Source organism: Juglans regia, chromosome 16 (assembly GCF_001411555.2).
Source record: "Juglans regia cultivar Chandler chromosome 16, Walnut 2.0, whole genome shotgun sequence".
Taxonomy (NCBI): domain Eukaryota; kingdom Viridiplantae; phylum Streptophyta; class Magnoliopsida; order Fagales; family Juglandaceae; genus Juglans; species Juglans regia.
This window is the reverse complement of record NC_049916.1, coordinates 1,075,728-1,147,816: the sequence shown is the minus strand read 5'-3', so window position 1 is coordinate 1,147,816 and position 72,089 is coordinate 1,075,728. Positions and strand designations below refer to the sequence as shown.

At 34.9% G+C, this 72,089-nt stretch overlaps 4 protein-coding genes across 5 annotated transcripts; 1 reads left to right on the top strand and 3 right to left on the bottom strand.

The window, feature by feature from the left end:
- The first annotated feature begins 13,848 nt into the window (after nucleotides 1-13,848).
- LOC109014166 (probable WRKY transcription factor 53) lies at nucleotides 13,849-16,424 on the top strand. The gene is made up of 3 exons (XM_018996524.2): nucleotides 13,849-14,573; nucleotides 14,739-14,867; nucleotides 15,361-16,424. Exons 1-3 carry the CDS (start codon nucleotides 14,248-14,250, stop codon nucleotides 16,067-16,069), a joined length of 1,164 nt encoding a protein of 387 aa, XP_018852069.1. The 5' UTR covers nucleotides 13,849-14,247; the 3' UTR covers nucleotides 16,070-16,424.
- Nucleotides 16,425-25,491: 9,067 nt separating this feature from the next.
- LOC118344866 lies at nucleotides 25,492-28,028 on the bottom strand. Its single transcript, XM_035686590.1, has 3 exons — nucleotides 27,386-28,028; nucleotides 26,379-27,301; nucleotides 25,492-26,301 (listed from the first exon to the last, which is right to left on the bottom strand). The coding sequence occupies exons 1-3, from the start codon at nucleotides 28,026-28,028 to the stop codon at nucleotides 25,492-25,494; spliced, it is 2,376 nt and encodes a 791-aa protein (XP_035542483.1).
- A 9,579-nt stretch (nucleotides 28,029-37,607) lies between these two features.
- LOC109014190 (transcription factor SPEECHLESS-like) lies at nucleotides 37,608-40,860 on the bottom strand. The gene is made up of 3 exons (XM_018996552.2): nucleotides 40,038-40,860; nucleotides 38,634-39,212; nucleotides 37,608-37,716 (listed from the first exon to the last, which is right to left on the bottom strand). The coding sequence occupies exons 1-3, from the start codon at nucleotides 40,455-40,457 to the stop codon at nucleotides 37,642-37,644; spliced, it is 1,074 nt and encodes a 357-aa protein (XP_018852097.1). The 5' UTR covers nucleotides 40,458-40,860; the 3' UTR covers nucleotides 37,608-37,641.
- A 15,405-nt stretch (nucleotides 40,861-56,265) lies between these two features.
- Nucleotides 56,266-65,746, bottom strand: LOC109014167 (dihydrofolate synthetase). Of its 2 annotated transcripts, none has more exons than XM_018996525.2 (10): nucleotides 65,381-65,744; nucleotides 64,869-64,966; nucleotides 64,563-64,713; nucleotides 64,079-64,141; nucleotides 59,347-59,508; nucleotides 58,912-59,103; nucleotides 58,656-58,755; nucleotides 57,523-57,654; nucleotides 57,082-57,213; nucleotides 56,266-56,756 (listed from the first exon to the last, which is right to left on the bottom strand). In XM_018996525.2, the coding sequence occupies exons 1-10, from the start codon at nucleotides 65,666-65,668 to the stop codon at nucleotides 56,401-56,403; spliced, it is 1,674 nt and encodes a 557-aa protein (XP_018852070.2). In that variant the 5' UTR covers nucleotides 65,669-65,744; the 3' UTR covers nucleotides 56,266-56,400. The 2 variants fall into 2 exon arrangements, with proteins under 2 accessions (XP_018852070.2, XP_018852071.1); XM_018996526.2 differs by lacking the exon at nucleotides 56,266-56,756 and adding an exon at nucleotides 56,757-56,848 and having other exon boundaries at nucleotides 65,381-65,746.
- Between the last annotated feature and the right edge of the window lie 6,343 nt (nucleotides 65,747-72,089).

Below are 72,089 nucleotides of genomic sequence, written 5' to 3'. Positions count from 1 at the left end.
ATCTATTGTAGGTGGGTGGGTGGATGCAAGTGAATGATTTGGCAATGGGGGTGGATTCTCAAGTATGTCATCACTAGAACTAGGAGAGGAAGTGGGAGTAGTAGTTTCCATTGGTGAAAAAGTGTCATTAGAGGGTAATGAAGATAAAGTAGAAGGGGATAGAGAAGGTACTTGGATCACTGCTGATGATGTTGGTGAGGAAGTTCCCTGCATCAGGGCAGTATTCTTCTCATTGGGCTTAGATAAAGATGGAACTGTGGAGTTGGCTGGAAATTGAGCTTCATCAAAGATGACATGTTGACTCAGATAAACTCGATTTGTGGTATGGTCAAGACATCAATACCTCTTATGATTGGAACTGTATCCAAGAAATATGTACTTTTGGATTGATAAAGAAGCTTGTGATGATTGTAGAGTCTAAGTAAGGGGTAGCAAGAGTTGAAATGGAGTCATGTATTTTAGTATTGCTGTAGGAAGCTTGTTAATAAGAAAAACTGTAGTATTGAAAAGCTTCAACTCAATAGGTTAGAAGGAGACCAGTTTTAGTCACATGTTTATGTTTCCTCTTAGCAACACCATTGTGCCGAGGAGTATGTGGGCATGACATATCGTGGATTATACTACTGGTTTGAAGAAAATCTAGAAACTAATGAAAGGTGAATTCACTAGCTTCATCAAATTGTAGACATTTGATTTTCTTATTGAGTAGGTTCTCAGCATAGCATTTAAATTTAAGAAAGCAAGAAAATGCTTCTGACTTAGCATGTAATGGATGGAGCCATGAAAACCTAGAGTAATCATCAATAAATATGATATAGTAACGACATCCACTAATGGAAGGAATCAGAGAACACAAATCACTATGTATTATTTCAAGAGGACAATGAGACATACGAGTGTAAATAGGAAATGATAACTTTTTACTTTTGGCCAATTGACGGAGTTCACAAATGGAGCCACTGTGAGAATGACCTTTTACAAGAATTTGACTTTTAGACTTTAAGAAATTGACTACTTGAGATGATGGATGATCCAAACAAAGATGCCAAGTGGAGAGAACTATTGCAACACCAAATTGAGTTGTAAAGGCATGAGCTTTATTGTTTGCTGCTTTATTGAAAGATGTGGCAAGATGAATAGGGTAGAGTTCATCTTTACTTGGACCTTGTAAAAGAATTTACCCCATGAGGTTGTCCTTCACAACAAAGTAATCAACAGTGACTTTAAACCAACACCTATTGTCTCTACAAAATCTTTGAATTGAAAGGAGGTTTGTTGAAGCAGTGTGGCAGTGTAGGATATTGTTCAAGTGCAAGAGTAAAGAATGTAATTTAATATGTGTGGAACCAGTGTGTGAGATGTGCAAACCTAAGCCATTACCTATTGCAACTTCATTTTCACCTTGGTAAGGTTCACTGTTATGAATATTACTTAAGTCAACAGTAATATGATTATTGGCACCACTGTCAGCTAGCCAAGTTTGATTATTAGGAACAACATTTTGACTGGTAGTAGCCATGACAACAAGTTGAGCTAGAGGATGGCAGCCCTTGTATACAAAATCCATCATGTGTTAGCAGTTAAGAGCTTGGTGGCCCAACTTGCCATATATTTGACATTGGGGTCTATTTTGATGGAGAATGAGGAAGATCCAGTTCGAGATACTCACTGTGTGTCAATTTTCTTTTGAGTGAAAGGGTGTTGTGATATAAACCTGTGGCAATGGAATCTCTTGAACTCACAATCAATTTGAAAACTTACCCAAGAAAGCTAAAAATCAAGTCAATAGATGAAGAATTTAGACTGATATTTAAGACTAGGTCTATGTTGGCACCCAACATTCAGTCCATGTTGGTGCCCATCATGCTGACTTTGCTTGAATGAACCAACAGATGAATTTCTTCTATTTGAGTTGGAGTTATATTTCTTTTGTTGAGAATATAAAGAAAAGCCACCTGAGTATTGAGCATAATTGTGGTTGTTGATCATCATTTCATAGTTGAGCAACTCTGTCTGAAATTCATCAAAAGAGAGTAAAGTTTGACAAGTTGTAAAAGAATAAGAAGTAACAAATGCAACAGAGGGATTTAAGCCACTGATCAAGTAGGATATCAAGTCATCATCATCAACTGGCTTTCCAACAATAGCCAATTGATCAGCCAATGACTTGGCAATCTGTAGGAATGAGCTGCAGGTTTGTGTTCCTTGGTGTAAAGATTGTAGTCGCCATTTGAGATGAGCTACTCTAGACTTAGATTGTGAGGTAAACCGTGAGGCAAGGAGAATCCAGACTTGCTTCGAAGTGGTAAGACCATAGACAGAGGATAAAACAATCTCAGACAAAGTGGCATTCAATCAGCATAGAAGATACCAGTCCTTCTGATGTCATAAGGCAAAGCCTGGATTGATAGTTGTGGTCTCCTTGCCCTCGGAATCGAATACAAACTTGGGAGGACAAAATTCAGATCCATCAACAATGCCAAACAAATCAAGGTTGCGAAGTACGGGTGTGAGTTGTGATACCCAAAGAAGATAATTGGTGTGATCAAGCTTTATTGAGATGAGCAGGACTAAATTTTGTGCAGTGAATGGAGTGGTGATGGGGATTGCATCTGCAGAAGACATAGTTGGATTGAAAGAGGTTTTAACCCAAGAAGGTCTCTAGTACCATGTAAGATTTAACAAAATAATGCTGAAGAGGAATGTAGTAGCTTACATATTTGTGTATATTTGATTGATATAAATAGAAGTATACAAGTATTGGATTGTTACGAGTATGCAATAATAAACTGTTTGTGAATAATAAAATAGTCTAAAAGTAATGATGTTCCCAAATAGATCCTAAAAACGTTATCAAGCTGGTATATATACATATATATATATATATATATATATATATAATCTTTAAGCCATAAAAGAGAGTACATTTTTTCTCTTCCTCGAATCAGGGTTGGTTGGCTCACGGGAGTAAGCGAGTATTTAGAGCATTAACATTGGCATCATCAAAGTCTCTCCAAAATTTAGCTAAAAGTACATATTTATCATAAATTCAAAACCATTCAAGTCATAACCCCATATTGGATTAGTCAAAATAATAATATAATATTAATTTTTAATAATATTATTTTCAATTTTTTTCCCACTCTAACCATATGTTAATTAATAATTTCATTTTTACTTAAATTATTATTTCTGAACTAATTTTTTTTCTTCAACCTAATTATCCAGCAAACACATTTTAGAATTAAACGTGGAAAATACTAAAGTAGTTGGGTTTGATATTTTAGAATACAATGTTACTTTTGAAGATGAATAGTACATCTTTGAATATGAAAAAACACATAGAAATACTGTAGCTCATAGTTGAAGCCACAATATTTGACTATTCCGATACAAATGATTTTATCTCTATTTTTTCAAATTTTGAAGATAAACTAGCATTTGACTAAGCCAATGCCAAAACTCTTAGGTATGTAAATTATCTTGGCCTCGCCCCATTTGAAGTTTGCAAAAGTGAAACATTATTATTTATTGTGTAATGTATAATACAGTCGTGAATTTTATAAGTGTTGCGTACTCATTTTGAAAAAGAGAAGAGTCTATTCTTAAAAAATTTATTTATTTTTATGTGAATCTTATATTGGCATAAAAAATTTATTTATTTTTATGTGAATCTTATATTTTTATGCGCGGTACTTACACACTTCATAAGTATAAATATTATTTTTTATGCCAAAATAGAGAAATAATTACGTAGGTAAAGTACTAATAAAATAGGGGTGCGTGGGTCTTTGTCACTGTTGAAAAAAGTAGGAGGAAACATTGGAATTGAGTAATGTTAGAGAGAAGCCATTATAGCAGTACATACTTTACGCTCACTGCGTGGCTGCTTCTAGTTGATTGTTCTCAACACTCACTTAGGGAGATGTGTAGTCTAGATGATGCCACATCATGTATGCAAAATTGATGCTCTCAATAATGACTTCTATCTATATTTATTCTTCTAGCTATTAAGAAAAAAAGCACATATTGTAGTTGCAAAAGAGAAATAATTAAAGAGAAATAATAATTGCAGTTGTGAGTGTACAAGTGTCGTGTAATTATTTTGAAAAAAAGTGAATAAATATGAGACTTACATAAAAAAAATATTTTTTTAATAATGGATCTCACTCTTTTCTAAAGCGACTGTACGGCGCTTGCATACTCCACAACTTCATGTAGCATTACTCTTAATTAAATAAAGAGGCCAACAAATGATGGAAGATTTTCAACAAAATTAAGAAACATTATGAGAATGTTTGGATAATAAGTTGAGATTAGATGAAAGTTAAAAGTTGAATAAAATATTATTAAAAAATTATTTTTGTAGAATTTGAAAAAAAATGAATTGTTTATTATATTTTGTGTGAAAATTTTAAAAAAAATATAATGATTAGATTACATGACATGATATGAGTTAAAATGTTTTTTGTATCTAAACCTCCCCTACATCTCACATAAAAAGAAAGTCATTGAATTAGAAACACCCCAAATTAAAAGTTGGTCTGGATAACAAGATATTCTCATCTCATCTCAATATCCAAACATTACAAACATAAACACTTTTTAATTTCAAATTTTTAAGTTTTTCATTTAATAATTACCTTATCATTACAACTTTTCCAAACTTCCAAACAAAACATAATATTAAAAAATAATATTTTAACTTTATAATATTTGTATCCAACTTTTTATTTCTCATTTTCTAAAATTTTATAAACATTTTAATTCAAACTATTTCATTATTATTTACAAATAATTTTACTACTATTCACAGATTATCTTATCTCATTTCACTATCTAAACGAGGCTTAAATAGATAGAATTAGAAAACAATCCTCTCAATTTACTATGTGCCTCCCTAGTTATTAGTAGTATGTTCACTGCTCAACATAAAATAACAACATTGATCTCTCACTTTATTTCATCATTCTAGATCACTCAGGGACGAAGTCAAAATATTATTTAGGGGGCCAAGATACATGCATGTAAACTTTTTTTTATAAAATGTATGATATATATAACTCCATATATATATAACATTAATTCCAACTAGGTTGAAAATATCTCACTTTAAATTATATATATATATATATTAAAAAGAAAGATGCATGTCTCATTTCAAAATCTTTAACTCTCTCTCTCTCTCTCTCTCTCTCTCTATATATATATATATATATGTATACACTAGTACTAGTGTTTTCCCCATGGGCTTCCATGCATGCTCTAGATGTTAGTTGGTACGTACCTAACTTGATGACTTGCTACGCTTCTTCTCAAAGGTCAACTACGGGTCGGTCCACACAGATTCCACACGGTATTATATTTAGCCAGCTAGCAGCGTCTGTAACACTCCCGGCCCGACCGTTAATTAATATAACATTGCTTATTCAAAAAAAAAAAAAAAAAAAAAATTAATATAACATTGCGGCTTCAAAAAGACGGACGATTTCCCATTTAGGAGACATTCACTTTGCTGAACTTTTCAAAGCTCTTTGATCATTTGCCAATATTCCTTCTTTTTTTCTTTTTTCTTTTTTCTTTTTACCCAAAAAAAGATGTTCCCCGCCGGCCAGCTTTGTGCCAATATATAATATTATTATATGTTAGCAATGACTTGGTCCAATTTTTAGTTTTAAGTGTGTTTGGTAAGTGAGAGTATCTCAAGTACTCTAATTACTATTTTTTATTTTATTATTATTTTTTATCTACTTTTTTACTATTTATTACTTTTTATCTATTTTTTACTACTATTCAATATTTTATTATTATTTTTTTATTGCTATTCACAAATATTCTCAACACTTCTCACTACCCAAACGTACCCTAATTTTTCGTTTTATTTTTTAAATGTCTCGATCAAATAATTAATTAAAGAGATTGAGAAATCAAGATGCTCTTGTCCCAACTAGCTAACACTTTATAACATGCACAATTACATATATACATACATACATACATAATATTAAATCGATAGTCTTATAAGGGTACGCACGTGTATAGGACTTGGAAAAAAAAAGGATCAACGATTATTATTATATTCTTAACCATATTCATCTCCAATCATCGTCTTATATATAATATCATATGATTGAAAAATAAGTAAAAAATTATAAGTTTTCTAATCATAATTTAATATCACATTGATTAATAAAGATGATTAAAGGAATAGATGGTCAAGATGAGCGGATCGATCAACTCTCATCTATATACTATTTATATATATATATATATATATATGCATATAGATATTATCTTGCCTCCCACGTTACAATATACCATGCTTTAGTAAGTTACAATAACATGATTAAAGAAAAGGTTGACAACAAAACAAAGAAATGGCATGGAAAGGAAATCATAATTAACGTCGAAGTGTTCCACAAGCTCACGTGCGTACGTAGCGCGCTTGATCATCATGATTGATTCAGACATACATGACTAGACTTTCAATGTTGAAGTATACGACAGGCCGTAACGAATTATCATTTAATTATTACATTATATATATGAAACATAATATGCTTCTCAGAATATATATAAATATATATATATATATAAATATGTATATGTATGTGTGTGTTTACGTGTGTGCTGCAAGAGTAAATCCTATGCAATGATTTAGAATATATGGCTGTGGCCGGATGCTACAATAATTTAGAATAGCACTTGTACGTAGAGGATCGTATGTGTCACAAAAATCATCTGGTTGATTTTTCAAAAAGAGAATTGGCCTAATTTTTTTTTCACAATTCTTCTCAATTCATATAATTTCATCTCATTTAATTATTAAAATTTTTTTAAATTCTCATATAAAATAAAATAAATAATTCAACTTTTTCAAATCTCAAAATAAAAATAATATTAAAAAAATATATTCTACAAATATTTTATTCAACTTTTAACTTTAATTTCAACTTATCTTATATATGTATCATCTCATCTGCGAAAACAAACAAGGTAAAATCTCAAAATTATTCACTTTTTTGGCTTGGTGTGAAATACTTACTCTTTGATAAACATTTATCTAAATCATTTTTAAAGGTTTATTTATTTATTTATTAAATGAGGACAAAACTTCTATTATATTAACTGGTACCTCACTTTAGGTGGAGGAAAAATCATGATTACAGGACCCACACTTTTGCCAAAATAAAAGATTCCAAATTTAAAAGACAACAAAACTACTTTGAAAAATTACTAACAGATAGGTAGATAGAGGAGGTTTAGCTTATCCGCATAATAGTATGCCATACTCGATCTTGTCCCTGTGCACCAAGTTTCGCTAAGTAATTGGTAGGGGCGTTTCATTCTCGGAAGACATGCTATAGTGTAATCCCCTTCTCTAAGAATTTTCATGATTTTCTTCCAAAAGTCTTCAAGGCACCACACTCTGCACTTCGCACCAGTCATCCATTTGACCACCATATGTGAGTCGGTTTTGACATCCACTCTAGTAATCCTCTATTCTCGACATATTTTTAGTCCATGCAAGATGGCACTTAATTTCGCTGCATTGTTACTGCCAGATCCGAGGTCTTCAGAAAAGGCAAAGACTAAGTTACCTTGGTCATCACGAAGAATTCCTCCTACACCAGAGGACCTGGGTTGTGCCTACTGCTTCCGCCCGTGTTGAGTTTGTATCTTTCCTGTTTTGGCTTCGTCCACCTGACCACTTGTATCCTCTTCAATTTCACAAGCAAACCGACAATATTCAAGTTGCGCAACAATTCTTGGTCTCCATGAGCATGGTTCCGAAATTTTGTAGATTCATTCATCAGTCTTGCCATCCAATATTTGACTGATTGCCAAACTTCTTCTAGTGATTCCATCTGTCCTTCTATTCGCACTTTGCATCTCCTCAACCACAACCTCCATGATAAAATTGAAAGAAGAACACCCCAACTGATATCCATTTGAGATGACTGTGAGGCGCACGGAAACCATAGTAGCATATTTTCCTTCCAAGTTATTCTCTCCCGAAACTGCATTCCCAGATTTTGTGCGTATTTTCTCCATAATTTTGGAGAAAATTCACCAGCATATAGAACATGATTGATGTCCTCATAACCACCTCCATGGCAACAGTTACACTTTGACACCACTGGGATCCCAATCCTCCTTAATCTATCATCCATACTAAGGCTATCATTCCATGCTTTCCACACCATGACCGATATTTATTTTGGTAACGATTTATGCCGAACCCAAGCAGACCATGGGATTTTCGGGTACTTCACGCGCAGACAGTCCTAAGCATTATGGACCATGAATTTGCCATCTATGGAAGGGGGTCCATATAAGCAAGTCTCGCCCCTCTTGTGGATTTTCCAATGCTTCGATTATTTCCTCCTCCCACCAAACGCTCCAACACATCCCACTCATTTTTCAGCTTGCATTCACATACCTTCAACACAAGACTCTCGTCGGTGATGTCTAAAGAGTCTGCTAACGGACCATCCAACCAAAAAATGACGTTGCCCCCCCCTGGGGCGCACTTTCCAACGGAACTGGTCTAGCACATAAGGAATTTGTTTCATTATTATTCTCCAAAATCGTGTTCCTTTTGTGTTATCAACAAGGGATATATGATTTTCTTTCACATATTTTCTCCTGAAAAAACGTGCCCATAGCGATTCATCCTTGAGAACATTCCAGGCAAACTTCATATGAAGGGATTTTTGTGTTTCCTCAAAATCATGTAGCCCTAGACCCACCTTAGATACAGGCCTATAGATTTTGTGCCACGCACACCACTTCTTTTTTGGAGATCCATCCATTTCACCCCAAAAAAGGTGCTAAGTATGCGATTTATGATATTGAAAACCGACTTAGGTACCTGTAAGACCGATAAAAGATAAATTGGCATACATGTTAAAACATGCTTTAACAAAATCAGTTTACCTTCTACTGAGAGTAGCTTCATTTTCCAACCACTCACTTTTTCTCGGATCTTGTTTATTAGTTCCTCCAGATGCCTTACTGTTAGTTTACCGCTTACTATATTCACCCCCCAAATATTTAAATGGAAAACATCCTTCTCCAAAACCCGTGATTTGCAGGACTTCTCTTCTTCTAACTGGCATAATGAGCTTTGAAAATATGATGGCGCACTTCTCCTTATTAACTTTTTGCCCTGACCACTTTTCATACAATTCCAAAACTTTTACCAAACTTTTTATAGACCTCTTTGCTCCATTAGTGAATATCACAACATTATCTGCATATAATAAATGAGAAACTATAAGCGTACCTCTAGCTTGATAAAAGTCTCCTATTGTCCCACTCTCATAATTGTTTTTTTAAGTAATCTGGTGAAGACTTCCTCCATCAATACAAAATAGTATGGCGATAGGGGATCCCCTTGTCGAAGTCCTCTTTCCCTCTTAAAAAAACCTTTAACAGTTTCATTCAAGAGAACGGAATACCACGGCGTCGTAATACATGTCTTGATCAACTCATAAACCTTTTCAAGAAAATCAAAGGATGCAAGAACGTGTAACAAAAAATTCCACGCTCAGGACATGTCCACTTTCAACATTACATTTCCACCATTCGACTTTTTATGTATTGATTGGGCCATTTTTTGAGTCAAGCTAATGTTTTCAAAAATACTTCTATTGGGAATGAAGGCCGCTTGTTCCTGTGATATCACCTTCGGCAATAAATGTGTAACCTGTACTACAATAATTTTGGAGCACATTTTTTAAATCACAGAACATAGACTTATAGGCCGAAATTTATCGAACCCATTCGGTTGATGTACCTTCACAGAACATAGACTTATAGGTCGAAAGCCCCAAATACCATCCAAAGTAAATTCGACTGCACTTCATCTTCTAGATCCCTCCATAACTGTCTTCAAAACCCATAAATGCATTTAGCATATACAAATGTGATTAAGAACTCTGTACTCCCTTCCAACATCTTTACCGTTATATACTGATACTCATGCGTATGACATTCACGTTTACACTTTTGTCCCACTAAAGCAAGAGCTTCCCAGCTTACATTTGATTAGACCGACCATTCTCCAGCCAAAGGTATTTCTTCATGTCTTCCATGTTACTCTCAGCCACAAAAGTCTCTGCTAGGGCTACAATCTTGGGTTTAAATTCTTTTACAAGCTTTTTCAACATTCCCCTTGATTTACCCAAGCCTCTAATGTTCTAATACATAATTGGACCTATCATAAATTAGGTTTTAAGGGGTGGGTGATCACCTGCTTTGTGCTTCTAGAATGACTCCATCTTGCCTTGCCTTCTTTGTTCTTAATTCCACTATTTTCCTCTTCAGACAAATAATCTTTGTTTTTCCCTACAAAATTTAATCCACCATCTTCCTGGTCAGACATTGATTGGTATTCCACCATAGTTTCATCATTTTGTATCTCCTGTCCCGTTTCATCCAAGGTCACGTCTTCAATCAATACAACATCCTCCTCTCATTCAGCCTCTTCTTGTTCATCGTGGTCTCCCTTATGCACATCAACATACCTCTGGTTAAAGCTATCTGATACGATCTCCTGAGTTTCATTTTCGTCATCTGCCATGTGTTCCTTGTATACAGGGGAATTCATACTATCCACACAAAGACCTTGTGTAAATGCCCCCTGCTCGTTCCCAAACCTAAGTACATTTTCCCCCTTTGCTCTTCCATCATTATCCTTTTCTATTAACTACCCATCTTCTTGCTCTCGCTCCATTCCATTCTCCCATTCCTCTCGTTCTTTCGCCATTCCAAGTTTGGTGCCATTTGGTTCCCATTCCTCTGTTTTATTTTCCTCAGTTCTTTCAACATTTGAATTTTTCCTAACTTCACGATATTTCTTCAACTTTTTTTTTTTTTTTTTATCTTTCCATCTTCTTGATTCTTCTCTTCTTTCCTACAAGTTTGTTTATTGTGGCCCTGCATTTTACAAGCCAAGCAAAACGCCGATAATGTCTCAAACTCCACCTAATACTTAAAGCCAAACCACGATGCTCCTATTCGAAATAAATCCAGCTTCTGTCTAGAAGCATCCATCTCAAGACAAATGTGAGTGTCGTCCGTTCTTGTTCCACAACGTGTGGAGTTATCAGACCGAATGAAATTCCCGAGCGGTGCCATCAAGATTATGAGTATAGAGTCATGATAAAAGTTTGGTGGTAAACCTAGAAGCATAACCCAGACTAGAACTATCGGGGTTTCCTCTTCCTCCTCCGTGTACCCCATCGTCCAATAAAGAACTCTATAAGGGACCCCATTTATATCACATGCTTCACGGGAAAATGCATTGTTGAAGTCCTCCTCCGATGTAAGACGGATAAATAAGTTTCTGTTTTTGCTCATGGAGGAGACGACCACAATACCCGTTAATCCCCATCTATTTCTTATGAACAATCTAATAGCATCAAGAGTCAGTCTCTGCCTTAAGAACTTGAAAACCAGAGAAAACTTGAAAGGGGCAGCCGAGGCTATCATTTCTTCCTTTGAAAACATGAAACAGGCCTGACCATCAATAACTTTCAGAGGCCTCATCGGAAGATTGATTTCTGGAAGTGGTTATGGGACAACCATTACCAGGTCAACAAAGGACTTGGCCTTCATTGCTGGCAAGGGCCCGCCAGGCTGAGCCATAGCAGAAGCCTTGATGGCACAAGGTCCCTCAAACGAGAAGACCTAAGAATCTCTCTTTTGTCTTTTTCTCTCTCTACAATCTTTTTTGAGAATCAAAATCATTTTTGAAGTTAGTTATGATAATTTTTAAAAATTGTAGTATCATTTTTAAGAATTTTGTAGGGATGAGATAAGCCAACAGTGGGAGCACCCTTGGCCTTTTATGTCCAACCTAATTATGGTTGAACGTTACATAGATTGAAATGGCCAAATATCTACTTCATTACAAGAGGAGAGACTGACTTTTAATGATCAGCCGAAGGTTACAATTGCATAAGATACATATAACTTCTCTCGATCTCCTTTGGATGAGGCACTTTATATGCACAAATAGAAAATCTCTATCAAGTATAGTTCTCTCTACTTATTTAGGCTGTGAAACATGTGTATTGATCTAATTTTTTTACCATATTGTAGCACACTCCACTACTGATGAGGATGATTTGGGACGAACAACAACAATGAAAAAGTTTGTGGAACATAAACTACTCACAATCTATGATTTGCCGCTCGAAGTAAACGCTTTTGCTATGACGTAATACTCTAGTCTCTAATCCAGTATTTCTAACAAATCTTTTAACAAAAGCTTATTCATTTACTTCATAAACTTATCTCAACTCATAATTACAACATTTTCAAATTTCAATACAAAATATAATAAACAATTCAATTTTTTCAAATTCTAAAATAATAATAATATTAAAAAATAATATTCTAACAATATTTTATCATCTCATCTCAACTCAGCCTAACTCAACTCAGTTCAACATCTAAAATCAGCCGATTTATCATTTTTTTTAAAGTGAACTTTCAACTTTGTTTTTAATATTTAAATAATATTTTTTATAAATTTACTAAACATACTAATTTTTCTTTTAAGCTGTTCAAAGTACCTTTTAGGCTCTTAAATTCAAACCGAAACAAGCAATAAATTTGATTGCATAATGTTATTCATGTTGCGGGACCATCCATGCTAATGTTCCAAATCAACTTGACTAATGAATTATTTCAACAAATACTCATGTCTCCATGACACGAGATTGGACCAATTATCTATTTCCATTTGATGTATCTATTAATTTCTAATATTATATTTATTGTTTGGGGCGGGTGGTTGTTCATCTGATCTGCCCTAATTTATTGATATATACTTATTTTCTATATATTAGAATTAAACTATTTTTCCCGCAAAAAAAAAATCTCATCCAGAGCATTGCTACACAACCTCCACCACACTCCACACTCCACACTTTTTTAAATTTTTTAAATTTTTAATATTTTTTTTAATTTTTTTTTTTGAGTTTATTGTTTTTAAATTATTTCAAATGTTTTATTCATTATTCATATAATAAATATTTAATAAAAGAAAAAAATAATAAAAATTAAAAATAATGTGGAGTGTGGAGTGTTAGGAGGTTGTGAAGATTTTTTGTACCACAAAACTCCAATCATCAAATTTTACTGGAAATAAAAAAAACAAAACTCAGTCACGTGGTGTGCACGTTTCATTATTCACTTCAGAAGAGTGAAAAAAAAAAAAAGTGAAATTAGTGCTGACGCAAGCTGAGGTTTGAAGCTGTCGTCACGTACATGTCACGATCGCCCATGATCATATGTTCATTTTTCAAAGAGTAGTGATATTTATATAATATATGTTATAAAATAAGGATATTTTTATAAAATAATATTAGTTTTATAAAGTATTTTATAAAAATATTTTTTATTTTAAAATATTATTGTGTAAACTGTTGTGTTTATTATTTTTCTTTTCCAAATATCAAATAGTTGTAATAACGTACAGTAACGCGGAGCTTATGTTTGAAGATTCTTTGGTCTCCTCAACTCTCCCAAGAAGCTCCCATCTCTGACTTTCTTTTTTCTCTAATTAATTTATTAATTAATGCACCTGGTTGGACCCCTCTGACCCAAATTCCATCGTCATCAATTCAAAAAGCAAGAGAGAGAGAGAGAGAGAGAATCGGTCAGCAATTGGACCTGCTCCCTCTTTGAACTTTTTTTCGATTCCTATGACCAAAGACCGGTCTCAAATGAAGAAAATCCACTCGGCTAATTATCTCGGTCAAACTTCTTTTATTCATCTCTCGTAGCTTAATTCTTCTTTATATACCCTCAGATCCTGATGATTCCTTCCTCAGGCTTTCATCTCTCTTTCCAGCTCCCAGCTTTTGATCTTCCTTTTTCTGGCACTTAACATATTCCAAAAGCTTGATTATCTTTCTTTCTGTATTTTGTTTCTGTTTCTTCTGCTTGTTTTGGACAGGCTTTTGGCCGTTTCTTTCTCGACAGATACGTACCTTTGCCAAAAAAAAGCTTTTTCATTGAAGTCCCAGTTTTCCACATCTGTTCTCAAAACCCAACTCCTAATCCTTTTGGCTGAGTTTCCATTAATCACTCATGCATGCATGCTTCTCCCTATATAGCATGCAGTTGAAGCAAATTTGAGTCAAACCGGCTTTGGACCAGTACTGGGGAGTATTTGAACAAACATTTGTTCATATTCTTCAGTTTTTGCTTTTTTGGAGGGGTTTATAAATGGAGAACATGGGAGACTGGGAGCAAAAGAATCTTATAAACGAGCTGACACAAGGGAGGGAGCTAGCTAGACAGCTCCACAGCCATCTCACTACGGCATCTTCATCGCATGAGACCCGGGAATTCTTGGTGCAAAAGATCTTGGCTTCCTATGAAAAGTCACTCTTAATGCTCCGTTGGAGCAGCTCAGTGGGCGAGCCACAGCCGATAGCAGGTGCTGTCCGAAATTCCGAATCCCCACCTTCTCAAGTTGGCAGTCCAAGGAGCGAAGATTCAGATCGGGACATCAGGGATCTGGATCACAAATCGGATGCCCCCAGAAAGAGGTAAATTCAAGCTACAAGTGATCTCTTAAGAATTATATTATATTATATATATACATATACATATATATATATATATATATATATTTCTACTTAATTGACAACTTAAGCCTATCTAAAAATCTTGGTGGCACTGGTTTTGTTCTTATATGGATCTTTGTGTTTCAGAAAGGCTTTGCCAAGGTGGACACAACAAGTAAGAGTTAGCCCTGGGATGGGACTTGAAGGGCCTCTTGATGATGGCTTTAGTTGGAGGAAATATGGTCAGAAGGACATTCTTAATGCCAAATATCCAAGGTAGGACATCATGTTCCTGAAATCTATTTTGGTTATAGTTTCCAAGTTAATTAGTTTTGTAGATCAGAACGATCATGAGCAACTCTGAAAACATTCGTTTTAGAAAAAGAAAATTATCATCCATATCAAATTGTAACAAGATAATTTATACATTATGATAGGATCAGTTTAGATCGGTGTAACTAAAGCATAGAAGCCACTTCTTACTAATCTGAAGTTCGAACCCTTTTTGATTGTCCTCAAAAGAATTTAGGTCATATATGGATGTACTTCTAAACATTTGTCTGCATGCCTACAAAATATCATCATGTATAAGCTGCAATTACCTGCATAAATCCTTGCTGGCTTCTTGACCTATGCCAGTAATTAATTGTTTAAGATCTGAATTAATTTGCAATTATAAATTTCATTATTATGAATAATAGTGCCTTTTTTTTTTTCCCTCGATCGTTTAAGTTTTCCATTAATTGTAGATAAATGTTCGAACTTGCAGAGGCTACTATAGGTGCACTCATCGACATGTCCAAGGTTGCTTGGCTACAAAGCAAGTTCAACGATCCGATGAAGACCCTACCATCTTCGAAATCACATACAGAGGAAGGCATACCTGTAGTCAAGCCTCCAACATAATGCCTCCCCAAGCATCACCAGAAATAGTACTACAAGAACCAAACGACGTCATGGATCTTCAGCACCTTAACCCTCAACCACAACAGCAACATGATCATCATGAGCCAGTACTGTCACAAGAATTAATGCTCTTGAACTTCCAGGCAAACCTCAAAGTCCAAACCGGAAACCTTGACACCCACCACGCCGGGCAATCATTTCCCTCATTCATCTTCCCTTCTTCGTCGACTTTTGAGGCTGCAGATCATCATCATCATCCAACACCTGAGCAACAAGCTCATGTGTTTCCAGCTTCTATGATAGACAACAATTTTGTGGGAAGCTATTCTCCTTCATTCATGTCTCCTGAGACATCTGGAACAAACTATTTCTCAGCATCTCCGGGTGGAATGAATATTACTGGCTTTCCTGCAGATCAGCAACGGCATTTTCAAAGCTCCGAGTCTGAGCTTACTGAGATAATATCAGCTGCAACTTCAGCTACAAATTCACCAACTGTTGGTTTGGATTTTCCATTTGGTCCTAAATTCGACCCCAACTTCTCATTTGACAACCACGGATTCTTTTCCTAATTGGGTACGTATTACGTACATCGATCGCTGGAAGAAATAAATCATAATTAAACTCATGAATAATATTATAGCAATTAATTAAATTGGACGGAAGGTATGCTAGCTTTAGACGAGTGTATGAGTAAGTAGATGTTCCTAGCTAGCTAGTTAATTAGCTGCGATATTTAGAGGGAAACCAAACTCCTTAATTACTTCATGTTGTAATATTATCATCGAAATATTACTATTACTCATGGAATGTGGAGATATTGGTCTTCAATTCTCTGGCGATCAGAGAATTTTGATTTGTGAACGAAGGTGGCCAGTAGAAAGATGTAACGAAATATATATATAACTAGTGGCTTTGTTTGAGTTTGATTTTGTAGCAAATTTGTTTCTTTATAATTATATATATAATGTAAGGAAAGCTGAAGTTATATATATAAGTAAGATTGTAAATGAACCAGTCTGTTCGATAGCCTGCTCAGTATTCATTCGGTTAAACTCGAATCGAACTTGACTCGTGAAAAAAAAAAGCTCGTTCATGAAAGTAAATATCCGCTCGATTTGTAAAACATACCCAACAAAACTCGACTCGATTTGGGTAAGACTCGTTAAGGCCCGCTCATTTAAGCTCGACTCGACTAGATTAAAACTCATTCATATATTGATAAATATATACATACACCTATGTATATATACATATATATGTATTAGTTAATAATATAAGTATATCACTTTTATAATTAAATATATAATATGTAATCTAATTACTTATGTCTATATAGTGAATATACTTCATAAGTAGATTTTATAATCTGTATAATAATTAGTCGATAAAATTTAATAATTTCATATACTAGTAAGTAGGATTCTGCATATATGAAATACATATATGCTATCATATTAAGTGTATGCATTAATAATATATATAGGCATATAATATATTGTTATTTTAGATAAATATCAACTAGTTAGATATTAATTATTTATAAATATTCAATAGAAGTTCTACTTGTTAGTTGTATAAATTTAATATTAGATTTTTATTTATTTAATTTATTAATTATTAAATTTTATTCAAAAAATAAAAAAACAAACAATTCGAGTTCTAGCTCGAGCTCGGCTCTACTCGAACTCGTTTGTGGGATGAACTCGAGTTTGAGTTGAGAGTTTAGCTTATCGAGTTGAGTTTGAACAAAGAATAAAAAGAAATCTCGAGCTCGGACTCGAACTCGAGTATTTTGAGTCAAGCCGAGCCGGTCTTTGAAGCCAAGCTCGGCAAGCCAAAGACCGGCTCGACTCGACTCGATTACAGCCCTAAATATAAGCGTGTAACACACACACACACATATATGTGTGTGTATATATATATATGTGTGTGTGTTTATATATATATATATTGTGTATATATATATATATATATATATATATATATATATGACAATCATTTTTACACTCCTAGCTGTTTTAAATTGAGTGCATTTTTATAAATTAATAAGGTCGATACTTCTACGTACGTACGACTCAATCTATATCAAAATTAATTAATATCCTTATTTCATAGAAATTATTAGAAAATATATCATTCTCAAATAGAGTTGTAAAATAATAAAAAGAAGAAAAAAGAGTTGTACAAAAGTAATGTGATTTTTTCCAATCTAATTCCAATAAGTAATGTGATTATATATAAATGATCACCGAATAACCATTTTGGACAAAAACTACATAGCCATCTTTGTGCATGGGATATATATATGTATATATATATGTATATGTATATATGTATATATATATGTATATATATAGTATGGTGATCTCATGGCAGCCAGCTGCAAGCTAGATCGTTTTGCTTATCAAAATTTTCAATTATATTATTATTAGAAAAATTCTGATACTGGTGGTCTATAATATACATCAACATGTGATTTGTTATTTATTATTATTATTATTCACAAAAAAAAACAAAACCGAACCGGTTTAAGCATAATTTTTGGTGGTGATCATTTCGTTCTGGGAATTAGAATTCGTCAAGGAAGGTCATTAATGCTCATTAGGGAGAACCCACCAGAGCCCAGAAAGTACTGGATCATGAGGAAGCTAGATTCCTTTGAAACTTTTCCAAAGCACAAGCTCCTAATTCAAGATGGACCATTTGGGTTTGAAGTTTCTACCAATCTCCAAAATTAAATATAAATTGACTCAGCTCTACTTGTGGACCCAAAAATAAAATTTGGAAATTGAGCAGTATATATATATATATGGTTGGATGGACCCTCGTCAAAATGGGCTACTCTGAAAGGGATCTAGGCTAGCCTATCATGAAATTTTAGGATTAATTTAAATAATGAGATAAGATGACATAAAATGAAATAATTTTAAATGAACGAATAAAATATTATTTTTTAATATAATTATTATTTTAAAATATAAAAGAATTAAATTATTTATTATATTTTATATAAAAATTAATAATAAAATAAGAAGTGTTAGAAAATATTTCTATATTCAAAGCTCTACTTAGGTATTGTTTGTTTTCTAAAAACATTTCATCTCATCTCATCTCATCTCATCTCACCTCATCATTACAACTTTTTTAAATTTCTACACAAAATAAAATAAACAATTCAACTTTTTCAAATTCCAAAATAATAATAATATTAAAAAATATATTCTAACAATATTTTATTCAACTTTTTAACTTTAATCTCAATTCATCTCATCTCTAAAAACAAAAGAGCCCTTAAACTCGGACAGCAATATGTCAGATAGGTCCCTACCTTGCCCAATAAAAGAAGCCCAAGTACACCCCCATTAATCAATCTGAACAAACTTGCATGCCTTTGATTCAGGAAGGGGAGAGCTTTTACAGAAGTAATTACCCAAAAGATAGAGAATATATTTCTAGTTGAATCATGACGATCGTGAATGGGATAGATAGATAGATTGTCCTGATCTGATCTGATCTGAAGAATCAATATTGAAAAGTTCGCTGGGGGGCCTTTAATTTTGATCTGTAAGTAATGATCATTCATATCTGTGAAAGATTACGTACACGTACGTACGCGACCCTGCATTAATGATAATTACTTGTTTGGTTTTTTCTTCTTTGCTTTGTCTCCCTTCTTTTCTGGGCGAGTTAAGACTGACACAGTTATTTTGGTTATACGATGGGATACGATAAGATATTTTATTAAAAATTATATAAAATATTATTATAATATTATTTTTTAATATTAAAATTTAAAAAAATTAAATTAATTATTATATTTTATATAAAAATTTAAAATTTTATATAATTAAACTAATCTTTAGGTTATGTTTAGATGTTGAAGTAAGTTAAGTTGAATTGAGTTGAGATGATAAAATATTGTTAGAATATTATTTTTTAATATTATTATTATTTTGATATTTAAAAAAATTAAATTATTTATTATATTTTGTATTGAAATTTGAAAAAATTGTAATAATGAGTTGAGATGAGTTAAGATAAATTTAGTAATCAAACTCAACCTAATCGATTCAGTCGGACGGAAACACGAAAAAAATAAATTAATATATATATATATATACACGCGCTCGCGTATGTGTATGAATAGAACCAAAAAAAGCTAGCTAATACGTACATGCATGTTTTGGAACAGTACAATTGATGATTTCAAAAATTTTAGAAATGCTTTGGATCTGAAATTCGGGATTTAAATAGTATCTCGAATGGGACTTTTTTTTTTTTTACTTAATAATTAAGAATATATTTTGTAATGATATTGTGATTTTTTTTTAAATATTTATGATGATTAAAAAAAAAAAAATTGAAAAATTGAAATACACTATTTGGTGACTTATTCGGGACACAAATTTGATGACTCTAGCATCACTCTTAAATTTTATCATGATCCCTTATTCACTAGAACTCGCTAACATTACGAGGATGATCAATAGGAAATCATCATGATCTCGCAAGCAGATGCTTCGGCCTCCTTTGAAGATGAAAACTTTTAAATAGTAATAAAATTTTTGAGTTAAGATGATATGAGATAATTTATAAAAAAATATATGTCTAAATAATGAGATAGTTTTTATTTTTTGAGATTTGATAAAAGTGTATGTCCCATCAATAATTGAAAATTATTTTATAATTATTTAATAATAGTTATGAATATATTAATAAAAAGTAATATTTATAATTAATTAAAAAATATACTATAAATAAATTTATATCTCAAAATATGTATTTTTAATCAAAATTATTTTATATTCTCACTAAAAATTAAAATGGTGGCTTGGTTTAGACAGCGGAAAAGAGGCGTGAACATAGATGAAGAATTATCTTGAAATGGGATGGAAAAAAAAAAAAAAAGTGTACTGCTTACATAACTTTTTACTTTTTATGTCAATTGTGTATTGTTAATTTTATTGTTCATGTCAGTTTTGTATTATTTATTTTACTGTTTATATCATTTTTGTACTTTTTATGTCAATTTTGCATTGTTTATTTAATTTTTTACTATTTATATCAATTATTAATTTCAAAATATAAATGAAGGCTGAAAACGTAAAAATAAAATAAAAAGAAAAAGAAAAACATCTCACTCGCTATTTAGATATCGAGATGAGACTTGCCGTATAGTCCAAATGAGATAGTTTGTATCTTATCTAGATATTCGAACCGAGCCTTAGGCCCACTTCTCGTTCGTATGATATAAATTTTCCTATGTCTAGCTAGCAAGTTTAAATGGATCGCTACATTTATTGGGTACGAACGTACGTGTTATAAATTAACTAAGCAAAGCTATAAATAAATTATAGGATCGAGGAATGATATTAATAGAGAGAGGTGGAAATTAATTAAGGCTAGGAAACAAAGGATCGATGCTAAAAAGGTAAAAGTGGAACATTAATTAGATCGATGATCACTAGGTATAAAATGATGATCTTGATCTCATGATCAAGACATGCATTCAATTTTGAAACTACCCAAAGTACTGAAAGTTTAACTGCATGTACTGCATGCGTGCAGGGGTGGTACTACTGTAGCATATATATATATATATTAGCAGTGGTAGCCACATCTGTCAAATTAAAGAAAAAAATAAAATATAATTTTAAATATTAAAATAGTCTAATATATAAGAGTAAGATTATTATTTATTTATATTCATAATTTATCATGAAATTTAAATTATATTAAAAATTTAAATTAATTAGATAGTTTTTTCTCTTAAAAATGTTCAATAAAACTTCATCATTTATTTAATAATAAAAAATTAGTATTATATAAATTAAATTTAACTTAAGTGTATGATAAAATATTATTCTCTTAAAAATGTTTAGTAAAACTTTATCTTTTATTTAATGATGAAAAATTAGTATTTTATAAATTAAAGTTAATTTTAAGTATACGATAGAATATTTATATTATAATTATCTATTTTATGTTAGTTTAAATCAATATTTAAACTTCTACCGTTAGATTAAATCTGAAGATTAAAGATGAAGGGTTGGAATTTAAAACCTAAGAACTAATATTTTCTCCCACTTTTCCTTTCTCCCTTTCTCTCCTTCCCCACGCACGTTTGCCTAATTTAGTTAATTAAGAATATTATCATATTTAAATTATGTTAAAACTCTAATTATTTATATGATTTTAATTTCTTAAAAATATTTTGTAAAATTTTATCATTTATTTAATGATGGAAGATTAGTATTTTATAAATTAAATTTGATAGTTTATGTATGATATGCTATTTATTTAGTTAATTAAGGATATTATCATACTTAAATTACGTTAAAACTCTAATTATTTATATGGTTTTAATTTCTTAAAAATATTTAATAAAATTTTATTATTTATTTAATTTATTTCAATGTTTTTAATTAAATTAATGTTTACGTATATTCAAATCAATATTTTAATCTTTTACCGTTAGATCATTTTAAAGACCCCAAAACGAAAGGACTGAAATACCTAGACCCTCTTCTTCTCCCTCACTTTTCCCTCCCCTCTCTCTTTCCTCCCTCAGCTCACGCGTACGCGGTACGTTGCCCCTCTCCTAGCCTAATCTTCCTCTGCCCAACCCGAAGCTGCCGTGCGCCGGTGAGCCTCACCGCCCATTCCACCAACACCACCTCACTCCGGCAAGTCCTCCCCACACCAGTCTCCCTATCTCACGCTCTCTCTTCCTCTTTCTCAGTTGTGCACAGCCCGAATGGGCTTGAAGTTGCTGCGCCGCCGTGCGCCATCCTCCGATGCCACCACCTCCACGGTAGCCTCCTCTTCCACCGGCCATCCCCCTCCAACGAGCTCGGCCTCCATCTCCCTGCCATTTGCCCCCCCGAAGTCCACCTCCCTCACGCACGGGTTCTCCCACTTCCACCGCCGTGCGCCACGACCCACGGTGTCCAGCCACCGTCATGAGCCTCCTATAGCCACTATCAACCTACCCCAACCACCCATGGCCCCAATTTACCCCTCATGCATGCCCACTCTCTCTCACGGACTCTCCCTCCTTCAAAAGCTCCAACCGATGATCCTGATTTGTGATTTGCGTGGAAACCTATGTGTTAATTTGATGTGTCGTGTGATGATTTGTGTGATGATTTGTGTGATGATTTTTTTATTTTGTGGATTTTTGTGGTGATTTTGCCGTGGTTTTGCTGTGATGGTGTAGAGAGGGACGCGGATTGTGGTATTACGTTGCATACTGGCATTCACACGCACGAAACCATTCTCGGCTCGACTCATAGAGAAACATAGTGGCATTATGCACGAACCTATTGATTACTGTTCACGATTACTATTCATTACTGTTCACGTTATAGGTGCTTTTAAGTATAAGGAAGATATATATATATATATAGGGTTAATTACACTTTGCCCCCTCCAACTATCACCAAATTCACAATGTGCCCCCGAAACTATTGATTGCATCAAAGTGGACCCTCTTACTTTAATAACGTCTCAATCCCCCCCTTCCGTCTACGATGAGAGTTAAATCAAACGGAAAACTCACCCACGTGCTTCTCACATGCTAATCCTTCATTGCAAAGACAAAATCACCCCTCACTCCATCGGTTTCCATTTCCCCAAACTGAACTTCATATTCAAAAATCTCCAAATCCATGGCCAAAACGACTCGTTTTATTAATGCCGAAAAATGGTTTTGTTTCAAAGTGAAGAACGTGTGTCTTGAAGCCATTAGGAGCGATGGAGAAATAAGCTGGGGTCAACTGCAAAGAAGGTGGGCAACGACGAACCCTAACAAAGCTGCCAACCACGGTGTGAGCTGCCGACCACGACGTCGGTGTTCCCTTCGAACTGTTAGTGACTCCATTGCAGAGGAGTTTTTTTGTAGAGCTCTCATTCAAATTGCTTTCTCCATCGCAGGTACCTCAGTGATTGTTAATATTGATAACAAATCTCTCGCCTTGATGTAGTTTAAGAATACTATAAATGACTGTACGTTGTAAAGTGAAAAAATGATTCGAATTTATTGTAGCTCAAGAATGCTATAAATGATTGTACATTGTAACTCAACAATGTTCCAATTTAATTGCCATGATATTGATTCGATACCATGCTTAGATAATGTTCTAGTTTAGTTTGTTAAGATTCTTTTCTCCTTTTGTATAAAGCTGCAGTAGTCTGTAAAGAATAATATTGATTCAAGTCTATAGAGTAGAAATGTTTTGGCTCATCAACCTCTCTTTTAACTGTTTCATTTCTACACTCATAATCCTGACATATTTCAGCAGGTTGTGAAAGATGTCTACTGGTTCATCTAGTACAAGATGGGGTGGTAAAGCACCACTAGATGGCCCATTTTGCCGTTGCAATCTACGAGCACGTCTAAGAGTGTCAACTACTGATGATAATTACAAAAGGAAGTTCTGGAGATGCCCATATTGGACTCCTGGTTGTCAACATGGGAGTGGAGACAGGTTTTGTACATTTTTTTATTGGGTAGATGATGACCATTGCTCCACGTGCGGAGATGTGGTTGGCCAGCTACGAGATAGACTCCGGATACGGAGTCGTGAGTTGAAGATTGAGAAATCCGAATTGGAGGCTAACTTAGTGATGGAGAGGGAGCGTAGGGAGCATATCCAAGAGTTATGCAATAAGTTGAAGGAAAAATCTACGGAATTGGAGGCTAAGTTAGTGATGGAGAGGGAGCACATGAAACATATCCAACAGTTTTTGTATGAGGAGAAAGAAAAATCTAAATATTTGCACAAGAAATACAATAATTGCACATGGTGTGGTGTCATTGTAATTGTTCTAGTTGTTGCTGTTATCTACATGAAAATGTCTCATTATGCTGATGAAGGTCCTCGTTACTTGATGATAGCGTAGGATTGGTTAATGTAATTTTTTGGATGTGTATTGACTGTGGTTGTTGTTTTGAATTTAATTGTTGTATTGAACATCACTTGTTGTATGTAATTTGGTTATGGAGTGAATTTTGTGACAACAACTTACTGTGTTGATAATGATTAATAATAATATCACCCTACATATCAAAATCCCTCAATTGGAACAGCAAGTCAATATTGCCAACAAATATTATCACTCTAATAATGTCACCCTACTATAGACCATTACAACAAAAGTTTTCCAATAACAGTAATGTCATTAAGCCCTAACTACACCATTATAACAACAAGTTAATATTGCCAATTTGGTCGCTTCTGTTTCCCCTTTTTATCTTCGTTCATCCTCTCCACACGTGAAGATGACTCTACATTCTTCCCTTTTTGCACTGATGCATTAGCCTTGGCAGGAGGCACTTGGGGCTTGGGTGGCAGTTGACCAACTCTGAATTGCATGCCTCCCCTTCCAGGATTGCCCCAAGAACACAGTCTTCCTTGTGCTGGATTGCTTGTATCAACGTCTAAGTCCACAAACACAGGTCTACGTGTACTAGTCTGTGAGTGGTGGCCCCCAAGTCTTGCAGACCGCCTCCTGGGTGGTCGTTTGGCCAACATCTTTACACGACCCATATTTTTTTGCAGTTGATTACTTTGGCCTGCCTGCGAAGTCTCTGACAAGGGAGTTTGCACTGTTGGACTTGTTTGCCATGTTGCCTGTGAAAGCGACGAAGGTGGAGCGTTCCCAGTTTGCATAGATTGGGTTGTTGGCTGTGAAGGCTCTGACATTGGAGGTTGTGAAATGACCTAGTACCACATTTAAATGTAAATTAACATTCTCAACATTTTCAAGCAATATGTAAATTAATACCGTATAGTAAATAAGGAAGAAGTAGCCACTAACTTGTTCATCTGGAAATGAAGGAGCTTGAAATTCTGCTGCAGAAGTGGAGGAGGGTGTGCCTGCGTTCCCACGCGGACATTTTCTTTTGTTGTGACCAACTTGATTACATCTCGAACAGGTCATATGCACACCAGTTTTTCTCAACTTGTTTGCTCCTTGTCGATCGTCCTCATTTCTTCTTTGATGTTTCTTTGGCCCCGGGTTGTTTCCTAACCTCAGGAGCAGTAGGCTTCTCGTATGTGGTAGTGAGCCACTGATCCTCACTTGGCATAGGGTAAATTAAAGGCTCGTATGCTGCCCTCCACATCTCCACACTATAGTAATGATGCACATATCCCTTGGGATCTTGGTCAGAATACACAATACATGTGTATGCATGCGGGCATGGAATACCTGTGATGTCCCATCTCAAACATGAACAGGTCCTCTTTTCCAAATCAACCACATATTGCCTACCAGCATTGTTAACTTCAAACTGACCACATCCTGCATACGTTGGAGTACAATAGATGGACAAATCATGCATAAGTTCAAGCTTTGCAACTATCCGAGGCGTGATTGTATTCTCCCATTTACTAATTGCTTCCCTTTTCAACTGATATCGTGCCATCAGTTTCTTCCGTATGGTCTCCACCATAGTCACAATTGGCTTATCACGTGCTTGCAGAATATACGCGTTGAAACATTCACTAAGATTATTCACTACCAAGTCAGACTTTGAAAATGTGTTAAACCATGCTCTAGACCATTGTGATGGGTCTATAACCTTTAGGTAGTCATATGCAGGCTGACTGAGGGCTTTCAGTTCCTCCATAGCTCTCTCAAAGTCCCTCTTTGTGTATGCTGTAGCTGCCTGCCACAATTTCTCCTTTAAAGCCACACCCCTGTGGCCAGCATCTCGAAAATTGGCATATAAATGCCTGACACAAATACGGCTGTCATTGTAAGGCACCAACTCCTCCATTGCTGGTTTTAAACCCTACAAAAAATATTCAATGAGTGGCTCATTTAATAAGTTTTAGTTAATAGAATATATTGAAATATTTATAAAATTACCTTTTGTCTATCACTGATAAATGTCCACCCACCTTCAGGTTGCTGTCCAAGATCGGATATAAGTGTCTCAATAAACCATCCCCAACTATCCTTTAACTCTGCCTCCACAATGGCCATTGCAATTGGGTACATGTTATCATTTGCATCCCTACCAACAGCACATAGGAGCTGCCCCTTAAATGGTCCTTTTAAGAAACAACCGTCCAAACCAATCAATGGTCTACAACCAGCCTTAAAACCCTCTCTACAGGCTGCCAATCCTACATACATCCTTTGAAAAATAGGAGGTAACTCAGGAGCTATTCGTTCCACCCTAACTAACAAACAACTACCTTGGTTCCTTTGTTTCAGGGTCTCACAATAGTCCCATACCTTGGCATACTGTTCTCTATGGCTGCCAAATATGGTAAACTGAGCCTTCGCTCGAGCACGATACAACTTCATTTTAGGAACTTCCACTCCCCACTTTCTCTTAATCTCATCAGCAAGTGCTTTGATAGGCACATTAGGTTGGCTTATAAACAGTGGCATCATCTTATCTGCAATCCAAGATGATGTGACAATGGGGTTCTTATAACTCCTACTACAATCATGTCTTGGGTTTATAGACTTTATCTGGAAAGTTTGTTGCCCTCTAATCCAAGACCCATAAACCCGGTAAGGACATTTAGGGGTATTGCAGACAACAGTAACCCTATCCCCATCATTCTTTGCAAATTTTATCGATTTACCTATATTTAGGTTCAACCTCCTTATTGTCTCTCTAAACTGTGCTGTAGATCCAAACTTCATTCCAACAGATATTTTTGGCTTCTCCAAGTCAACAGCTTGAAACTCGGGAAACTTAAAATCATGATGTCCTTCGTCACCACTATGGACAGGAGATTGAAGGACGTCACTTGGTGTCATATCAGAACAATTACCTGCTAATTGTTAAAGCAAGCATTGTTTAGCAAGTTCTGAAAAATGAACACTAAAATAATAAACAAGAAAATAGAAGAGTATACCTATGTCATCCTCCTCTGGCCACCTTGGACCACTTCTGTCTTGATTCCTCCCTTCATCCTCCTCATCCTCAGCATCTGAGGAAGATTGTGGCTCTTTATCATCAACTGTCACTTGAGACTCAACACCTTTACTCCTTGGTTGTGCAGGCTTTGACCTCGATGTTCCCACTGTATTGACATCAATGTCATACAACTCATCCTCACTACTCAACACTTCTTTCCAAAATGGATCATTAAGTCCAAGGCGACGTGCTTCTGCTTCCTCCTCATCCTCACTCACATCCTCCTCGACATGATGATCATGCAAAGAAGACTGGTGCACTGAAGTTCGAGAATGAGACACAAGATACAAATGAGCCACTTGTTGATCCTGAAGCGCAGCCACCATAGACAGCACATCATGGTCAGATGTAAGCAATTTAAGACCATTGTGCATCCTCAAGCTAGGGTGTCTATAGTAGACTAGGTCACCTGGATGGTAACCATACTTGGCCATAATCGTCTGTATCTCAATCCATGATAGTTGATCCTCATCATATGGTTCATGGTACACATCAGTCTTACCCCCAACATATTCCCCATTCTGCCGCCTATCAATTATCCCACCATGATGGACTTGAAATAACAAATTTCTCGTAGCCATCCTACAAAATATTGTCTATTAAATTAGTCATGGACCGTAGTCAATTATTAGACCAACCATAAAGTAAACAAAAGTAAACTATTGGACCAAACGGATAAATTTGGTCATTTTCCTATGCAAGAGACCACCTCTGTGGTCCCTCTGTCACAACCCGACAATAAAGATAACAACAACACACTCATGTTATTGTGTTCTCAAACTGGGACAACTAACGCCACTCAGCAATGCACTAGCGTCATATTAGGAAGCATACAACATTGGACCCACCTATGTGCAATATTGGAGGGGGACATAATAAAAAACAGTACACTTTAACATTCCAAATTACTCAGTTTTACACGAAAAATATACAAATTCGATGAAGACAAAGATGGAGTCATTTTGAGATGGACTCACCTCTGCGACTCCCACTGCGCGAAGAAGACAGATACCAACTCGATGAAGATGAACGAAAATATTTTATGAAGCCACTAAGATTGGTGCGAGGACGAACGAACACCAATGCGAACAACAATCGATCGATGGTCACTGGTTTCCGAGTTAGGGTTTTCGAATTTCAGATTTGGGGATTTTTGAATATGAAGTTCAGTTTGGGGAAATGGAAACCGATGGAGTGAGGGGTGATTTTGTCTTTGCATTGAAGGATTAGCATGTGAGAAGCACGTGGGTGAGTTTTCCGTTTGATTTAACTCTTATCATAGACGGAAGGGGGGGATTGGGACGTTATTAAAGTAAGAGGGTCCACTTTGATGCAATCAATAGTTTCGGGGGCACATTGTGAATTTGGTGATAGTTGGAGGGGGCAAAGTGTAATTAACCCATATATATATATATATATATATATATATACACTAGCAGTTATATAATGTGCAAAGCACGTTTGCCCATTTGCCTAGTTAATTAAAAATTGTGTGTCCAAAAAAATAATATGATGTGTAAAAATAATATATTTTTTTAAAGAAAATTAATTAGTCAATAATTTAATACACAGGAGCAAGAAAATAAATTTTAACAAGCATCATAATGATAACAAAACGTTACAGTAATATGAATAATATGAAAATTAAAAGATTTTAGATATTTTAACAATAGTTTTCTTAGCAGAATATATGAATTGTGTAGAATTCAACCACAATACTCAATGACTCAAGGAGCACTGAAAAAATACAGAATCTTTTATTTCTATATTGCTCTTATATTTTTTTATCATTAAAGTAAGTCTTTTCTATTTTAGAAACTCCAAAAATATTATAATGATAGAAAATCATTTTATCTAAATGATTTTAGTTAATTAAGAATATTATGAGATTTAAATTATATTAAAAATTCTAATTATTTATATGATTTTACTCTCTTAAAAATATTTAATAAAACTCTTATCATTTATTTTACTGTTTATTACTGTTCACGAGCATGGCTCCTTACTGTAGTACTGTTCATTAATGTTCACGTTTATAGCCACTTTTAAGTTAAAGGAGATATATGTATTATATTTGTAAGAACCCGATCCTAAGATTAGGCCATAAAATAAGTTTTATTTCATATAGGTATAAATATTATTATTATCATTATTATTATTTTAGCAGATTTTATGTTATTATAAATTGTTAATTTTAATAGAATTATTATCGTATTATGATTATTATTACTATTTAAGATTTTATTGTTATTAGGATAACTATCATTATTTTTAACTTACACATTTTTTCCTTCTCTTCATTCTGCACTTCTCTCATACACGTCTCTTTTTCTCTAGGTTTCCTCTTGATTCATCACCTAAATATATATTAATATTACACTTATCACTTGGGGATGGAAAGAAAACTCCAAGCCGCAAACCTCAAGCCTTCCCTTCCATGTACGCTCAGCCCCTCTGCCCAGAGCACGCCAACGCCACCGTCGACAACCTTCAGGATGACCAACCAACTCCTCGGACTACATTGTAAGCCCTCCCTGCGTCCCAGTCATGCACGAAATGCACCCTTGTTTTGCACTCACGGAACAGAGCACACCCATGCCATGAAAAGCCGCTCGGATGCTACTCGGTGAGACGCAGCAACTGGAAAGGCCACGACTCGACGATGGAACCACCACAGCGACTCTGCTGCGCAGACCATGCATGACCAAGAAGGACCTCCAAGCACTGTCACACGTACGCCACGCGGTGGCTTCTTGCTGAGCACCTTGACGCTACCAGTTCAGATTGTTCCGCCGATCACCCCAGGACGTCGGAGCACCACCCACGATGCCAAAAACCACCGACCAGCTCTTCCCCGTGACATCTACTCCATCCCGGTAGGCCTACGACCCTTAGCCACCCAGCTCAGCGTGTACTCCTCCCTCTCTCTCGGTTGCACTGCCGCATGGTTCACTTCCTTCGGCATCACACCACCACAGACGAGCCCCCAGTCGCGCCTTCGTGACCCCCGCTAGCAACCCAGAACTGCCGCACGTTAGCCTCTCTCTCGGTGAGTCCTCTGCCTCGCATGCGTCTCCCGTTGCCTCTGTTTCTCTACATAACGTATTAGTTGCTTTTTAGGTTTAATTCACTCAGTGCAAGTGTTTAAAAGAGATTACTTTTATACCCTTTTTAATCCTTTCCCATAGTATCTTCAGTGTTTTAAGTACGATTACATTTATAACTTTATGTTTAAGTGTATGTTAATTATGAATATTAATATGTCATTGTATTGAAGTTGAGTTTATTTTATTAAATAAATATATTAGTCATGAGCTCATTTTTTATAAGAAAATAGTTAAAGAATTTGAAAGGGTATTTTAAATTAGATTTAATCTTATTTTAACATCAGTTTTAGTGATTTTATTGGGCTTAATATTTTTAAAGGTTAGTTTTTAATTAAATAAATATATTAGTTAAATGTTCATTTTATAAGAAAGTGTTTAAAGAATTGGAATTATATTTTAAAGTATACTTGTAAGTCTAATATTTTAGTTAATATTTCCTTTATCAATTTAGTAAGATTTTAATAAAATTACTATGTTAAGAATTTAATGGAATTTATTAGGTTTCTTATAAGATTTTAATAATTGTGTTAAGAAAGGAAACTTAGTTTAAGAATTTAAGTTTTATGAATTATTTTAAAATAGCCCAAGTATTCTTCTAAAATTATAAATTATTATTTTTAAGTAATTTAAATACTAGGAATTATTGATTTTAGTGTTAAACAAAATATTTGTTTGACTATCTTTTAGAATTCCAAATTTAGTTAAGTAAGATGTTAGTATTTATTTATTTATTTCCAAACAATTTAGTGATAGTTATTTATTGTATATAGGTCTCAAGTTACGAAGTATTATCCAAGAAGAAACGTTTCGAGGTAAGTAAATTTGATCATAAATTAGGATCATCACAGTTAGCTTATATGTATGTATTATTCAAGCCAGTTCTTTGACAGCCATTATTTATGAACCGCTCATGTCATGTGCAAGCATGTCATCCAGCATAGCATACGATCATGTCATTCCGCATCATGTTTAAATTCATAAATTATGTTTATGTATGTAATATGTCATGCATCTCATGTGTATAAGACACGTAAGTCATCTTAAATTCAAGTGTAAGATAAGATCAGATCAGTTAATAAGATGATCATTCAGATGCATGGTACCAATGCAGTTCAGTTCAAGGTGGTGTGCAAGCCATGAACTCAGTCGTGGTCCACCAAAGTATGCTAGAATACTATTAGCGGTTCCCCTTGCTGCAGCGGGATGTGGGGCCGGTGCACAACCTTGCACACATGGTTAAGTGTGTTGACCAGTCAGATAAATCAGTTAGTTAGTTCAGATAAATTAGTCATACATAGCATAAGCATTAGCACGAATAGTCATAAATTTTAAGCTCAGCATGAAAGTTCTTATGAAAATCTTATGTTTATTACGTTTACGTTGTGATAGATTTCTTACTGAGTCATCGACTCATTTTAGTTTATTTTCATGTTTTTAACCACCCATGTGAAGATGATGGTTACGAGCAGGCAGGCCAGGAGTAGAAGGAGCATTTTTATTTTTAGTTCAGACTTTCTAGAACAAAACTATTTTTATGACAAATTTTAGTCAGATCATTTCTTTAATGTCTTTAGAAAACATTTTTATTAGACAATTTTTCTACAAAATAAATCCTATTTTCAGTTATTAAATATGAGATCTCTTGCTAGGGTTTATTCTATGAAAAACACGTGATACACCTATCCTACGGGAAGGGGGGTGTTACAATATATAATAAGCATCAATCAATCTTAAACAGTCTTTTCATTGACACTTTTTCTTCCATCTATGTCCTAATTTTAATGCTTCACTTCTAACTCTTCTTTCTTTAACTGTTCCATGAGCGGTGTTATTATGCCGTTTTGTAATTTTACTCTTTATTTTCTAAAAAAATTTCCATCGTTTTGTATTTTCTCTTCCTCTCACCGACTGTCTTGTCCATGCTTTTCTTAACAAAATAGATCATACGCATATGCGTAGATAAAATCAAACCCAAACAAAATCTGTTCCAATTTATACAACTTGACTAACAAAATCATACCTATATACATGAAATTAAACTAAATCTAATCACAATCTGCAATAAATGTCTACATGTAAAAAAAAATTATTCTTCAAATATGCAAACCGCCCAAACCGATCATGAGACCCACCAAATTTGGTTTGCAGATCTACAACTACAAACCACTAGATATGCCTAGATCTACAATGATAGCCACCAAAACGACCCAAATAAGGTCATGAGACCCACCACGTATGGAGTATGTTCACCCAAAGCCGTGAATTTATCAGCTCTCTTATTCTTGCACCCACATATTCACGACTTCAAACAAATCTTCACATCAGTCTTCACAGATCTTGTGGAAGACGACGACGACTGTGGTTCAAATACTGCGAATTCCCTGGCCCAGAAGAGGAAGAGGGCTCGACGTCCACCAACAGTAGAAAGGCCTCGGCATGTATGTAGGGTAGACCGAGTTCCTCCTCGCACTGATAAGGAATTTCAACAATTGCACGAGGAGCATCTTGTGGAAGGACGAACTGTGAACTTGGCAGTTCCTCAGCTTGGGTTGAACTCCCGCCCTGGGCAGCTCCTGAGCAAGGTGGACTACAAGTGGGGGAAGAATCATCCTCCACCTCCACCATTACAACGTCTTCTTGCAAAGGGAGAGACTCTGCTTGAGGGGCGTGGCTTTCCTGAGACGAATAAGTGGCTCGAGATAGAATAAAAAATCAATGAACAGAGAAAATCAAAGGAGGAAGAACAGATACCCGAGCAACGCCAACCGAAGGGGAAACTCCTGGTATCATTGAGGGAATTGGCTCGACAGCCTGTTCCAACACTGGTGCAACCACTGGAACTTCAGGAGGAATGAGTTCCGTAACCCCCTCGAAACTTGGCTCCATGGCCTCGAACCGTTCGACAACCTTCGCAGAGCGCAGCTCTACAGTCTTAGAAGAGGTTAAACCCTCACCCCCAGAGAAAGGAACCTCTATCTCCAAAGGTAGAACGGGAGGAGAGGCGAAGACGATTGGAATGGGAATCGAAGGATCGCTAGGGGAAGTCGGGCTAGAGGGCTCCGGGGGTGAAATATGGGAGTTAGTTAAACACTCCCCAAAGGATGCCTCAACCTCATCAAGCATTTCTTCGAAGCGAGGTGGTGGCCTGTGCAAAGGGACTTCCTCCTCAAGGAAAGTCTCCTCAAAGGAGGGAAAAACACCTGTCGCCTGCCTGGGACCCTGAGGCACCGGGTCTTCAAAGGCTCAGCAAAAAGAAAAGCAACAACAATGTTTGCTTCTTCTCCCCTTGCGGGACCTGCGAAGGAAGGCTCGACGCTATCATCTTCTACTTAAACGAATGTAACAAAGGGAAGAGATTTAGAAGTCTCAGAGAATTACCTCCAGAGGTTGTTTCCTGGAACGGCCCAGTGGGAACCCTCTGCAGCTTGTTGAGTATTGCCCTTTGAAGGAGCTCAGTGAGAACTACTCTTAGGAGCGGCTCGATGAGAATTGCCCTTGGAAGCAGCTCTGTGGGAGTTACTCTCCGAGGGAGTTCGGTGAGAAATGCCCTATGAAGACATTCGGTGAGAGCCACACCCTGGAGCGGCTCTGTCAGAACTACCTTTTGGGGCGACTTGCTGAGAGCCCTTCTTCTTCTTACGAGGGGCATCTGGTTTAGTGGGGCGCAGTGAAGTGGCCGGGATCTCTCTGGCAGGAACTGACTGGGTGGGAGCGAAAGTCCCTTCCTCTGTACGGGACTTCTTGGCACGGTTATCTTCAAGAGGGGAAGCCACACAACGATTCTCTCTTGAAGGAGAGAGTGAACCCGATAAGAAGTCCCAACCTAACACATGAGCGCGGTGCGGGAGATGAAGGTAGCGACAAATGTAATCGTCATTCAGTAATGCATCGGGTTCGGCTAGGTCAGGATGAGCCATTACCCAGGATATGACAAAGGCAATTCTGAGCTCCTCTCTCTCCGATAATGTAATAGCAAGAGATTTGGTGATCAGAACCTTAACCTAAATGGATCGGACAGGGAACTCGTTGTATTCACGCTCCCCCTCCAGGCATTCCCAGCCAGAGCCCCTAACAAAAAAGAATCTCTGATGCCACTCCTTTATTGACGAATAACGCATTTCCAAATTCTTGAAGCATTTTTCGACAGAGTAGGATTGAAAATTGCAAATGTTCCCATCAAGCCGATTGATTCGGTATACACTTAGAAACTCCCGAGCAGTTAGATTGGGTTAATCTTTGGAACCACTCATAACAATTCGAAATGCCACACAACTAGCCAAGACTAAGCGCCAAGCATTAGGATTAAGTTGTGCCGAAGCAAGTTTTAGGAAGTCCGAGATGTCGTGCACCGGAAGGCAGAATGGCAAACGTAGCCCAATAGAAAACATATGGGGATAAAAGGCCACTTTCGTCGACAGACCTTGCTCGTCCACCATTGTGACACGAGGTTGGGGAATTTCCAGAGCAATCTCAGCGGGAATGAGGAACTCTCTGCAGAACGAACGAAGTTCGTTGATAATCATGGCTGACGTCCATTGTCTCCTAGCGTAATAGTTGAAAAGGGCTTCGTTTGCACTTTGCTTTCCCAGCATAATAGTTGAAACGGGCTTCGTTCGCACTTCGCTTAGTCATGGTGAGAGTAGACGGAAGAATTGGGGAAACTCTTAGGGCTTCAGAAAAACTAAAGGAGAAGAGCAAGAGAGGAGAAGGAACAAGGAAGAATAAATAAATAGAGACGACAAGATGAAATGATTACATATCTGAAATGGCGGCACAGGATTCGAACAGACACCTCGGTTGCAGAAAACGAAGCAACGTTGACCTACCGCACGCGTACACGGAGCGAACCAATCCCGAGCAATGTTGGCACTCCAGAAAGCAGCTTTAATTAATGAGGCTGGCGTTAATGATTACGGAGAAATCGGTTCACGTCAACAGCGAACGGGTAAGTGCCCATTCGCCTTCTACATTTCCAGACCAGAGTTTAAAAAAAAAAAAATCTCTCTCTCTCTCTGAATTTCCAGCACACAAGTGTTCTAAAAATTTGTGGGGTATTGTGAAGAGAGAAAATCCCTTATATTGGGCCGAAGAATGGGCCCAGGTCACAACCCAGATATATGGTCTAGGTTGGATTGGGCCGAAGGCAAGGCCCAACCATATCACATGGTTTGAGTCAAACAAGTAATACCTGGATGAGGGCCCAAGCAGGAGATCCGGGTCGGCTCATACCAAAGGGACATAAGACGTAGGAAAGGCTTGAGAATGAAGGAATATAGCATACAACCACCAAGCGGGAGTGTCAGTAAGATGGAAGGGACCCGGGACAGTACTTAAGGCTCGCCGCATTCAGTGCGACCCAAGGCCCGAGCAATGCATAGCAAGCCTCATGAGCCCTTCACAGCTCAACAAGGTGACGACCCAGGAGTAGCTCGGTAAATAAACAACATAAGCATATTATCCCTTACTATGCAACACCCCACTATGGTGGGGCTTGGTTGATAACTATAAAAATTACACTACCAGCAGTGAACAAGGTAATTAGTCAATCAATCACTATCACCTTACACTCTCATCTTCATTTCTGTTTATCATCTCATTCACTATTACTGACTTAAGCATCAGATGATCAATGAACTCCGAGGTCCCCCCTTTAGTTACTGTGAAGGTGATCGCTCGAATAACGACTGCGTGAAGTTGTCCAAGTCCGCAAAATACAACATAAACAATATATATTACGATTTTTAATTGGAAGCAATTAATAACTCTTGATCGAGTAGGCTAGCTAGCTAGCTTCTTCAAGTTCATGACATCAATATTCATGTTGTGGCTTATATAAAGAATCGAAGTAACGAAAAAATTAGAATAAGTTTATTTAAATTTGTTTGCCCCACATGAGACCGTCTCAAATCCAATATTCGAGTTGATTTCATCAAAATCGCAAACTTGAAATGCCAGCTGCTAACAAAGCACGTACGTATGGTACTTTCTGATTCAAACATTCAGATTGCATGCGTTATCTTCATTCAATATTCGAGTTGATTTCATCAAATAACATTTTTTTTTTTTTTTTTTTTACAGATAAATTGTATAATTTGGACGTTCTGATCATCTCTTATCAAATCTTAATCACATTATCCAGATCAACGTTAACAACATGACAGCTTGAACGCGATGAAATATATATAACTAATAAACTATCGAAGCAATTAATTAGCTAGCTAGGCTGCTTAAATATATAAGGGATTTCTGATCAACCACCGGCATTAATTATGGGTAAAATTATATATGTTTTAATTTCAACGATGAGTGCATTAATTAATGAGCTTTTACCGTACGTGTAATTAATTAAATAGGACGACTCAGCTCACCATGCGGCTAACTGGGGATTATAAGGTGGTAGATAAAATATATAATATTGCATGCAGATGTTACGCGCGCTTTCATTAAATTCGACAAGTTAAATGTGAACAAGTAGTACATCATGCATGTTACATGTTGGCTTTCGAAAGTTATAATAAGGTGAACACAATTAATGGAACATGGGAATGAAAATTGATCAATATTCATCTTATATAGATCATCTACTTCAAATCATTTGAGAAGCTCGGTTACAAAATGCATGGTTAAACTGCCTAATACTAGATCTCACAGCTGATCATCATTACACATGAATTACATATATAGTTAACAGGAAATGTAACAATACCGATCCTATAACTATTTTTACTTAATTGTAAGCGTATCATTACTCTAGTAGAATGATTCCCACATTCTTGATTTATTATTATTATTATTATTATTACTGTACATTAGCTGGAAGAAAAGATAGAGAGGGCCGCCGCCGTCTTGATATGGGTTGAGAGTGAAGGCCTTAATCTCTTACAATTTTCTAATCCAAACATTCTCTATAATTTGAAGAAAGATAAATACAGTTAATTGTTAGACTTATAGTATTAATATTAATACTGTCTTTGAGTAACGTGAACAACATTATAAGTTCACATACTCTATTTATTTCTCTTCACATTATAAAAGTTGTTTGAATAAGAAAATTGCTAGAAATACTAACCCAGGAATAGTACTATCTTCAGAGGACTTGGTAGAATGTTTGCTGAATTTGCTGTGCGAGTTCCTCGGCGCTAAGTTGGCATTCAATTCCAACCTATTAATAGAACATGACGTGTGTTTATATATATATATATATATATATATCCAATCATTAGCTTCAATAAATTTAATCAAATCTAGCTAGTTCCAAAAAAATATTAATTAATTAAATCAAAGCATGCAGTATCATATAATAACGTGCAATATTAAACTTGAGGCCGACAACGGCCAACGGCAAGGTTATTCAATAAATTCACAATAAATTAATGAGGACAACGGCTGCCAACGGCCCAACGTATCGTGCTTTTCGAAGACATGCATTAAACTTGAGAGTCAGTATGGTACGTGCTAGGGCAGCACGTACGTACGCACAAGCAGCTGGTCAGTTTTCAGCAGCTGGGGTGTCAAATTACTATGCATATTTTTTAATAGGGTACTAATGCTACCCTCATTTACTGCTGCACAAAATTTCGCATCCGATGCGATAACGAGTAATAATTTCAACACATTTACGAATTTGTGTAACAAAATTAAAGACTCACGCTAGTTTTTTTAGAAGCATATATAATTGCACAAGTAGTTACAGATACACCTCATGTGAAGTTCTAAAGTATAGTTTTTTCATGTATATTAATTTTTAATTTTATTTAATAATTAAGAAATGATTATTAAGAAAATTATATATTTGTAGAGAGCTCAACAAACAGTAAGCACTACAGACAAAAAGGTGCCATGGAAAGCATGCACTTTGCACAAGTTTCAGTGTTCTGCAGACCTCCAATGATACCTTTTTCCCATGATAATAATGAGAATTTGAGTAAATCTGTGTTTGTCTAGTACTATTAGCAGATTAAATTATATATAATGCCCACATAAATATATATGATCTTCTGATAAAAAAAAATCCAAAAAGAAAATAAGCAGAAGGTTTAATATATATTATTATATATATAGGTAGAGTTTAATTATTACCTTAATGGTGAAGGAATTAATTAGGATGGTTTCGTCAACAGTGATGATGCGTAAGTGGAGAATTTCAAGGGAGAGGTCTTCCAGGGCGGAAATTATTTTCATGGCTTGCCCAGGAATCCGAGTAGATACTGTCTTCAAGAGAAGATTTGGACCTGAAAACTTCACCTCCACTTCAGCGATGGGAGACTTGGAATTTGCAACGAGCTCATTGACATTATCATTAATGGAGGAAGTAGTAGAGGAAGATGCAGGGGATGGTTCGAGAGAGCTGGGCATGGTGGGAGAGAGATAACCAGCACCAGCAGCTTGTAATTGCAACTTCTTCCTTGGCTTGTAAGGGATACTCGGCTGTGGTGTTCTTGGGCTAATGGGTAAATTCAGTCTAGGGCTCAGAGGTAGCTTTGATCTAGGGCTAAGTGGTGAGGGTCTTGGACTTGAAACTAGCCTAGGGCTCAGGACTACTACTTCATGATGAGTACTGTAAACTTTTCGTTGCTTCTTGGCCTCAAGCGAGTGTAGAACTTGTTGCAACTCGTTGATGTAATCGATCACCCCTCCGATTATGGATGCTTGATCTCCCTGATTAAAACCATAAAATATACAGAAAGAAATTATATATGATTTACTCCTAATTAATTAAATAATGACTAATGTTAAATACAGTTTTATATGCAAGTTTCGAAAATTATTTTTTAAAAAAGTGAGTTTTATAGTTAAAATGTATTTATTTCAAGTGAATTTTAGATTTGTCTAATTTTTTTTAAAGACAGTACGTACACAGAATTAATTGCATGCTCAACGGCAAATACCATTTCTATTAAATGATAGCCAAGAGAGAGAACGATCACGATGAGTTATAGCATTTTATATATATAGTTCTAGCGTTATTTCCACGAGCTAGCTAGCTAGCTAGTTGATCTCTTAGATGGTTTTGAGTACGGAGTCAAGCCATGATTAATGTGTATATATAGGCCGTGACCTTGAGTACAATAATTATTAATACCGCCTGCAAACTATAAGGTGACGTTGAGAAAGAAAGTCTTCCGGAGTTTCAGAAGAGAAAAAAACAAAATATTTGGTCCCAATCCTATCAATTCATGTGATGCAGTAGTTTGAAAATGCCTCTTTTGGGTGCAAGTCAGTTGAAACCATCCCTGCATATATGTCTGCAACCGCAGTACTGTGACTATTAGAGCTACAAAATTCAAAAGCCTGGCTGCAATGTCTAAAAGCTCTTGCATGGTAAGATCGAGGGACATGCATAACCTATTCTTTCCTAAAAGGAAATAATAATAAGAAGAAGAAGAAGAACAAACACTTAGAAATACTGAATCTGAGCGCTAAGGGCTAATTAAGGCAAGCGTTGGATAAAGTACATGTGCATGCATGTAAACTACTACTTACTCTTTTGACATAGAAACAAGGCATAAGTGACCTCAACACTGACAAATGGTCGTTCATTTGCTTCCTCCGGTTGCGCTCCACCGTAATATGAGATATCCTATGTTGTCCTTCCTGGTTTGTTTCCTCGGAAGAAGTCGTCGTCCCTGAAAGCTTCTGTCTCTTGCTCTTCGGCGATGTTTCGAGCTCGGTCCCCGACTGATCTTGCAAGGCACTGGACGATGTAGACTTCTGAGAGAAAAATCTCGGCGCCGTATTGATCTCTTCTCCTAATTCTTTCGTGCCAACCACACCTTCATCAATCAGAGGGAAATCCGCCACACTTTCTAAGCTCTCGAAGATACTGAAAAGATCATCTTCAGCCAAGCTGGTATCTCCAAACTCGTGTTCTTCGAATACATCTGGGAAATTAATATCACCCATTTTGATCTGCAATCTTTTTTGTTGTTTTCCTCTCACTGAAACCTTTAGAGAGAGCGTCTCGGGAAAGGGTTTTGTGAGGGATAAAAAAGGAGCGGAGGATACTGGGAAAAGCTGGAAAGTACAAAAGAGACGGAGGAAGTGCCGATGAGAGTGAGAGGTTGTCAAGATCAAGAAAAAGATGCTAAGGGTAGTAAATGGGAGACAGGCCAGTGAAAGAGTTAATATCGCAATCAACTATTTAGAGAAATTTGCTGCATGTTTTGGTATCATTACATCTGGGAGAATCTCAAAGGAATCAGGGAGGCAGCACAGCACTGGATCAGCACACAGAATCCCAAGAAATGGAAACCGAAAATACAAACAGGTTTAAAGCAATCAAAAGAGAGAAGTTATAATATTGTTGATGAAGAACGAGCAGATCGTATGGTGATAGGATTTGATTTAAAACGGAAAAAGAAAAACTACGTCAGCTCCAGATCCTTTAATTATTAGGAGGTGATATATATCGGGATGGCGGAGGGGTAGGCCCTGCCCCGACCCGGCAGAGGGATCCAGATTGCAGTCCACTTGTTAGGTCAGACATAAATGTTAAAAGGTAAAGAGCGGTGTGTGTGTGTGTATACATATATAAAGTTTCTATTATGATTATGGAAGACGAGTTGCTGCAAATTTTACTAATTAATAAACTTCAAAAAAAGATCATTCGGGAGGTAGAAAAAAGAGTGCCTTAAGGGTTGAGCTAGCTGCTTCGTGTACCAAGCATGCATAATACGGTCATGATCATGATATAAGATGCGCATCTAAACGAACTATCTGAAATATTATTCATTTTAACCATGCATGCACAATTAAAAAAACGTACTATAATTTCTCATCAAATTTGCGTTGATATTCCTAATTTTCAAAGTATTCAGCTAATGAATCTGAAAGCGATGCATCAGTACGTGTCTCTTAATTATATATAAAATGTCATTGCTCGCGTCACAAAGTACTAATAGATGACGAAATATTGAACTAGTACCGTATGAGACGTTACAAGTACGTACAATATTATCCCGACAATCTAACTGCATATACAACTTTCCAACAACATGTGAAATTTTCAAGTTTTATCCTTTATTCAAATTCATATTATGTTAATCCTTATCTCTTAGATTTAAATATATGTTTGTAATTCAAACTTCCACAACATGTGGACTGCTCTGTAAATGCTCTATATATAATATATAGAACTCAATACACAAACTGGTTTGATATTGAAAAGAAGATTACTTTTTCCTCCATTGCAATCTTATTTCTTACATGGTATCAAGTGCCAAAAGCTCGCGCTATAATCACTAATCACTTCCATTGGTTGATTCTACTTCCTCCTCATTTCACATTCCCAATATTGCCCATCTGATCTTTGTTAAGCTCGATGACACAAACTATTTAAACTGGTTATCTCAGTTCAAACTTGTCTTTTGTAGTCACTACAACAAATTTGAGCTTTTGGGACGAAATTATTTAGGGATGAAAAAAATTGTCCCTAAAAGTCATTTTTTGGGATGAAATTTAAATTTCGTTCTAAAAAATTGATGACTTTACAAAATCGTTCGAACAGTATTTTCTATGATGAATTAAATCGTTTCAATTTTTTTTTCCCATTCGAACGGGAAAAAAATACATTCGAACAATAAAATCTTAGCCCTTAGCGCAAGTTGTGACCAATCCCGATTGGCGTGCTGCAATGGGTGACGAGTTTGATGCTTTGATGGCTAATGGAACCTGGTCCCTATGTCCACGATCTTTTGCTCAGCATGTGGTTCGCAACAACTCGGTATTTAAACTAAAACAAAAATCTGATGGAATGTTAGATCGCTACAAGCCCATATTAATGGCAAAAGGGTTTGATCAACTTGATGGAATCGATTATACTGAGACTTTCAACCTTGTTATCAAGCCTAGTACCATTCGGCTAGTTCTCTCTTTGGCTGTTACATTTCATTGGGCTATTTGTCAACTAGATGTGTCTAATGCATTTCTACACTGGCACCTCGCGGAAGAAGTTTTCATGGAACAACTGCAAAGCTTTGTTGATCCCAAAAATCCCAATCATGTTTGTCGTTTACATAAAGCCATTTACTGCCTCAAGCAAGCAGCACGGGCCTGGTTTAAAAGGCTCTCGCAATCAATGTTGGAGGTAAGCTTTATTGGCTCTAATGTTGACTAATCTCGATTTGTGCTCCATCAAAATAATATGCACATGTTAGTACTAATATACTTCGATGACATTGTTGTTACAAGCAATCAATCCATTGCCATCTTTGAACTCATAAACAAGTTAAAGCTACAGTTTGCAACGAAGGACTTGGGTCCTCCATCTTATGTTTTGGGCATTCATGCTTCTCGGAACCACAATGGACTTCACCTCTAGCAATCTAAATATATCTCATACCTTCTTCATCATTCAAATATGGTCGGCGCCAAGCCCTATAGCTCACCATTCGTGACTAGCAACAAAATGTCTAAATTTGATGGGAAACCTCTTCCAGACCCTACACCATATTGACACATTGTTGGTGCTCTTCAACATTGCACTATCACCAGGCCTGACATTGCTTATAGTGTCAACCAACTCTGTCAATTTCTTCACTCACCTACATTAGTTCAATTCACTGCTACCAAACGTGTATTGCGATATTTAAAAGCCACAATTGATTATGAAATCTCCTTCACCAAGGGTCAGCTACAATTAAATGGATATTGTGACTCCGATTGGGTTGGTTGCCCAGATGATAGGAGGTCTACAACAGGTTATGGTATTTTTCTTAGGTCGAATCTCATCTCTTGGGTTGCTAAGAAACAACTCGTTGTCTCCAAGTCAAGCATCGAAGCTAGGTATAGATTCATGGCACCAGCAACTGCAGAGATTTATTAGTTAAGGATGCTCTTCAAAGACTTACAAGTTCCGCTTGCTTCCCCTCCTGTGTTATGGGATGACAACATTAGTGCGTTTGCACTCGCCTCCAATCCAGTCTTCCATGCTAGATAGCATATAGAGATAGACTACCATTTCATTCGTGAAAATGTAGTCCTCAACAAAGATCTGATTATCAAGCATATCTCCACCAAAGACCAGTTGGCTGACCTATTCACTAAAGGCCTCTCCTCTACTATATATATTTCAGCTTCTTTGGTCCAAGGTCAGAGTTCTTCCATTCCCCCATGATCTTGCAGGGGGTGTTACACAATATCTCGACAATCCAACAGCTTCATCTAGCACAACTCTCAAACAACATGTGAAATATTCAAAACACTAACAGATGACATTATCTGCAGTTCAAGTTTTATCCTTTATCCAAATTCATATTATGTTAATCCTTATCTCTTAGATTGAAACATTTGTAATTCAAAACTCCACAACATCATGTGGACTGCTCTCATGTAAATGCTCTATATATAGAACTCAATATACAAACTAGTTTGATATCGATTATAATCATATTACTTTTTCCTCCAATGCAATCTTATTTCTTACCTGAGAGAGATATGAGATCAAAAGCAGGTTAATTAAAAATGGCTGACCAAGTGATGATGAAGATGATCAGTACGTCGTACGATCCTCGATAGCTAGCTACAGGGCAAAATCTATAAGTTATATATTTTACATTTTACTTTATCAATGTCATTGTACTATTGCTATTATTATGCTGGGCTTTGATCAATGTGCAGACACGGTATCTTCATGCCTACAAGCTGTTGTCATTGCCATAAAACAAAATTCTCAATCAATTACAATCTCTCTCTGATCTTTCTCTCCGATTCGTGTGTCTGTGAAGCGTGCATCAGTGAAGGATGGAAGAAGAAGTTAATGCGAGTTTCAGGATGGAATTCATGCATGCATGAATGCGTTTCGGTTAGTTAATGACGAGTAGATCAAGTACTAGTACTACTATCTTTCAACTGCATGCAATTGTTAACTTGTTACATTTATTTATTTTTTATTGGCATATATAAGCTGTCGGGAATAAGGACTTGTTTGAAAATAAATTTCATTTTAAAATTTTCATCTCATGATTTCATTTCATCTCATTTTTAAATATAATTTAAATATAAATATTTTTTAAACTAATTATTATAATTTTTCTAAATTTTTAAATAAAAAATAAAAAATAATTCAACTTTTTTAAATCTCTAAACTAAAATAATATTATAAAATTATATTCTAATAATATTTTAACTTTATAATATTTTTTATTCAATTTTTTTCTCTAATTCTCCAAAACTTAAAAAATACTCAACTCAAACTATCTTACTACTATTCACAAAATTCTAATACCATCTCATTCTCTAAATGAGCCCTAAGTTTCCATTAATTTCGAGGCGAGGCAAAAGTCTTTGACAAGAAATTTTATGTAAATGCATTGTCGAATAATTTAAGAAAAAAATTTCATAATCTGATAGTTCCAAACTAAAAGTTATTTACACTCAATAAGATTCAAACTTTGAATCTTAAAAAGAATCAATACTTTTAGCACTTGAACCAACCTACATGAGGAGTTTGTTACATTTACTTATTTCCTCAAAGAAGTAGTAAAGTAGTACCCTCCTGATCCTGATCTAAAGCCAGGCCATTTAGGGTTTCTATATATATATATATAAACCATTCATATATAAACGTACAGCTTCTTCATTAATTACATATATAAAGATAATGAGTGAGATCCAGCTTCGTGTATGCACTCACAGTCGCTAAAATGATGATGTTAAACTTGAGGTGTCAGGACTCACTACTCTCTTATCATATCTACAAAATCCAGTACTATCACAGCTTATTGGCTGTCCCTCGCTTGGCCAAGAAAAGAACTGCAACACTTGGATAACGTAAACAGAATTCTCAAGCAGTTAATATATATATATATATATATACAGAAATTATTAATGCTAGCTGTTCTTCGTTCTATTTAAGTATTTTTATAAAAATAATTATATTTATTTAAATGATTTCATATATTAATTAAACAAATAAATACTCACTTAAAATATGTTAGACCAACAAAATAATGATGAAATATGCAGGTAATTAAATAATTAGTGAATTTCAAACCAAAACAATGAATGCATGCATGCATGCTTGTATGTACTTCGTACTCGCGCGCGGCTGCTTCTTATAATTTTGTCCCTCGTTACGTACCTTATAAATTACACACATACAGAAATTATTGGGCCATTTCTATATATATATATATATATATATGAATAAGGGAATTATATTATATGGAGGTGGTACATAATTTGAAAAGCAATTAAAGAAGCAGGTCACACCATAAATATTAGTTTTAAATGCATTGGGGCCCAAAAGAGAAAATGATCATTCAATAGCACCCACGAAATGTATCAGTAAAACATTATTACTAGTACTGCAAGCAGCTGCTACAGTACATCAATATTTAACCCTACTCTATATATATATATATATGCAGTAGCTAGTAGTTGCACTCATTCATGATCACTGCTGATCTCTCTCTCTCATCTCTGATATATATATCTGTACTGTATGATCTTCTGTATCGATCGACAAATACATAATCTATATCTGAGGGCTCCACTTGATCAGAACAAATATATATCATGTATATATACTAGCCGAGTCCTGCATGCATGGGGCTTGATTGCATATATGCATGCACGCAGCCTTATTATATATATATATATATATATATATATATATATATTATGACTTTCATGTTGTTTTTTATCTGGTTGATTGCCGATCGACCAAATTTGTTTTTATAACTTATACCAGCTGCTTGGTTCTCGTTCGTCAGTACTTAATTTGCAGGTGCAGCTAGCTAGCATTCATTTGGATAGATTTTAGGTCAAATGAATCATTACTATATTTAAGAGATCGAAAATTGTCTTTTACCTCGTAGGAGAAAATTGTGGTTGAATGAATATTTCGAATAGCATTAAATGAATACTAATTATTAATATATATGTACGTGTGCGTTTCTACTTCTATTTGAAACCTTTAAATTCAATAAAAACTTCAAAAAAAAAATTTAATAATATATATTTATATATATATATATATATATGAGTCGTACAATACAGAAACTTCACATCTTGTATACTATTTAAAAACATATAATTTTATATTTCATGAAATTAATATGAGAATAGAAGAGTAAAATTATATATTTTTAAGTGGTGTGTAGGAGTGTGGAGCTAATATTTAAAATATTTCTATGTATATATATGTATATATTTCATGACTGGGTATTTTTTTTTCAATTTAATTAGAAACTAATTATACACGACCATAATTAAAAAGAAGGAAATTGAAAGGTGTAACGAACAAAGCTTAACTTTTAATGCCTTCAACGCATGCGCGTACACGTAAACGATCGGTGCAACAGGGGTAAAAGTTAAGTATGATAAAGTGGCTGGCCAGAGTATTATTAATATATATAATATGTTTTAAACGAAGAAAAATGAAATTTGAAAAAATTTATTTATTGCCTAACTGCAAATTAAACGCAGCTGACCCAACATAATATATATATATATATATATATATTAATGCCATAAAAATAGACTTGTTCTTGATCATCATGATTAGATACGTAGTAATTACCTGTTTCACTATTTTATCACACGTACAATATCTCTCGACTAGCTATATATATATATATATATATATATATTTCGAGTACTACTCATGTTCTACTTGTAATTCTTTCATTCGCCATTTTGGCATTCAAGAGTACTTCTAATTAATGACCACTTGAGAATGATTAGAATGATTTTGTAAAATAATATTATTATTTAACAATTTATCTAATTTTGCAAACTACTGGTGATCTACATGTAAAACAGCTAGCTTTGTAAAAAGAGTCATGTCTGTCTGTACTATACTCTGATCGGCAAAACAAATTAGTACTCTGCCTTTCCCTGTCTACATGCATGGTTTCCTAATATGTATATGTGGCGGATCCGTCCACCTCAGCGCTACGTTGCACCACAAATCGTGTATATATATATATAAATAATATTAGAGAGAAGTCATTATAATAATATACATTTTATACTTACTATATGGTTATTTTTAATTAATTGTTCATAACATTCACTTGAAAAAATATATAATTTAGATGATGCTATATCATATGTGTAAAATAAATACTTTTAATAATAATTTTTATCTATATTTATTCATATAAAAGAAAACAACGTATAGTTGATAAGAGGCCTTACAAATTATTTTTATTAAGCCATATAACTTGAGAAACAACATTTGAAATATTATTCCCATCACAATTCAATACTTTTCATATTTCAAATATTGCAGGCAAGTTTATGTGCTGCCTTATTTCTTAGGTTACGTTTGAATGTTTAGTAGAGTTGAGTTGAATTGAATTTTTTATGAATAGTAATGAGCTGAGATGTATAGTGAGTTTTGTAGAATCCACCTAAAATGAGTTTAAGGCTATATTTGGATAGTAAAGTCTTCTCAACACTCTTCAACTATTCTCGTACTTATGAAAATATTTCACATGCCAAACAATTTAAAATACTTTCAATGGGACCCACAAATCCACTTCAATCTCTAGTCATAACTATTTACAAACATTCTATAATATTTATCACTATTATATATAAATAAAAAATAAAATCACTATAATATTTATCCCTATTAAATATAAATAAAAAATAAAATCACTATAATATTTATCACCATTATATATAAATAAAAAATAAAATCACTATAATATTTATCACTATTATATATAAATAAAAAATAAATTCACTATAATATTTATCCCTATTAAATATAAATAAAAAATAAAATCACTATAATAGTTATCCCTATTATATATAAATAAAAAATAAAATCACTATAATATTTATTTATATTAAATATAAATAAAAAATAAAATCACTCTAATATTTATCACTATTATATACAAATAAAAAATAAAATCACTATAATATTTATTTATATTATATATAAATAAAAAATAAAATCACTATAATATTTATCCCTATTAAATATAAATAAAAAATAAAATCACTATAATATTTATCACTATTATATATAAATAAAAAATAATTTCACTATAATATTTATTTATATTAAATAAAAATAAAAAATAAAATCACTATAATATTTATCCCTATTAAATATAAATAAAAAATAAAAACAATATAATATTTATCACTATTATATAGAAATAAAAAATAAAATCACTATAATATTTATCACTATTATATATAAATAAAAAATAAAATCACTATAATATTTATTTATATTATATATAAATAAAAAATAAATTCACTATAATATTTATCCCTATTAAATATAAATAAAAAATAAAATCACTATAATATTTATCACTATTATATATAAATAAAAAATAAATTCACTATAATATTTCTCCCTATTAAATATAAATAAAAAATAAAATCACTATAATATTTAGCACTATTATATATAAATAAAAAATAAAATCACTTTAATATTTATTTATATTATATATAAATAAAAAATAATTTCACTATAATATTTTTTATATTAAATAAAAATAAAAAATAAAATCACTATAATATTTATCACTATTATATATAAAATAAAATAAAATCACTATAATATTTATTACTATTATATATAAATAAATTATAAAATTAGTATAATATTTATCACTATTATATATAAATAAAATCATCATTAAAAAAAATCAATCATTGATGGGACCCAAATATTTTTCAATTATCTATCCAAAAGTCAACAACTTAACATACTTAATACATCCAAACAACTCAAAATACTCTCAATGTGACCCACAAACCCACTTCAATCTCTACTCATAACTATTCACAAACATTCTCAACACATCTTAGATATTCTCACTAACCAAACGTAGCCAAATGTGTTTTGATGTTAAGATGAGTTTGGATGTATTTATGAAAAATTGAAAAGGTTATGAGTCCCGCGTATAAGTAAGTGTTGAATTGAAAAATGTTGAGTCCTATGTGTAAAAAGGTTTTGAGTTGAGACGAGTTTATTAATTTAAAAGTTGAGTGTTTGGATGTTAGACTCAGTTTAAAATTAGACTGAATTGAGTTGATTTCAGTTGATTCTAACAACCAAATGGAAACTTAGTCTATTAACATATTGAGCTTTGCAAAAACTATGAATAGTTACTTTAGACATTTTGTGTCTTTCAACAGATTTCCTAATATTGTGTGAAAATCTGCTGCATCGTGTAGCTCTTAATTGACCATTAACAAATAATCACTTTCAAGTATAATATCATAAATGTCCATATTTGCACATATATAGTTGCAGGCCTCTAATCATGGCTAAAACTTCAATAGTTTCTGGATCATTGAAATCATTTTCCACTTTGCTAGCAACCATCATTATGTGTTCCTTTTCATCTCTGAGAATTACTCCAACACCTGCCTTATGCGCTGATCAAAAAATAATATTGCTCCATCTATATTTAGTTTTAAGTAACCTTGGGGGCCGGGGTGGCTTCTAGCAGCAATAAGTCTTAGCTTTGTGCTTGGAATATCTTTCAGCTCCTTGTGAATCTTCTACATAGATAAAGCATATCCAATCACTTGTTTAGGTTCAACAGAAAGTTAGTCATGCACCATCTTATTTATTCTATACCAAATGCCCCAGGCTGTTAAGAAAAAAAATCAGGTCTTCCATTGTATCCATCATATTCACGCTCAGTGTTATATCCATCATATTCATTTTCTTATCAATTCCTTGCATCAATGGGATATATTTATTCTAGTGGTCTCGGATGGTAGAACAGTAAAACAGTGCATGTGAAAGGTCTTCCATTGTATCTTGGCAGAAACATCATTTATCTTCAACATAAACATGTTTCCTTATGAGATTATATTGAGTAGGTAATCCTTCTTGACAAGCTCTCCATACAAATAAATTGACTTTGTTAGGGATTTTCATTTTCCACAACTCTTTCCAAAGTGCTTGTTGTTTGCTTGCATTTGAACTCTCTCCTGGGTTGCTTTTTTGCTTATCTATGAAGAATCTGTATGCACTTTTTACACTAAAACTATCACTTTTTTCCTGAGTCCATATCCACTTATCTTTCGGTTCTCTTGGGCATATAATGATCTTCATAATATCTACTGCTACATTTGGATTGAATAGAGCTCTAACCTTCTTGATATTCCACCACTTTGTATTGCTATCATGAGACTATCCACAAATCCTCGTTCTCTTCTATCTCCATATTACTGAGTTCCTTATGTAGAGCTTCATGACCTGCAATCCAGTTATTCTTCCAGATTTTTACAAATTTTTCATCACCTATTCTCCATCTGCATCCTTGGATTAGCAGATTTTTTGCTTCCCAAATTCCCCTACATTCATATGAGGGATTATTGCCTAAAGTAGACTAAAAAAAGTTTACCTTTGGAAAATACTTTGCTTTATAGATTTTAAGCAGCATGCTATCTTCCTCTTGTAAGATTCTCCACCCATGTTTGGCCAAAAGAGCCATGTTAAACGTTCTCAAATCTTTAAAGCCTAAACCCCCTTTAAATTTATATTCACACATCTTATACCAATTGATCCAATGTATCCTCCTCTCATTCTTTTTTTTGGTCCCACTAGAATCTAGCCATCATACTTTCGAGTTCAAAACATAAATGACCAGGTAATTTGAAACAGTTCATAGCATAGGTAGGGATTTAGAGTGTCTCAACCTTTATAAGCACTTCCCTTCCTACTTGCAAAAGCATATGCTCCTTCCAACTCTGCAATTTCTGTCAAACTTTATGCTTAATATCTAAGAATGCCTAAAATTTTGATTTACTTACCACAAGAGGCAAGCCTAGATACTTCTCATATTGTTGAACATTGCTACACCCCACAAAGACATGATCTCCTCTAGAACTCCAGCTGGCACATTCCTACTGAACACCATAGATGTTTTCTTTCTATTCATTTTCTGACCTGATGCCTTTTCATATTAATTCAACAACAAATGCACTTTCCTATTTGTTTCAGAATCTACTTTACAAAAAATGATACCGTCATCTGCAAAAAGCAAATGACTTATTCGAGGGGCCCCTCTATAGATTTTGATCCCAAAAAATTGTATGGTTACAGTCAGCTTCTTTCAGTAAACTAATAAGCTCCTCGATACAAAACAAGAATAAATATGGTAATAAGGGATTCCCCTGCCTCAATCCTCTATTGGGAACTATAGGCCATTTTGGCTCTCCATTAATCAAAATAAAGAAGGAAACAATTTGCACACACAGCATAATCAACTTGTCAGTTTGCTATCAAAGCCCAACTTGTGCATAATAATTTCCAAAAAATCTCACTCTACCATGTCATAAGCTTTGTTCACATACAATTTTAGATACATAAATCCCTTCTTCCCAACTCTTTTCTATCTCAAATAATGTATTAGTTCATAAGCAACTAGTACATTATTTGTTATGAGTCTCCCATGTGCAAAAACACTTTGGGAATCCGAGATAATGCAAGAAAACACTTGTTTCAATCTATTAGCAATCACCTTAGAAATAAGTTTGTAAATCACATTGCAAATGCTAATAGGTCGAAAATCTGCCACTTTCACAGGGGATTTCCTTTTTGGTATCAGTGTTATGAAAGTATGATTTAGAGACTTTGGGAACTCACCAGAATTCAAGATTTGAAAGAATGCTGCAGTGATTGGTTTGCCAATAATATGCCAGAACCTTTGAAAAAGAGTGGGGTCATGCCATTAGGTCCAGGGGCTTTTATATGATTCATTCATTTCAATGCCATAATCACCTCTTCCTCAGTGTATGGCTTTGATAGTTAGTTCATCATTCATGCTACTAGTGACTTTTCCAAACCAATCTTCAAAAAAATCCATAAAGCTCCTCTGATCAAAAGCTGTAAAAAGAGATTGAAAGTAGTCCATTATAATTTTATCTCTGCTTTCTCCCTCGTGCCATTCTCCATGTGCATATTGTATTTTTTGTACCCTATTCTTCCTTCTCCTTTGTGACGCTTTTGTGTGAAAGAACTTTGTATTTTGATCTCCCTCCTGCAACCATAGAGCCTTCGAACTTTGTCTCCACATAATTTCCTCTCTTTCTAACCACAATCGGGCTTCCTACCTTGTAGAGACATTTTTAGTAATATCAACACATTTAGGATCTCTCCCTTGCATATTTTCCAGTCTCTGCCTTGCCTTTTACAATTGGTAATAAACCTTTCTAAAGCTTTCCAATTCCAGCAGTCCAACTTCTTACTACACCCTGAAATTACGTCCATCATTTTCCCTATATTACTTACAATAGATCCATTTCTCCAAGATTCTTCAATTATTTTAGCACAACCTTCATCTCCTACTCACATAGCTTCAAATCTAAATTTTTTTTTCCCCTCTTCCATGTGTATATCCACCTTCAGATTCCAACCTTATAGGCAAACGATCTCATATGTTGCTGCTCCATTAGTGACAATTGCTCTTGGGAAGAATTGGCACCATTGTGAATTCGCCAAGAACCTATCCAATCTCTCACTTAAGCTAGAATTTCCTTCTCTTCTATTACACCATGTGTACATAGCACCTTTGAATCCCAGATCCCTTAATTCACAATCAGTTAACACAGATAAAAAATCATGCCTTTTTTTTCTCAAGTCTATTCCTTCCTCCCCACTTCTCATTCTGGTAGACAATTTTGTTAAAATCACCAAACACCTACCAAGCCTTCTCCTCCATTCTACACAAAGAACGAATTAAATTCCAAGTTTCAAGTCTACAAGCAGCATCAGGATGCCCATATAATTATGTGAGATGCCATTCTTTCTCGCTAATGTCATCATCTTTAATAATTGCATCAATGTGAAATTTGGAGTAGTTATGCATAGATAAGTTAACCTGATTCTTTCATAGCATCGCAGTACTCCCACTTCTCCCATTAAAATCTATTGTTAAACAATTCATAAAATCCAAACGAAACTTACATTTTTCCATGTCTCAAGCTTTCAGTTTTGTTTCTTGTAAAAACAAAATATCTGGATCTTCCTTCTTGACAATGTCTCGAAGTGTTCGAATTTCTTGTGGGTTCACAAGCCCATGAGAATTGCAACTTAAGGTTTTCATTGATTTAGGTGGGGCTGGGAACTAGCCTCCACCAAATCTTTGGTTGGTTATCCACCTTCTTCTCATCTTCTTCCTCTACATTAAAGTGCGTTTGAAAAGTCTTTTATGTTCTTCTTCAATTGCTAAAGCGTCTCTTTTCTTCCTGTTGTTGATAGACTGGTAATGGGTTTCTTCATGGGCTTTTGGGATACAGGTCTTCAACATTCTTTTCCACTGTCGACCCCCCACAAAAACATTGGTTTGGATTAAATTGGCTATTGGGCCCATGTCTGATAATGTGTCCCCCTCATAAGATTTTATCATCGACTCATCTTCCTCCTCCAGAATCTAATCCTTATCTTCATTGCGCCTTTTTCGAACCTCCATCTCCTTATTATTTAGTCTTGATTTTGTGCTTCCATCTACATTCATATGAATATCTGCAGCCAATATTCCTGTATTTGTCTTTAGCATCTTTCCAAATTTGTTGCAAATCTCGTGTTCTAATCCACTCAAGATTTTCGCTATTTCAGAGCAGTTGGCAAATGCCCCCTTGATCTCTATCGAAATTGTTGCTTTCCTTTCGTTAATGTTCGTCGAAGCTACCATCGACAGTATTAAACATCAACATCTCTTTTTTGTTATCATCTTTCCCATCCCATTCCTCTATTAGTTCCAGCGCGCATCCAATGCCCATATGGAAATTCTTCTGTTTCATAGATGTCCTTCTCAGTCTGTCATTGCTCACATTAACAGAAGTTCGGAAGCCATTCATACATAAATTGAACCCAAACAGAGTTAGTTGAGTCTATGTTAATCTTCTTTTCTCGTAGAAGAGGTTTTGATACGTCTAGGCATACCCTGACTCTCATGAATTCACCCCAAGCCATCTCCCCTTTCTCGAGGTCAATTTCTTCCACCCTACAAATGTCTTTTCTAATTAGATTTCCTATGTATTCGTTTTTGGCTATGAGTGATAAATCATAAATGCGAACCCATAATATCAGTTAACCGAATATGGTGGACTTGTTGCTTCTTTTACCATTACCAAGTGTTTATCAAAAGACGAAGGACCATCATGTTTCACCCGATCCTTGTCTCGGATATCTTCAAATTCTATGAGCATTAAAATTGATCCCAGATCTCTAAATTTGATTGTCTTTAGTGGCGCTAGATTTTTCTTCATCATTTCCTTGAAGGGTTCCTTGTTGTATAATTGTATTGATGATTGGTTAACAATTTGATGATCAAACATTTTCCTCCTTTGATTACAGCATCTTCCAATGTATGTGGCTCCACTTGAATTTCCTCGTGTTCTTGTTCAGCAAGAGATAGTCTCTTATAAAGTTTCTCTAAATCTTCCTCCATCTTGCACCAATGCTCACTACTCAAACACTAGAAAGGAAGCTTGCAGATAAAATTGCCAGATTAAACCCAATACTGAGACGGGAAGAGAAACCTCTACTCAAGAGGAACTTGAGAGAGGATATTCGTGCCTTGAATGCCAATATCGATTATATATATATATATATATATGGAAAATTTTATTATCAAGTCATGCGGCGGAACTAACAATTTTTTTAAGGAGGATCTACTTTTCACTATGTAACACATTTATGTAAAATAAGAAGATATTAAAATATCATAAAACATAACTATATATAACATTAAATTTTGATAATTTACTACATAGAAGTAAGATTCTAAACACACAATTTAATATATGTTCAAGATTTCTGACAATAATATTACATGGAATAATATTCATCCATCACTACTTTTGTAATGAAATATTTATAACTTATTTTCTTCATAAAAACTACCAAGTGATATTTCAGAATGCCATATTTTATTCTAGTATGTAAGTTAGTTTATTATCCAGTTTAATGTAAAATCTAGATATTTTCATGTCGCATAAACATATAATGTTATAATTGAGACCTTAAATAAATATTTTCTTGCTCATTGAAGTCTAGAGGATAAAACCTCTCAACTATTTTTTATATAGATCATCTATCTTAAATGTTTTTTCTTATATTTTTACTTTGGATTCCATATTAAGAAGCTTAATATCGTATAACAAAAAACTTTAGAATCCATATTAATAAGTTTATTATTTCTCATAAACTTAGTTTTAATTTAATTTTAGTGAGACCACATTCATGAAAATAGATAATATATATAAATTATACACAATTTTGGGACTAGAGAAAAAAAAAATTATTGAGGCATTTCTAAGTACGTACATTGAAATTTTAGAAAATTTTAGAGTATATGGAGATTATAAATTTCTTTGGGTGGCTAAAATCTATAGAATTATGAATAAAATCTTGGGAGTATTTTGAATTTTCAAAAAATTAAGGGGGGTGGGGGCTAAGATAAATATGTATAGACAAATCTTATCATTTAAATTACATGGATGGTGTACCTACACACTGACTTGAGAGTAGAATAACTCTAATTATACAATAAAAAAAAATTGAATTAAGCTGTGGCTTAGACTCTGCAGTCTGCGGGTTAATGGCGATGGTGGCCGTTGAGATAGGTGAGTTGGTTGCAGTTTACGCTCTAAGGCTCAACAAGGCTGCAGGAATGTCTCGAACATCTGGGGACCTTAATTAAGCTTTTTATTAGCACAAGCTATTTAGATGAAATCGCAATAAAATCAAACAGAAATGAGGAGCTTGACAGTACAGAATCTCATGTTTGGAGATAATATATATATATATATATAGTTACTGTGGGAGGGTAGGGGTAGAGCTTGATATCGATTATCATATATGCTAACATCATGAATTACAAACAAATAAAGAAAAACATCTGCCTTAACTATTGAGAGCAGCTAGTACCATTGAAACGATATGCAGAGATCCAGTGACTACAATAACACTCCGCCCATTCCCTGATCTTTCTCTGAGAATCTGATTTGCAATCTTCATTGAAACATTTAAGGAACTTTCTGCAGCTAATATGGTTCCACATTCCGCTTTGCTTGCAGAAGAATCAAATTGATCTTCGAAATCTTCTTCAGATTCTGCAGCTCTATTATGAACAATACGAACGCCCAATTCTTTCGAAGCTTGGATCCAACAATCTCTTAATAAAGAAGCTGGCGTTGTTCGTGATCGGCCTCCAGCAATGTCAGCTTCTGTCAAAAAGACAGCACGGAATCTTCCCCCAGCTGAAATGCAATTACGTCTCAGTTAGGTCTCTCCCGAGTCCCCACAAGCTTATTTGTGTTTGCTTACGACCAACAAACATTTCGGGTCAATCCTTGATTCAAATAGAACCAATGGTAAGAGAGGCTTGCATAAAAAGTTAAGCCTTTTCCCAGGATTACCCTAACTCGTTTCAAATCTGGAATTTGTCATCCAACCCAAAACATGTCTACAATTCAACTTTTTTTTTTCACAAAATATTACTATTCACAACTCAACTCATCTCAACATCCAAACGTAACCTAATGTTCTTATTAGTCATAAGTAAAATACAAGAAGGGAGAATACCTGAAAGAAACTCTCTTGCAAAACCTATATGGTCTTTGTCACTTGCCATTGCAACAAGAAGAGCCAATGATGCCTCCGGAAATGTCATTCGAATAGTGTTCACCAATGCGTTAGCAGATTCTTTGGTGTGGGCTGCAAAGCATCCAAACAATCAGGCTTTTGTCACCTAGTGCTAGCAGTAAAACCAATATCACTTCTCTAGAAATGTCCACCTACAATGCCCTCGGCATTTTGCAATCCATTCAAAAGCAAATACAACAGTATAGTAAAAATAAACAAGCGGCAAGAATTATCATCAAGAACAATGTAATCAGGCCAATAACAACATGCCAAAAATGAACCACCTACATAATTATTAAAAGTCGGACAAAAAAGTAAAAACATCAGATCAAGTCCTTCACAATAGTGGAATTAGTAATAAGGTGAATATGAGAATCGGACCTCCATCCAGCAATACTGTTGCTCCATGTAGGCCCAATGCCTCAGTTTCTCTTGATGTGAGAAATTGACTTCTTCCAAGTAAGAACGTATTCTCCAAACCAACCCTAATAGATCCATCTGAAATTTTCCACCCTGAAGTATCCACAAAAGTATCAACAAGGAATCAATGAAAGATTGCCAAAATATGTCAACCAATTTTTTCCGAACCAGCTGCTCTAATTTTTTTAATCATTCTATTATATTTCATGTTTGGCTCAAAATAACAGTGTCTTGGTTCCAAATAAGAAATTCTGAATTGAGAGAAAGAGAGAGAGAGAGCAAGTAATGTTCTATAGAAGGAGGGTATAGGGATAATATCAATAGGAAAGTAAGTCCCATACGGCTAGCATGAAAACTACAACTAAGACTATCAGTATCCTCGTGTGTAGAGCTGTAAATAAACAAAGATACTTAATAAGCCGCTCGAGATCGGCCTAACCATGCTCAACTCTGCTCGACTTGTTTATAAATGAGTAATTTGTGATCACAAAATTAAGATAAATTATTAAACAATACAACTCCTGTAAATCTCGAGTAAACTTGTATATGCTCAAATAAAATCATTTAACTTCGTATTTATTACTTTTTCTAGTTTATTTTTAACTTCACAATGAAAATATTTGAAGTATTTATAAAGATAATAGAAATCATGTTCATAATAAGATACATGTTTAAATACTTATTAACATTATAATGTGTGTATATATAAACTATACAAAGATATTTATTAAAACTAAGTCGCTTTGTCAAAATTTGTAGATATATGTAAACTTGAGCTCGACTCATGTTTAAATAAAAATTAAATGAACAAAATCTGACCATCCATTACTTGCTCGAACTTGACTCATTTACACCCCTACTAGTGAAGATATAGAGATATACTAGTTATCCTTAGACATGGCACCGTTTATGGTAATGGATGCTGAATTGGAGGTTTTGGTCATAATATAAAGAATGAATGTAATCATTTATGAACTATCCTCCTAAATTTGAACCAAACCACACAAATAAACCTTGTAACTCTTAAAAAATTGAAGTCCCTTGGGGCGCAAGGCCTAATAGTACAATAATCTATGATGCATAAAGTTCCTCACCAAGATTGCGAAGACAGAGTGCTGCACAAGTGGCAGTTGCTGCATTTTTAAGTTGGTGATTTCCAAGCATGCACAGTTTCACATCTAATAACTCAATGAACTGCACGAATTAACAACAATTACAAGTTCTCCAACAGTTTCAAATGGGAAATAATCTCAACTATGCATAATTACCACCCTAAAGGAGGGAAAAGCCTTGATATTACGGCATGAGTAATTATACTTGAAGAAGAAAAATCATGCTCCAAGTGCATACCAGCTTAAAGTCCCTCTCAACTTGTATTAGTAGATCACAAGATTGGCAAGGTCTACCATTGAGCATGCTAAGACCTTTTATGGTACTTCTATTTCCACCATCAGATGCTGATACTACAGGAGAAGACATTGACAATGCTTTATCACGAAGAATGCGATCAATATGTGGAGGAAATGGCCCACCCAGCACCAACTGAAAGTTTTAATTTAATTAGAGTCAGGATAATTCTTAAGTTCTACATGAATAACAATATCGACTGAATCCAATTCAGGCATTGCATTGCAAAACAATATCAACGAGGTGGGATGCATTGTAAAATTCAGTCCAAGTTCTTGCAAGTGTAGCATGGACTATATGCACAGATTGAATATAATCAAAATGTACTATACAATCCCATTAGTCTGCATAAGAATTGCATAGGCAGAACAACCTAACTGGGCAGCCATGTTTAATGATTCCTGACTTTGCGATGGCAATGCTTTCCAAAGAACCTCCAAGTGCATCCAAATGTTCCTCACCTATTGATGTTATGACTGATGCAGCGAGTCCAGAACTAGAAATAACATTTGTTGCATCCCGTGCACCCCCCAACCCCGCCTGTTACACAGAGAATAAATTGTACAAGTATTAATATAATTCAATGAAAAAAAACCATCAGTATGAATATAATTCAATGCACAAGAAAGGTATGCGGCTCAAGTTTCACATACGAAGGAACAAATCCTTTTTTTTTTTTTTTTTTTTAACGGTAATCAAGGTATTTTGTTCATAAGAGTAGGCAGAACCCAAGTATACAGGGAGTATACATGAGAAATATCTAACTAGAGTTTTTTTTTTATTTTTTATAAGTAGAAATATCTAACTAGAGTTTACATCTGATAGTAAAAAGTCATGGACATTTAGTTCATTAAATACAATGGCCCCCACCCATGAGAACAATGTTTTTAAGAAAAAAACTTTCAGCTCCATTGTCTTCTCACGGTTTTCGAAACTTCTATCATTTTGTTCCTGCCATATACAACAACACAAGCAGATAGGAACCATTTTTCAGATTGTTGCGACTTGTGAATTACCACGGAGACCTCTCCAACTAGCTAGAAAATCCACCAAACTAAAAGGCATGACCCATGATAAACCGAGTCCTGAGAAGTAGTAGTCCCACATGTTCCTCACAATGTAGAAACAAATGATCTACTGATTCCTCATCTTTCTTACACATACAACACCAATCCAACACCATCATCCGACGTTTCCTCAAGTTATCTGTGGTGAGAATTCTACCCAATGCTGCTGCCCAGAAAAAAAAAAAAAAAAAAAGCAGCTTTTAAAGGAACTTTTGTCTCCCAAATGCTCTTCCATGGAAATGTGTATGCCTGGGCTCGTTAAAACTTTGTGAAAAGATCTGACAGTGAACTTGCCTTTCTTAGATTGACTCCAAATCATCCTATCCATGGTGCCCTCTATCATACGTAGAGAATATAGTGCCGCATAGAACTCTGTGATCATCTCCAACTCTCAGTCTTGGATTGCCCTAATGAAATCAACATTCCATTGAAGGGAGTCACCAAAAAACACCAAGAGGTCCGTTATTGTTGCATCCTCCTCTCGTGCGAGCTCAAATATGGCAAGAAAAGTATCTTTGAGGCTTCGTTCACCACACCAGTTGTCATACCAAAATCTGACATGAGAGCCATCACCCGCTACAAAATGTGTATGTCTCCTAAACATCTCCCAACCCTTCCTAATGTATTTCCACAAACCCACCCCATATGGACCACGTACCTCATTCGAACACCAACCTCCCCATGTCTCCCCAACCTGCACATCAATAATAGACTTCCACAGGGCCCCCCTTTCATGTTGATACCACCACAACCATTTAGCCAATAGCGCTTGGTTGAACTTCATCAAGTTACGAATTCCTAGTCCACTCCCTGAAGTTGGAGTACAAACCATTGACCAATTAACCAAATGGAACTTGAACTCTTCCCCCAAACCATTCCACAAAAAGTCACATTGTAGCTTCTCAAGATGGTTTGCCACCTTTGCTGGTAATGGGAGCAAGGACAAAAAATAAGTGTGTAAGTTGGATAGAATACTTTTAATCAAAGTGAGCCTACCACCTTTAGAAAAATACATCTCCCAAGATGCTAGTCTGCGTTCCACCTTCTCAATCACTACATTCCAAATTTGCTCTGATTTAAAGGAAGCGTCCAATGGTAAATCAAGATACTTCAGGGGTAGAGAAGATACCTTACATCCCAAGAGAGAGGCTAGAGTCGCCACATCGGGAATAGTCCCCACCGATACAATTTCAAACTTTGATAGGTTAAGGGCAGGTTTGGGGGGTGGGATGAGACACAAAATTCTCATCTCATCTCATCTCATCATTACACCTTTTTCAAATCCCCATATAAAATATAATAAACAATTCAACTTTTTCAAATCCCAAAACAATAATAATACTAAAACATAATATTTTAAACACTAAAACAAAACACAAAATTCTCATCTCACCCCCCAAACCTGCCCTAACTCTCAAACTTGAGATAGCTTCAAAATAGAGAAATAGAGATCTCAAAGATGGGATTTTCTCGGTATTAGGTCCACAGAAAATTAGAGTATCATCCGCAAACAACAAGTGAGAAATAACGATAGAGCCATAATTACCATTCTCCACCGAGAAGCCATAAAGAAAACCACCCTCCACAAGGCCTGCAATCATTTTACTAAGAGTTTCCATGACAAATACAAAGAGTAATGGAGAGAGCGGATCCCCCTGTCTCAAGCCACGAGATGAGTCGAAAAAACCCACTGGTGAACCATTCATCAAGACAGAAAAGCAGAGAGTTGAGATGCAGAATTCTACCCAATTCAGCCATTTCTCTCCAAAACCATATCTTTCAAGTAGATAAAGCAGGAACTTCCAAGTTACATGATCATAGGCTTTTTCCATATCTAGTTTTCATAGTAACCCCCATTCTCGAGATTTGAGTCATCCATCCAACACTTCATTAGCAATTAAAACCAAATCTAGAATTTGTCTACCTTTAACAAATGCGTTTTGCGGCTTCGAGAATAGCTTGTCCATCACCTTACTCAATTGGTTCGCTAGCACCTTAGAGAGAATCTTGTAGACCCCATTTACAAGGCTAATGGGACGGTAATCTCGAACATCCATTGAGCCCACCTTTTTGGGAATGAGTACTAAAAACGTAGCATTCAAGCTTTTTTCAAATCTAGCATTATTATGGAAATCTTGAAATACCTGCATAAGGTCGCCCTTTATCACTTCCCAACAAGTTTGGAAAAAGCCCATTGTGAATCCATCAAGGCCTAGGGCCTTGCCGCTAGCCATACCTCAGACGACTTTACTTACTTCGTCTTCTTCAAAGGGCCTCTCAAGCCACTTTGCACTATGATGATCTAAGGCTGAAAAAGTCGGTCCATCTATTGTCGGTCTCCAAGGATGTTGTTTGGCTAGGAGATGTTCATAATACTGTGCGATATGGTTCTTGATGATTGACTGATTTGAAGAAACTGCTCCATCTATCATCAACGTATCAATAGCGTTGTTCCTCCAACGCAAATTTGCCACCCTATGGAAAAACTTTGTGCACTTATATCCCTCCTTGAGCCAGAGTGCCCTTGATTTCTGTCTCCAAGAGATCTCTTCCATCAATATTACTCTTTCAAGTTCAATGTCACTTGCAAGTTTTATTGGGTTCAGAGAGAGTTCTAGCATTCACCTTGCTCTCTAGACCTTGTAGCTCCCCTAGAAGGGAACAACGTTTTAGAAGCACATTGACGAATACTTGTTCATTCCATTGCTTCAAATCATGTTTCAACGCTTTTAGCTTTCTTTTTTTTAGCTTTCTTGCCATTATGAAACTTGGAGAGCCTTGGAAATCATAGGAAGAGCACCATTTTCGAACCCTATCTACAAAACCATTAGATTTAAGCCACCTATTTTTGAATTTAAAATACATTTTTCCTCCTTAGATGCCCCCACAGTCTAGGAGTATGGGGAAGTGATCTAAGCATACCCTAGGTAGCCTTCGCTGAGTGACATCCGGAAAATGCAACTCCCAATCTAGAGTTAGCAAAAATCTATCAGTTTTCGGCCAAAATGGGAGTTCACAAGTGTTAGACCAAGTGTATGTGCCCATCGTTAATGGAATATCCATGAGCGCCTGTTCTGTGATGAAATCAGGAAAATCCCTTATAGCTAGTGTGATGTGGGTCCTACTTGATCTCTCAATCGGAAAACGAGAGACATTGTAGTCCCCTCCTATACAACTTGGTAGCTCCCACCAACTAAGAAGTCCCGCCAATTCTTCCCATAATGACCTTCTTTCCACATCAATATTGGGGCCATATACTCCTGCAAAAGCCCATTGGAATCCATCTTCCACATTCTCAAAGGAGCAAGCCATAGCATATTTGCCCACACATTCCTCTAACCTTTCCACCACCCTTTTATCAAATATAATGAGAACACCACCGGATGCTTGTTTAGAAGGCAAGTACGTCCTTTAGAAGGCAAGTACGACCACCCATAATAAGCCTAGTTTGGGTAGTGAGGTATTCTCAGAATAGGTATTATGAGAATACCTCACTACTATTCATTATTTTATTATTACTTTTCACTACTATTCAATATTCTATCATTATTTTTTCACTATTATTCACAAAATACCTGAGAATACCTCACTACCCAAACGCAACCTTAATCCTCTATTTAAATTAAATATTCCATGTATTGAGTTAGGCCTACTTATTAAAGGGCATTTGACTCACATGTAAGGAGAAGTACTAAAGTATAAATTGAACAATTAAATTCACTTATTCTTATCAACTTAAGCTTTTAGCACTGGTGGTGATTTAACATAATAGATAAGAGAAACTGATGTCGTAAGGCCTAATAGTAAAGAGCACAAAATGATGTTGTTTGATGCGGTATATCATATTATAAAACTCTTTTAACTATAAAGAAGATCTAACGTATCGCATCTAACTACATTAGTTTGTGAACTTTAGTTTTATGAGATCTTTCTATGAACATAACACTTGAGAAGAGAAATGGTTGGTTCACAAAGGAATAGCAAAGTGAAAGTGCTAAAGTAAAACTGTTGGATAAAGATGTCAAATGGAATAAATGAATTACCTCAATAACCGCAAAGTCAACTCTCTCTTGAGCAAATAAGGTGAATGCCATTGCAGTGAGAACCTGAACAATATACACTAGTGAGTGCAAAAACTATGAATATAACCAGTCAAATCCACGAACATAGATTTGTCATGACAGAATGTCCAGCCATTAGCAGAAACAAATTTGGCTACACAAAAAAACTGAGTACATCCCATCCAGCCTTCAATTCAACTTCAAGAAGATGGAAAAACCAATCTTGAAATGAGACTTCAACCAATGACAGAATTTACGGTAAACACTTTAAAACAAAAGAAACAATCAGGACATGTAAACAACTGCTATACTAGATTGAAGCTTTCATAGTGCATGTGAACTCCATCAAATAATTACTGTATATAGAACCTTAAGATCAGCTATGAATCAATTTTTCTTCCTAGAACTAAATTCCACTGTGCATCTATTAAAATTGTTTAAAAACATTATCGTGCACAAGTGGTACCTCAAAATGACTAATACGCCCATTTTCCCGCTCCATTGCCTGGTCCAGAGTCTTTTTAAACTGAAGAAAAAGACAATTTAATGTCTTTGCTGACACTGGTGCACTAAATCCTCCCAATGATATGCGTTCCCTGATAGTCTGAATATGTGGGCTGCTTCAGCAAATGAAACCTGCTGTTAGAACAATACAGTCGAAAAGTAGAGATAGGTAAAAATTAGAACTACAAGCAGCTGCAGACCACCTAAATCCCTTGATTCATTTCCGAGAAACATCAAGCAGATAACCAATATTACAACAAGCCCATACCTGCTATAACAACCAACAGAATATCCTTCTGCCCGTAAAATATTGGAAAGAAATGCTGCAGTTGATCCTTTTCCTTTTGTCCCAGCAATGTGAACAGCCTAAAATAGCTGTTGCGCTAGTTACTTAAGACTTTAGACTCGAATTCATCAACAAAATGAATAAATAAGTAAGGGAAAAAATTATAAAATTTAGCAGACGAGTGCTTGAATACGGATACACTTCACGACAGAAACGATTGACCAGTTAGATGATTACAGAACCTCCGCAACCGGGAAAAAAGAAGAAGAACAACAACAAGAAAACAAAACAAAAGCTTTGAACACTATTTTTTACGTTCTTTAAATTGATCTTATTTTTTGGGATTGAAGCAAGTAAAAGATAATGAGCAGTATTTGGGAACCAAAACAGCTTTAAAACCCAAAAATAAAAACTGTTCGCAATTTTCCGTATTCGCTTTCCTCCTTGCCTCTGAAACCGAAAACAGCTTAAAATCGATGGGAAAGTATCCGAACCATGAACTTAGACTGAGGATTGCCAAGCCGCTCCATGAGCCGTCTCATCCGACCCAGATCGAACCCGTCCTCCGAGTCTGTACCCGAGCCTCTGGGGACCCCCAATTTCTCGTAGTTCTTCAAAGAATCCATGTACTCCATGAAGTCATTCAGCTCAGGATCCTCCGACTGCGTAGAGAAGCATCGTTTGGACCCCACTTGTCTGAGGGCTCCGTCACGGATAGATGGAACTAGGGGTTGTGGAGGGTGGAAGTTGGCGTGGCGGCTGAGAAGCCCCATAATTTTCATTTTCAGTTTCTGAAATTGTTTTTTTTTTTCCCGGGTAAGTAGAGGATGGAGTCCGCCCGAGTCCAGAACAAAGCCACTTTTCTGTGTTTTGCTTTGTTTTTGTTTTCGTTTTTTTTTTAAGGCAAAAACTATCCATTACACTTTTATCCGAATCTAACTATTAAGACTCGAGCAGTGGCATTGGAATTTGGACTTTTGTTAAAATAAATAGGTACTTAAAATTTAGTTAAATGGGCTGAAATTCATCTATTGGCTTATGTATATATACAGGCTAAACTAATTTTGGATTAAAATATTAGTATTGGATTTATTAAATTTATTTTTAAAATTTAATAAAATGTACATATTTTTTATAAATGTAAAACTTTCATATTCATAATCTCATATTAGATTAATCATTGAATTCATCAAAATAATAATATAATATTATTTTTTTAAAAAAAATATTTTTAATTTTTTCTTTCATATCTTGCACTTACATTAACAATATGTTAAGTAATAATTTAATTTGATGCTTAAAAAATTTAATTCAAATTTCCAGTTTAAAAAATTAATTAATTAAATCATAATTTGGAATTAAACTACACGACATCTGCTAATCAATCCTCATATTGAAATATTGAGCATCTACAACCCAATTGAGCCAGATTAATGTAACTCTTTGAACTTGCTGCCACATAATATTCATATTAATCTAACTCAACTAATCGCTATTACACAAAATAAAAAATAAGCATTTACAATCAGCCCACAAAAAGTTCCTCTAGTGTGAATTTAGATTTTTCTATCTCTTTGTACATTATTTTTGCTTTTTCAATTTGAAAAAGTGAAGGAATATTGTCAGAAAAGAAATTTTAGATAAATAAATACATTATTAAAAGAAAATGGTACATACTTTATCTTGCTCAGTCGCACCACTTGGGTGCAATGATTCTACTTGCACTAGAAATGCACAAAACTTGTTTGTGCATTTCTGGATCATGGACCAACGATTGATCAATGACCCTATCAAACAGTTACCAGTATTTGGTTTTTTATACTCATGATAAAACTCATAAATTTTCTTTCATATTTGAGTGGATTTTTTATCAATACCCTGTATGGCATCAATACTAATGTTGAGTCAACCGGAGACAAGTAAATTATCCTCCTCTATGGTAAAAGATGCACATCTTTGAACTTTTTTTCCGGAGGCCTCTTTTCACTGTAAATGAGAGTTGTTTGGACCAAAACATTAGAATATTGCTCATATGTTGGAGTGTCATTACAGCCTTCTCCTCCACTTTGTAAAAGAGTGGTGAAGAAGGAATCATCTTCAGATGGAGTGTCCATCCTTTAAGAATTGTAATGTTTAACTTGTTAGACGAGACACCATAAGAAAATAGAGACAAGGCAGCACAATAAAATAGATACCAGGCAGCACAAGAAAATAGATTCAAGGCAGTACATTTTAAAAAAATATCAAACCATGCTGCAGGTTGCTTTCCCAAAGTTCATTTAGATTAAACTATTAGCAATACAGTTAGCAGTACAATTACACAGCTCATTCATTTACACATCATTACAATTAACAGTACCTAAACAAATTCAGCAAACAATTAGCAGTAATCAGGATGTATTTTAACAATTTCTTCATCCAAATTCACATGATAAAACAGAATACAATATGCAGATATCAAGGCAGCAATACAATCTTCATTACCACAAAGTAAAAAGCAATAGTAAAAACTGTTCCACATGATAAAATAGAATTCAATTAGCTCTGAGAGAGTTGAAAGAGATTGAAGATTCCCACGATTTCTTTTCATTTATATTTTCAACTTGATTTATTTTCATTTTTATCATCTGGGCCATTCTCCTTTTCTTCTAAATGAAGCATTTTTGCCAAGTTGGTTTATCATTTCGTGCAAAACCCATTTTCTTTTTAGTGGTTGGAAAAAAGTGGCTTTATTTCACTCTAACACCATGAGGTGGATTCTTAGAAAATAAGGATTCTTTCTCTTATATTCTTTGTTTTCTTTTTTTACATTAAAATTTTACTGATCTTGTCGAAATCTTATTTCTTAAAGTGTTTTTGAAATTCCATTTTGGAGGCTCTGCAAATTAAAGCTTGTTTCATGAAAAGTGTTTTACAATTTCACTGAAGTTTGGTTGTTTGGGTGCACTTGGTGGTAAAGTTGAATCTTTAGACTGTTTGTGGTTCTCTTGAGGTGGATTTTTGTTTATTTAGTGGGGGTTGTGTTTTGACTGCGAAAAAAATAGATTTCAGGCAATTGGAGTGCTACGAAAATGCAAGGAAAACTACGCATATGGAAGCGTTAGTGAATAGTCTCTCTCACAAAACAAAACCGTCATGCCAACACCTAAGTGCGTAACATCTATATAGGTAGCATTACTCATCAGGTAAATGGATTATTTTCATATTTCTCTACAAAGACAGAGCAAGGAAAGTAAAGAAAAAGTGAATGAAGTGTTATTGAGCTTGCAAGCCAATTGGAAAGGTTGTTTTAGAGATTAGAAATCCCTGTGAGGTATAGAAGAAGGCTTATCCGCCCTTTTGTCTTGTACCAACGGTCAATGGAAAATTGCTTAATAAGAAATTGTCATATCCAGGTTTTAGTAGCGTTTGTACCAAAACAAGTTCAGGAATCATGTTATGCATCAAAATGAGCTTTCCTCCATGAGTAAATTGTTCCCTCTCATTATTCACGAAAAACACTAATTAAAGTAACAAATCCAGTAATGTTGTTATAATGTTTTCTTTTTAATAGAAACGATTTTTTATGAAACACATAATATACCAACAAACCAACACACAGGGGATTTGTAATCGTGAAATATACCAACAATACCAAAAAGAAAAAATAGCCAAAAAAATATAACACTGGGGATGCAAATCTAGTAATATACCAACAAAAAGAAAAAACACAATACACTTTTCCTAGTGGTTGACAATCCGCAACACTGAGTGCTCCTTAGAAAATCAACTAAAAAAAAAATCAGAGTCAGTAAAATGTAATAGATGAAATTCCTAGATGATTCCCACTAAGCAAAAGCCCCCATCGGGACTGACCAGTTCCATTTCTTCTTGAAACTAGGGTTGCAAGAGAAAAGAAAAGAGACAAACAGTACATGAAAGGAGAAGAAGCTCGCGCAAACCTGAAAGGAAAGAAACCAGTTTGCTCTGTTTTGTTTATACGTGAAGAATCTAAGAGAGGTACTGCGAAAACAAGAGAATGGGAGAATGAGGGCATTGTGCAAACTAGAGAAAGACATAAACGATTCACTGCAAAAACGAGGGAGAGAAAGAGAGAAAGGGTTCATTGCGAAAACGAAAATGGCACTGCGAAAATGAGAGAAAGGGGGAGGGAAAAGACACAGGGAGGAAAAAAAGAGAGAGAGAGAGAGGAAAAAAAATAAGGCCGTTGGGATTAAAATAGAATAAAAAACACATTTGCTAAATGAACAGTTACTCTTCAAATTTGAAGGATCCTATAGATTTACTGTAGCTCAAAACTTCCCATCCATCTCTTTGATGAATCCAATGCAGCTGAATTTTACTAAAATTCATCATATTTTACATTTGTCTAGGCTTTTGATGAAACCAATGCCAATGCTCTTAGTATCTAACAAATTTAGGCTCATCTCTCTCCCACTTATTCCCCCCATACCTTATTTGCTCCGCTTCCTCCCTCTCAAACACAACTCCTCCACCCTATTTGCTTAGCAAGAAGGACTACCAGCTAGGGTTGAAAACTGAATAGGTCGATTCGGTTTTCTGAAAAAATCGAAACCGACCAATGATGGTATTTTTATGATGAAAACCAGCAGAAACCGACCGATATTAAGGTGTGAAATTGGCCGGAATCAGTCTGGCCAATTACTGGTCGGTTTGACCGATTTGGACTTTTTCTTGGATCCTTTTTTGGGCCTTTGTTCTTGCCTAATTAGCACAGTATAACATTAGTTTTAGGCTTTTTTTCTCAATTCATATCTAAGTTCTTTTTTAACTTTTTTTTAGTTGATTTCATTTTAATAGTAATTTCATTTATAATTGTCTACTATTCCTAAGTAACTAACTATATTAATTATTATTTCCTACTTATTACATAATTAAAAAAAATAAAAATAACTTCACTAGATGTTTAATATTACATAATACATATTACAAACAAAAAAATTGTCTTAAGCATAGCAAAATGCAACTAAAAACTATAACATAAATAAATGACAACAAATTGAGAATGATCTTCATATTTGCTACTTCAAATTCAAGCCTTCAATCTTCAATCTTCAATCTTCAATAGTTGTCACGTTTGATTGTGTATCCAACTCTATGTACAAACATTAATAAATATTAATAATAAGAATAAAATATTAAATGTTAGTGAATTTGAATTATAAAAAATATTAAAATTAAATTACAATGAAAATAAAGAAAATATTACATAATTTTACTATAAAGCTCTCCACATTATCCATAATCTCTCAGATATAAATGGTTGTTGTCGGATGCCTTAACCAATTTTGAGTACAAATAAGTGTCTCAACGTTTCTCAGAACCAATGAACTCCGAAAATGATCAAGCATATGATCTCCCGTATTAAATGCTGACTCGGATGCAATTGTGGAAACAAGCATGGTCAATAAGTCTTATGCAATCCTCGCGACTATAGGATAGTTAGCCTCATTAATTTTCCACCAAGTTAACAAGTCAAATGATGTGAAGAGTATCTCACAACCATCTGATAAATATCGATCCACTTCTATTTTGGCAATAGTAGATCCCATGGTGAATGATGCTTTATACCACTTAGAGAACCATTTGGTCTCATGCTTGCCATCACCATCATTCATGGTTCTAGATGTCGAAAAAGGTTTATGTTCTTGGGTAGTCGTGGTGGAGTCGAATTCCGCAATATACTCTGCATACAAATCTCTCAATACATGTTTCACACTCGACACCAACTCCTCAGCACGAAACTCATCATGAACTTTCCTCAAGTGGAAAGTAAGAAGTTCTAACTTGCTTCATGAATCAAGCACAGCTGCAATTAACATGAACAAGTTCAGTCTGTCTAATGACCCTCAATACTTATCTTATTTTATTCTCATGTTTATGGTCATACTCCTTAAACAACTATTAGGACTCTCGCTCAACTCCATCAACTCATTTTGGAGATCATAAATCTCCAGAAAATTGGTGTTGGTTGTCACATATAAAGACCCATAAAATCTATTAATGGCATCATAAAATATTCCAAAAAACTTAACACAAATCCGTACTGTCTCCCGCTCCCTAGTTTTAGGAGGCCCCATGTGCCCAGACCCAGGGTCATTATCAAAGTAAGAGAGGTAATTATAATCCTCACTCTCCATCCGCCTAAAAACCTTCTCAAACTCCTCAGCCACCTCCAACATCATATAAGTTGAGTTCCATCATGTCTGTACATCAAGACACAACATTTTCTTATAATTAATTTTTTCTTTTTCTACACATCTCTTAAACTTGTCTAATCTTGCAGAGGATGAACTCACATATCTAACTGCATTTCTAACGATTGTGATGGCATCATTGCACTCATTCAAACCCTCATTCATAATAAGATTCAATATATGACCACAACATCTCATGTGCATATACTTACCCCTAACAAATTCTCAGCCAAAAACTATTTCAAATATGAAATTGCAATATCATTTGAAATTGCAATATCATTTGAACTTGCATTATCAATATTCACAGTAAATATTCTATCAATCCCTCAATCAAGCAAGCATGACTCAACATATCTCTCAATAGTATCCCCTCAATGATTAGAGATTAAATAAAAGTTACTATTTTTTTTATAATTTCCAATCTTTATCAATGAAGTGTATAGTTAGACACATATAATTCAAATTCTGTACTGATTTCCATGTATCGGTCATCAACAAAATTCTCGTGCCACCATTTTTTAACACTTTTTTAGGTTTCTCCTTTTCACATTCATACAATCTCTTGCAACTGTGACACGACATGATACTTTAAACCGAGGTTCAAGAGACCACACATTTTCCTAAATCTCTATCCTTCAACAACTCTAAATGGCAACTCATTGATAATTATCATCTCTGCAATCGCTAACCTCACAACATTTTCTTGTGGGTTACAAGACTCCTTAATATACCATCACTCTCTCCAACCTCCTCCTCAGGTGTTGCATCACCTGTCAATATTTTTTTGTACCTATCCAAAGGCCCACATTTATGAGAATTTTTAAGACATGAAGGCAAATGGTTTTGCATTGTTGAAGTTCTGTTTCTCTTTGAGTGTCAAATATACGTCTTGCCACAATAATTACATTTAGCCTTTAGCTCATCTATAGGACAACTCTTCACCTTCGTAAAATGGTCCAAAACAATCGATGGATCATTCCCT

Bases quoted from the DNA above. Each gene is read 5' to 3' on its own strand.
- LOC109014190 (XM_018996552.2), bottom strand. From the start codon at position 40,457: ATGGGTGATATTAATTTCCCAGATGTATTCGAAGAACACGAGTTTGGA. The intron at 39,213-40,037 runs GTAAGTAGTAGT...GGTTTTAATCAG, and splicing joins CTTGTTTCTATGTCAAAAGA to GGAGATCAAGCATCCATAAT. The intron at 37,717-38,633 runs GTAATAATTAAA...TTCTATTAATAG, and splicing joins TTAATTCCTTCACCATTAAG to GTTGGAATTGAATGCCAACT.
- LOC118344866 (XM_035686590.1), bottom strand. From the start codon at position 28,028: ATGGCTACGAGAAATTTGTTATTTCAAGTCCATCATGGTGGGATAATT. The intron at 27,302-27,385 runs GTATACTCTTCT...AACAATTAGCAG, and splicing joins GCCAGAGGAGGATGACATAG to GTAATTGTTCTGATATGACA. The intron at 26,302-26,378 runs GTAATTTTATAA...TATTTTTTGTAG, and splicing joins TTATCAGTGATAGACAAAAG to GGTTTAAAACCAGCAATGGA.
- LOC109014166 (XM_018996524.2), top strand. From the start codon at position 14,248: ATGGAGAACATGGGAGACTGGGAGCAAAAGAATCTTATAAACGAGCTG. The intron at 14,574-14,738 runs GTAAATTCAAGC...TTTGTGTTTCAG, and splicing joins TCGGATGCCCCCAGAAAGAG to AAAGGCTTTGCCAAGGTGGA. The intron at 14,868-15,360 runs GTAGGACATCAT...TCGAACTTGCAG, and splicing joins CTTAATGCCAAATATCCAAG to AGGCTACTATAGGTGCACTC.
- LOC109014167 (XM_018996525.2), bottom strand. From the start codon at position 65,668: ATGAAAATTATGGGGCTTCTCAGCCGCCACGCCAACTTCCACCCTCCA. The intron at 64,967-65,380 runs GTTCGGATACTT...CAGCTATTTTAG, and splicing joins ATCCTCAGTCTAAGTTCATG to GCTGTTCACATTGCTGGGAC. The intron at 59,104-59,346 runs GTTAGGTTGTTC...TAAAACTTTCAG, and splicing joins TCATTAAACATGGCTGCCCA to TTGGTGCTGGGTGGGCCATT.